Below are 72,089 nucleotides of genomic sequence, written 5' to 3'. Positions count from 1 at the left end.
ATTTTCATCTTCCGTAATTCATATTTCATTGTTCATCTTTCTCTTTCATCTTTCATTTGTAATCCTTCCATTTTCAACTTTTCGTTATAGTGGAGAAGTTGCATTTTTTAAATCTTCAAGAAATCGAAACAAGAACATATATTTTCAGTTTTTTTTTTTTTTTTTTCACTAAAACAACTTTTAATTGATATTTCTCTCAGTCCGAGTATAATAGCATTTTTATCTATTTTTTTACAGGCCTTCATCTTCTAAAAATGATGATCCAATGATAGATTATGCAGAGGCCGAAGAGTACGGAAAAAATAAGAAACACTGCAAGAAATATTCCAAAAAGTGCAGTTTAAGTGTTTTAAATTTAGTGAGTAAGCTAGATAACAAATATTTTATTTAAGAATGGATTTGTGTTTATTTTAATGCAGTGGAAACTCTTTAATAATTTGACTTCTGTTGTAGAGGTGACATTATTTGCTTCAAAGTTTTTTAACCTATAAAATAGAACAAATCGTTATATTCAGTAAGGGCAAAAAATGCGGAAATTGCAACATTTGAAGTTGTCAATGTCCATAGTATTAAGTAATGAAAACAAAAAAATTGATCGAAAATGGACGATGTTTTGTAAATGCTAATGGTATTTGTTTAAGATGCCATCAAATTAGAACCAAAATCACAACAATAAAAGTTCAGTAACGTTCGTTTTGATTTAGAGTTTTTTAAATTCAGATAGGAAGCAGTTTTTAGAAGTAATTCCGCATTTTAAACAAAAGCCTGAGACAAGAGGAGCAAGAACTGAGGACACCTTTGCCATTCTGCAGAGATAGCTTTACGGTGCAATAACTTTTATTGTCTTGATCTTTCGAAAACTCTTTCTCGAATGAAATTGTTACAGTTTAAAAGTACCTGCTGCAGAACCAATATTTGCATACCTACAGCAAAATCCCTTGTTTCTATAAATAACTACGTTCATATTGTGAAGTGATCCAAAATATTATGTTGTGTTAATTAATATTTAACATCGTTTGTTTGAAATTATAAGGAGTTCGTGCAAATTGCCCTAGCCAAATAAACTGCTGTTTTGAATCGGATTAGGTTTTATTCAATTTATTTTTAGGAATTAAAATGAAAATAATTTCTTTAAAAATGAAATTAAACTAGTGGATACACTTCAGCAATTTTTTTTATTACTTACCTAACAATCCATTAAGTTAATCTTGCAAAAGTTCCAGTTTCTTTCTATAAAAAATAACCTTTACATTATAAAAAAGTCTAGAAGTCTTAATCCTAACAAACGATAACCCTAAGTTTTTCTGAATTTTCTCCAGCATTGTAACATATTATTATGTGAACGATTTATCAAGCTACTACATGCGGAAGCCTAACTGACCGTTCAGTTTCATTCAGAAGAACTAACGAGGCATTTCTTTACCAAAGTTAATCCAAACAAGGTATAATAACAGAGTCGATGTTAAAAGAGGTCGATTTTAAAGAAGGTATTGAATGACAAGGTTAAATCGGAAGTGGGCTATTACAAAATGTAGTAATAATAATAATAATAATTGACTTTACACTAAGTATAACCAGAGATTAAAGGCAAAATATGTAGTACAAAATATACAGAATAAAACCTGGTTTACCCAAAAATTAAGGTCACCGGTAAATAAATACATGCTCTACCGCTTAACTAAACTAAACTTAATACAGTTTTTTAATATGTTAGTAAATAGTTGAAATATCTGCCATGAGAATTTTTTTTAATGAGTACCCCATAATTTTGACTGAGAACTGAGGAGAAATATTGTCACTGTCTATCTGCAGAAGGGGCATCTTCCTGACGACCCCATTCCATAGGCGACTCCTAACTTCTTCACATCCTAAATCCGATTTGAAACCAACGTTCTTGAGGCGAAGCATGGTTGTCAAGGTCATTTCTCTTAGATAGATATCCAGAGGTGGCAGACCCAGTAATACCTCCATTGCTATGGTGGGTGTTGTTTGCATAGCTCCGGTTATGCTCAGACAGGCAATCCTTTGTACCTAGCTGAGCTTTAATTTATCTGTCATCTGCCTGACTTTTGGCCATCAGACGACAGCCCCTTAGGCTAACATTGATCTCACAAAGCTTTTCGATATCCATCTTAGCGGCACATATTTCAGCAAATATTTTTTCAAATTATTGCATAATCCTGATCCTAGACTTAATACACTATTTCATACACCTCTCTAATCTATAATCAGATATGTTTCAACAATCTCTGAGATCACTACGACATATTTCCCTGCAATATTGCTGCAATAAAAAGTAATAATTTTGATGTGTTACAAGTTTTTATTTATTTATGTAGTTATATGTACTTTTATTAGTTTTTCTCATTTTGTTATACAGCGTGTCCAACTAGTGCGGGAAAGTCCAATATCTATGTTAAAATGAGGAATATATGGATTTTTCTTTTTACTGTGTTGCCACATTTCTCGGAATGTACAAATTAAAAATATATTCAACTATACATGGTGTTCCACTTTTCTTGGCCAGACACCAACTTTGGTTTTTTAAATGGAAACACACATTTTTTATTTTTTTCAGATTCTACATCAAAAATAAAGGGTACTTTGTGTAGAATAGTTCTATTCAAATATTCACAGTTTTTGAGATATCTCGCTTGAAAGGTTTTTCTAGTCCATATTGGCTGCTTACATTTTCTGATACTGACAGGTTATACTAATAGCTACTAAGCCCATTTTTTTATCAGGTATTTAGTAAGGATGACTCTTCCGAATCATGCTCCAAAAACTGGCCTGCGTTATCCAGGGTAACCAAAATATCATGTCAAAATTGCCAATTGAAAAATTGAAAAATCTCCAATTTTTTAAATAGAACACCCTTTATATTTTCATACCATGAGATGCAGAATTAAATTCTCTACAACTTTGCTATACCTGCTCCTATACCAAAATTCATTAGTTTTTCATGAAATCTCATTTCTATGAAAAAATGCGAAGTTTACAAATAGCTTATATGTAAAATAACGTAGTAGGCTCCTGTCAAAGGATAATCTGGAAAATTTTCGATTCACTTAAGGTTTAATAGAAAAGCGACAGTAATAATTGTGAAATGAATTACTCTAAAGAAGAATTAGTAAATATGGTGTACGCCGTAGGAGAAGCTCATGGTAACTGTTTATTGGCAAGTCGTATTTACCAAGCTAATAATCCAGATTTACAAAGATATCCTCGTACAAAGTGTTTTGTAAAACTGAAGGAGAGGTTTGAAAGAATGGCAAATGCAAATTATGAGAAAACAACAAGAACACACGCATGCAGTAATCAGGATAGTCAAATTGACATTTTGGGATGTGCAGTCCAAAATCCTTCTACAAGAATCAGAGAAATTAGTGATGAAATTAGTATTTCGAAATGTGTGGTTAATAGAACGTTAAAGAAAAACAACTTCCACCCCTATCATTCTGAGCATCACCAATTCTTAACACAGCAAGATTTTCAGAAGCGAATGGGCAACTATAAAGCTACAACATGATGATTTTTTTTTCAAAGGTGTTGTTTACTGACGAGTCATCCTTTGTCAATACTGGTCGAGAGAATCGACATAATTATCACCATTACGCCGATTATAATCCCAGATTAATAAGACAAGACGATCATCAACACCGCTTTAAAGTCAACGTTTGGGCGGGAATATGCGGAGAATATGTCATTGGGCCACATTTTCTTGAAGGAAACTTAACTGGTAATGGGTATTTGCAATTTTTACAAAAGCGACTTGCTCCAATTGCAGGGACATATTCCTCCGGATGACTTAAATAGTCAGTGGTTCCAACATGATGGTGCCCCTGCACATTCCACACTGGCGGTAAGTTTTCTCATTATGTAAGTTATGTAAATTTATAGAAAAACTGTTTCAGGTTAGAGAGTACTTAAATGGTTTGTATCCAGATAAGTGGATAGGTAGAGGCGGTCCAATTCCATGGCCTCTCCGATCCCCAGACCTGTCTTGTCTTGATTTTTTTATGGGGCTATATAAAAGATAGGGTGTATAAAACTCCTCCGACAGATGTAGAAGATTTACGGGCAAAGATAAGAAATGCTTTTTGACCGTAACTCCGGAAATGCTGCGAAATGTGGCAACATAGTAAAAAGAAAAATCCATATATTCCTCATTTTAACATAGATATTGGACTTTTCTGCACTAGTGGGACACGCTATATAAGTAACTTACTTCCTACCTGCAAATAATTGTATCTGTAGAGTAGTGTATTGAAATAAATAAATAAATGACACTGCCACGGAAGCCTTCAAACCAGCACGCTGTCCTAAATTTTACCTCTTGCACTTATTTAGCTACATTTTGTGAAATATTTAAGGAAGGAATAAAACAAAGCAGAAACGGAAAGTAGACCATATAAATTCAGAGAGTATCTATGTCTAAGAACACTGTAGGAAATCGAATAGTTCACATTTCGCTCTAAAATACCCTTAGAAGCAGGCAAAAGACTGGAAGTTTTTTAAACTCCACGAAGTTACATCCCCCCGTGACTCGAATAGAATGTCTCTAATAAGCTTAATGAGGTTTTTATCTAACTTTAGGCAACTGTCGAGACGAAAGATTCAGTGACTATGAGGAATTAGCGTGCCGCATAATCCCGGCTAGGGAATTGTTGCCGAACCGGAATCACCTTTGTTTTATAGTGGAACTGTGCGAGTTGCACTTTAGTGCTGCAAATTTACCATCAGATATTCGCTCTCGGCTCCTCTTGTCTTCTCGCACAATAGATGGCTGCAGGCTTATGAAAGGCATAACTCAGATAATTTGTAAGCATAAACTATGTTACGCAAGTATGAATGCAACTTTTATTAAAATAAGGAACCGAAAGTGAGAAATTAGTGTTGACTCTCTTAGCACGTATTAAAAAAATACAGGTATGGAGGGAAATATATTAGTGCTGGACAAGAGTACAGCGAAAGGCAGCAAACTATTTCATATATACGATTGTTCACTTTACCATCTGAAAGAAATATTAGGAATGTTTCCTCTAACCATAATCAATATGTGGAATAATGGGGGACAATACCAGGAATAGAATATACAGACGTTTTGACAGAACTAAGAAAGAAAGCGAAGAATTATGGTCACTGCTGTTCTAGAGGTCGTGTTGAATTAAACTGTTTCAAGAAGAGAAGAAACAGTTTATTTCGAGGTTTAGTAGAGCAATGCAGACAATTAAAGGGTCAAAAGAATTTCCGAAATTTTTTCGTGATTTTTGACAGACTGTATTTATGTTAAAAATGGTCGTATCAAGAATTAAAAATAGCATTTTGAAGCTCTAAGATTCTAGTTTTAGATCTTTCGATCGAAAATTTTTAGGAGCTACGGTTATCATGTAATTTGAAATAGCGCGACAAAAAAATTTTGCAAATTTTTTAATTTTTTTTCCTATTTCAAGGACTTCAGTTAAACCATTGCATGGACCAGATAGGTTGTTTATTCAGCTTTAATTTCCTTTTTTTTTAAATTTTGATACGCCCATTATTCATCGAAATATCGGACTTTTAATGGAAAAGGATCCTTTTGTCTTCAATCATCGATATCTCGGCGACAAATGGTCGAACAGAGAATTCAAGACCAGTTTCGAAAACTGTAATAAATGTCCTATAACTAGCTGCCGCAACTTTTCGAATTTTTTTTCGTCTTTTATACGAATTTAAAAAAACAGGGTAATTTATGTTTTTTTTTTACAAAATTGACGGCTAAATTAGAAATATTCACGAAATGACTAATGTTAAGCATGACTTTTACAGTTCGGTATATCCAGAAGAACCCTGTGAAATTTCATCTCGATCTAATGAACCGTCTCTTTGTTTCAGTCAAACTTTTGAAAAAAATTAAAGGGTCACGATTTTTGAGCTTAAACACTTCATAATCATGATTAAAATGGAAAAAAAATGTTTTTTGAGGTTCTCACATTTTTACCGCAAACATTTAAATTGATGAAAAATTTTTACTCGAACAATTTTCGAAATTTTTTTCAGAAAAAAAGAGTAGTTTTGATCGAAATTGGTTCAGGTCATCAACTTTAATTTTAATTTAATTAAAAGCTGATGAACAGAAGCATAGGACAGAAAAGCCGAATCGTGCCGGAAACAATTGAATTTTGTTTTCTTCAATATCCGCAAGGTTTTCCAAATAAAAAATCGAAAATTTTTTTGAAAATTCATTCATTTCATAAAAAAATCATTTTATGACGCTCATAAAGAATTGCTTTTCTTTGTTTAAACCGTTCATGCTAACTTTGAAAATATGGCACCTTTGAATCGTCTTGATGGGAACATCTATAGCGAAATCCTAACACAAAATTATCAGATTGTTTATTTAGTAACCTTGTTTTATATGACAAGAATTCAAATTAATCCAAACACTTTTGGCAAAGATTCAGTAGAGTCATAAAAAAAGCTGGGATAAATAGAGAAAGTATCAAATAATGAAGTCTCTAAACATTAGAGAAAAATAGACACATTTTAGGGCAGCCAATACGAGGAGTTTCTAACAACAAATTAGGATGTTTTATAAGACGATTTGATTAATATGGTATGGGAAAGAATGTTTTTTCATATAAGATAACTCCAAAATCTTTATTACTACTGTATAGTTTGAGAATTGTAGGGGTAAGATTTTATACTTAAATAAAAGAGTTTATTTGAGTTTTAAGTATAAGTGATTAAACCTTCTATTTATCGACACTAACTGGTAACAAATTTTCGAAAAACCTTCCTTCAACTAAACTTATGTATTTCCGTGAATTTATTGCATGTGTACTGAAAAAGTGAACAATTGGCAAAAAAACAAAAATTTTTATTTTAGTGTTAAAGGTAGATCATTAGAAAATAAATTAAAAAATGGGGCCCAAGGTGGGATCATTGAGGTACACCAGAACTAGCTAAGAACGTATTAGATTTAATACCATTATATGAAACGTACAGTTTGTGTTGCACAAGATATGATCGCAAAAATCGAGTTTATATAGTAATGATAAATATGTTGAAAGCATTTGAGAAGTTTGTACACACCACATTTTTTGACCTTTATTATCAATGTTACTTCAAACAAATTAAGTAAATCAATAAAATTTAATGGCTGTGAAACGTAATGCTACAATCCATGTTGATTTGGAGAAATAAAATGTCTTTCTTTGTTAAAAACAATAGTGTATATATTTTAATTGCCAGTGTTGCGAGAAACAACTACTCCGCGAGCTATATGCCCCGACAGGCATTGGATTATACTCGCAACACCTAGTGCAACAACTAGGATCGTTCGTCATCAGTTTAACCCACCAAGTACCAACCGCTTTCGGACTTATTAGCCCTCATCAGTGTCATAGGTGAGACAACCGACGAACGATCCAGCCGTTATGCGACCATATCCTTACGACAAAGAGTACATTTTGTATATAGCTGCTCCAAATACCTTCCGAAAGTTAGACATAATAGCAATGCATCCATAAATTTCTATTACAGATCGATATCCAAAAACGGTGATATAACCCCTCTTGGACATAGATACACGCCGGACCTACATATCAAAGTCGAAATTCTGTAAGGGTGATAGTAGTTTTAACAAAAACCTGAGAGAAGGCCTAGCAAAGGCACGCCATGTACTGTTCAGAAGTGAAAAACTGGAAAAGATAGAAGTTAGATGAGAAGCAACAGATTTACGGATAGTTCTAGTGGAAAAGGATATCTGTACATATTTAAATTTACAATCTCACGGGAAACGTTGCAGTTTTCGGCATTTTGTAGAACAACCTAGAATTCATAACACAGCCACACAAAAAATAGTTTTTCGGGTCTCAGCATGTCAGGTTTCACCAATAACCCCATATCACCTAAGCATCCAAGCTATCAAGTCCTATTACATACGACGATCCTGTAAAGGGAGCTGTGCACCCACAACAATCCTATAATCCTATACGTTCAACTTCAGACCCCCTAACCCCATAACATAATATAATGCCATAACCCCATGACTGATAAGTCTAATAACCACGTTAATTAGTAGTTTGACGCGTTGACGCGAGATATATCAGGGTTCTATAAACAGAATATATTTAACCCTATAATCCTACAACACCCCTAACCCTTACCTTACCTTACGTAGTACTTCGATTGATTAATGCAAGGAACATAGCATATCGTTATTGGCTCCCAGTTTCATCATCTCCAGCAGAGTAAATGAATTTATTTTGCGGAGCCCGCTTTCGCACCCGTACCACGCCGATACTGGTCATCCGAAACCCTGTCTCGTACGTCTTCCATCTGTGCCTGCCATCACCGCAAGGAGGTGCCCTGGTTGCAGATACTGTTAGGTTAGCATACGCGAAATAAAGCTTTATTTGGCATACATATTTTTGAAATTGACGGAGAATCTACTGGAGATAATGAAATTGGGAGTCAATAACGACATGGACTAAGTTCCTTGCATCAAACAATCGAACTACTGCGAAACGTAGTTATTGGGGTTATGGTGTTATAGGGTTATGGGGTTAGGAGGTTCTAGGTTGCATGTATAGGATTATAAGGTTATTGTGGGTGCATAGCTCCTTTACAGGTTCGTTGTGTGTAATAGAACTTGACAGCTTGTGTTATGAGGTTATATGGGGTTATTGGTAGAACCTGTTGTGATGGGGTTAAATGGATTCGGATTCAGCGATCCCGTAGACATAGTCTGACCTCCAGACCCGAAATACAATTTTTTTGTCTGGCGTTTGTCTTCCATCCATGGAAGAAGCCATAAGTTGCAAGAATCTTTATTGTTTGCTCATAAAGCAATGCATTCCCAAGATATATATTTATCTTTATAAAAAATGATTTAAATCACGTACAAATTGTATGAATATTTATTATGGAAGTTATTTGAAAACTCGTTTGGGAATTTGTACCTGTTAAGGACTGCCTCTGTAATTATGTATCTCCTGAGTACAATCTCATGGTTGCCGTCCAACTAACTTGGACAGTTAAACTTGTTACGAATCGATAGAAACTTGTAAATTAAAGAAAGAGAAAAAGCGATTTATTTAAATATTCTTGCCTTATACTTCCATTGCAATTTCGGAGGAACTCCGTTGTAGTAGTTCTGAAACTACGGCCTCAGATAAATAGTAATCGAGCGCTAAAGTTTCAAAGCCTGAGCTCTGGGAAGTTTCAGGTGGACGTGTTTTGCACATTTCCGTCGCGTTATTGGCATGTCAAGCACCGATTCTATATTATATTACCGACCGCTGAAATTTACAGGCAAGCGCAAATATTCGATTAACCGCATTGAAAACCGAATGGAATTTGCAGCTCCTGTGCCCTCCTGTGACTGTCGTAAATATTTATGGCGGGATAAATGTTAAAAAAGGCATAGTTCCGGTCTTTGATCAATATGATGTTCACTATAGAGCGTGGGAATTTGCCGACGAAATTGACGCTTGGAAATTTTTGAACGAAATTAGTGATGAAACGCTGTTCATGTCAGCGTAAGATAGATTGAAAAAGCTCTCTTAAATATACAAGGATGCTTTTAAGTGACGCGTAATATCAAAATAACCACAGTGGAGGAAAACGGGAGGAATTAAATAACACACAGTGTGTCCTCGGACGGGGTACCGCACTCTTGTAAACTTTTTTATTGTTGATTTTTCGAGAAAAAGTTGTTCTAGATAAACAGTGTTTCTTATCTTGGGAAGGCATGAGCAATGGACTAGGCCAAAAAAATCGACTATTTTTGTTTGAAAGATATATCGAGAATATCATTCAGAATGACGAAAAAAAAAATATCGTGACAGTATGACCCCTTAATATTAGGTTTAAGGGGTCTATCATCGCTAGTATCGTTTTTTTTTGCTGATCTCATTTTTGCGTCAAAACTGCCAAACCATCGAGGTAAAAAAATGTATCTACATATATTTCCGAAGGAAATTCAATACCGTACAAGAAAGGTCTGATTGAAAATTTTCGGCAGACCAGCCGTCCGTTTCCATGTGAAAAATTGATGTTTTTTCAATTTGACTTTTTAATTTTAGAATTTTGTAAATAACGAACAAATTAATATCTGAAAAAGAACAATACAGATTTTCAAAGGAAATTTAATGCTCTACAAAAAAGGTCACTTAACATTTTTGCATAAATTTATTCCTTCAAGCATTATTCACGATTGAAGTTGAAGTAAAAATTAAATTTTTGTTTTTTCGCTTTGGACCCAATTTTTTTTCCCTCAATGGAACAAACTGATATTATACATTATAGACAATTATTATTATTCTATCACCAAACATATCCAAAATTCATAATATATTCAAATTTATTCTGGCTCAATAGCTATTTTTTCTACAAGAACGTAGTTTTATTGTCTCAAAATAATTTTAGAAATAACAATTATATAGTTTTACTATTGAAAATTATTTATTTACAATATTGTATACATTTATTTAAAAAAAAAAACAGATAAAAATATTCAAGGTCATTTTCACTCAGTTGGCGTTCGTAATAGACGTTGCGATTATTAAGGAGAAGGGGAAGTATTTTCATTCGTCATAACGCTTAATAAGTTGAGAAAAAGAGAAACAAATAGAGGGGTAAGGGAGTAAAGTTGATAGACACCAATTCCTATATATTAATTATTATAATATTATATATAAATAATCTTCAGTAGTAAAAAAAACTACAAATTTATTATTTTTAAAATTATTTTTTATTATTTTTATTTTAAAACTATGTTCTTGTAGAAAAAATAGCTATTGAGCGAGAATGAATTTGAATATATTATGAATTTTGGATATTTTTGGTGATTGTATTGATAGAATAATAATTGTCCATGATGGTATAATATCAATTTGTTCCATTGAGTGAAAAAAATTGGGTCCAAAACGAAAAAAAAAACAAAAATTTAATTTTTACTTCAGCTTCAATCGTGAATAACTTTTGAAGGAGTACCTAAATTTATGTAAAAATATTAAGGGACCTTTTTTGTAGAACATTGCATTTCCTTTGAAAATCTATATTGTTCTTTTTCAGACATTAATTTGTTCCTTATTTACAAAATTCCAAAGTTAAAAAATCAAATCGAAAAAACATATCAATTTTCAAGGCTGCTGAAAATTCAGATTCAGATTTTGTAGAGCATTCTATTTCCTTCAAAAATATATGTAGATACATTTTTTACCTCGATGGTTTGGCAGTTTTTACACAAAAATGGGATCAGGAATAAAAAATCGAAACTAGCGATGATAGCCCTCTTAAAACTAAAAGTATCCAAATGTAACTATAACTCGTAGAGCAGTTCGCATGCTAATTATAAAATTCGACGCCACTAGTGATGTAAAGAATATTAAAAAATAAAAAAGAATACAATGATAATGATGCTGTTACGGTTGTAGTTATGAACTCTTTACAAGACAATCCGCAATTTCACATTTTCTTCTTGGGTCAACTTCACAGAGTGTGTGTCTAACACGTAACGTATATCATTGGTGCCAATGCTGTACATGCTAGGGATACACTTGAGCGTTGTGTAGTATACGCCACACTATTGATTGAGACACTTCAGTCGCTTGTCCAAGGATTTTCCTTGTACCTATCTATTACAATGATTTTTTTTTCAAAATATTTAAAATTCATTCGGTTGCTACAATCATGTGAACAACATCGACCTTGATCTCTTCCACAATACGGTTGCAAATTCCCCTTTCATGCTCTCGTTAAACCACCGCGGTAAATATAGGATCATTTGGTACATGTAGGTATACCCAGAAAATGCATTTTGTTTTGATTTGCCTTAAATTAACACAATATCCATTAATTCTGCACAAGCCAGTTCGAACACTTGTTGTAAGGCTGAATAATAAGAATAACATGAAAACCACAGTAATAGTGCTACGAACTCTATGGCGTGTAAAAAGGAAAACATCCTGTATTGTACTAAATCTAATTTCATTTGTTTGTACGCAACGGCATATTTGCATAGAAGCCAGGAGGGAAAATCCAAATTACTAGCCTGCATAATCATGATTAAGGTGGTCTTTAAATTTAAATAAATCCAAATCCCGGTTCCACCTAAATTCTCAAAAAGAAGAAAAATGGCAGAGCATTATTTAAGGAAATTTAAATTTTTCTCCGTACTCGGCCATTTATCTTGGTTAGCATTCGTAAAAACAAACCCTTGCATGTGTGCCACAATTATTATTATTAGTTTCATACCTGGCACAATAAAATGTCGCCGCTCTGGAACGGATAATAAATCTTAGAAACATTCCATTTATCAAGCTGTGACTCGCTTGTTTATTCTCGTATTCCTTTTTTCGGTTTGGTTTTTGTTGTGCATCGAATTAAACGCCAAAATAGGCTGATTTATATTGCAGTGAAAGTGTCTAAGGCTGACACTCGAGAAATAAATTATTTTTAAAGGAATCGCTTTAAGATACTTTTAAGTTATTAGGTCAAAAGAACAAAATGTTTTATTTGTCAATACCGAGGGTGCACGCTCTTGCTTTGACATTGAGGAATGGTTATTTCTTATTCCTGTGATGTATTGATAAATAATTAATTAATTTCTTGAAATATATTCTTATGTAATTATTGTGTGGGTGTATTATTTGGTATTATATGCATGTAGTTCTCGGATAGCTCAGAATAACATCAGGAACAATCACTTACCTTCAATGCTAAGATGTGGGCGCCAGTCTCAGAGAAAGTTTCGAGATTTCGAACTTCTTTTGTTATTATTATTCCAAAAAAATTAACTCTGGGAGTTAAAAAATTTTTTGACTAATATGGAGAATAAAAAAAACAGTTAAAAAAACAGTAAAGGTACAATGTGTCCTGTATTTTCTATTGCATTAAATCTCTTTCTATACAGGGACGGTTCTTTAGAAGAATCACTGATCTGTTTTATATTTCAAATAACTTCAGTTGACTTTATTTTAATTTTATATTTAATTTTGATAATCCCAAATTAAAGAAATTCTATTGAATTAAATTGATTTTATTACAACCTTAAAAAAAACTTATAATTACCTACGTAGCCTGCGCCAATTTCTTTACTACTTAAAATAATGACAATAAATGAGAAAAATTCACAAAAATAGATGGTAGTCCATATTATATACAGTTTCTTTTTACCTTGTTTTAATCACTATGTTTTTATCATGGACCTTTGCACTAGTTTGCTCCGGAAAATGTAGAGCTGCGACTCTCGTTATACAGTTGATGGTACTGCTCCGGTTTTCTACTATATCTTCCAACCACCAGCTTCTCACAAATAGGTCTTGTATAGGTTTTAACTTCTCGTTTGGGCCCTCCAAAAGGAGACACAACTCCCTAAAGAAACTTGTAATATAGTAAATATAGTAAATGTATGAAATTTACCTTTTTTCCTATATTGTTTTTATATCTTCTCTAAATGCACCTTAAAATGTTTGTTTATGTATTTACCGACTTTATATCACGTATTTTTAGCAACCTCTCTCTTCCAATTTCAAAATCAACTAACTTTTTGTTTCCCGGTCCGTTTTCTGGTGACCGCACTCGTGTATGTATGTTTTAAATTTTCACTGCACTCTTCTTATAATGCTATTGACAATAATTTTTAGAACTAATAAAAAAAATTAATTTTTGTTATAACTAGTTAACTACTGTGTTAAATATTCTTAATATTCTCTTTAGTTCCTCTTTTCTTTTCATTTTGCTTACATAATGTTGATTTTTAATTTATTGTCAAAGTCCTTCCACTGTCAATTGAACAACTTTCATGTAGGCAACTTACAATGACATTGTACCTTGACGTCTGTTGCTGTTGAATTTATTATTTCATTCTCTCAATTTTATTTTTCAATTCATTTAATTATTATTACAATTTGCCAAGCTTTATACATTCCAAAACAAGTACTTATGCTACTGAGTGTGCGGCGATTTCCATACACCTCAATATGTATATAAACAGTTACGCCATACACAATATTGGTTAAATTTTATGGGAAGATTATAAAGGTCTTAAGTACTAATTTAGCCTTGACTTTACCCTAGGCTAGCCTTTAGTCTGTGTAATGTTAATGTTTTTACTTCCTTTGGCTTTAAGCTAATCTTAAGAATTGTTTGCTTATGCTTACTTGTTATGCTCTTAGTTTTTGTCCTAAGAAGTTGAAAAATAGAAACCTTCAATGTCAGGTATTGCTCTTTAGGACTAACAATAAGTTAAGATAAACCAGAACATGGTTTTAATATATTTACTCCATACTAGCGGCCCGTCCCAGCTTCGCACGGGTGGATATTTATTTTAAACATTTTGGGATATAAAAAATATAGCCTATGTTACTCAGGGATAATGTAGCATTCTAATGGTGAAAGAATGATCGAAATCCGTCCAGTAGTTTTTGAGTTTATTCGTAACAAACATACATACATACAAAAATACAAATCTTTCCTATTTATAATATTAAGTATAGATATAGATAATCATCTCCATGAAATGGAAGTTTTCGGTTAATATAGAGATCAGACACTTTTACTGAAGTCGGATTACTCTAATTTAGCAATAAGTAGGAAATTAATCGATTATGTAAAAATTTTCTCGAAAAAATAAAATAATTTAAGGTATATTCAGATATAACCTTAATGATCCTAATAAAAAAAGAGAGACCAAATGGCACATTTAAGAATAATTGTAAAATACTTATATGTATTTTTTTTACTTGTATAAAAAATGCTTCTTCTGCGTACTTTACTGCCTTCTAGTAACAAGAACAAAAACGTACTAATCAAAACACAAATTTGATCAGAATTCTACAATCCTCCGAAGAAACCTATATGCATAGAAAAGTACCTGCACCCCCATCTAGGGCCAAAAAGCTTAATGTAGTTTGCACCCTCCCCCTTTCAACAAGCAAGCTTTATTGATTTTGTTTCCAGTTTGCAAAATTCTACATTACGTTACATTCTAAGAGACGAAGATTTCTGACATAAAATTATTTCTAGGTTTCTAATATAAACTGCTTGACTAAATTTGCTAATACATCCTCTTTTGTAATTCAAGTTTCTGCCTAGATTACTAACGATAGCAACATCCTTAAAACTTTTTTCTAAAATTTTTTATGGTTGTTAAACCCTTAAGTAAAGTACATTAATAGACTTAAGAGAATGAATGCGTCGAGTTCTTAGCAGGTGATAAAATATGCAGGTTTAAAGAGTTAGAATTGTATTTCAAAAATTTATTTCTGTTTATTTATAGGTATTGAAATGACGTTTTGACAGAGAAAATTATATTTAGAAGCTAAATTTCTATAATTGGAAATTAAGTTAATTTTTGAAGATTAAAGATGTCATTGGCTATGTCAATAATAAATTTCTATGTAATATTCGTAACATCTATGTTCTACATTTTTGTTTATTTATTTGTTAATTTATGTAGTTAAGGAAATCCAGTATAATTATTACGAAAATTTTAGTAACAGAGTTAGATATAATTTGTGCGCTGATACTGTTTATACCGAAATTGACAAAATTAACTAAACTAATTTATAATATACTACAAAGAAATCTAAAAATACAAGCTAATTTAAACAACGTAAGTAACATATGAAGAATAAAAAGACAAATGAAGAGCTATATAAAAATACACGAAGCATTATCTTTTATTCGCGTTAGAGATCTACAAAACACATCTAGATCATTAGAGTAATCAATGTATAATTTATTCAGTGGCGGCTCTTAATTTCCGTGCCACGAAGGACGGAAAAATTTAGGTACAAAGTATTGAAAAAAAATTTAATGTAATTGGGTAGTTTTTTAAGTACTTATGATTGAAATATAGGGAAAATGTGTAATTATTATTTTTATAGTGCTTTTAGATATCCAAAATAAACTTTTCAATTATTTTTCCACCATTCTCGCACCATTACCGTTACTCTTTACAATTAACACATAAGAAGCAATACGTGAGTAACAAACCAGACCTGAATAAATTACGATTAATAAGAAAAAAAGCCGTGAATATCTACTATTTGTAGTAGTACATATGCGCTACTTCCACTCCATCTTTCACTGCTGCGCGACAATATCCATGACCACCGCTGTAAACACTTTACAGATGTAGGAGCGAGCTACGCGAAGCCCACGTATTTAGAGTTTTACAAACGAATTTTGCAAGTCGAGTTAAATTGACTGCACATTACAAATTCAACATTTCCTTTTTAATGTGTTTCATATGGCTAATCTATTTAATTATCCAGATAACATTGTATATTAAATTTTAAATTAAATTTTTTTACTATGAAAATTTCTAGGTGGGGCGCCGCCTCAGGGCCCCCAGTACCAGCCGCCACTGAATTTATTGGAAAAAATAAATTGCGGAAATAAGTAAATAATTCGTGGAATTAGATCTAAAATTTAACAAGTTATAGTAGGATCGTATTCGATGCAAAGTAGAGCAAAAAGTTGTCGGTCTTTTATCAAAGGAAAATTGTGTCATCATTTTTAGGAGGCGTAAGATGAACCATTTCAAATTTAAAATGAAATTCAATGTTAAATCTGAAATACCGCTGCATACGCACTGTGTTCTGGTAGTAGCTGTAGTCGCCCAGGTGCATCGAGTGTACGAAGTGGTCGGTTATACGTCAAATACTATCCTAGCCAGCTTGATCTTAAAACACAGAGCGCCTCCAAAAAACAAGTAAACAACAGTGGCACGTACAGAGGTAAAATGTAGTACATATGTGGAAATTAAAAAACAAATTGGATTTATAATAAATTACATTTAAAATAAATAGTTTATGAGAATAAACGAATTTTTGTAGGAACAAGGCAATCATGTAGATTAAAATGCTCCTGCGGTTTACCCTCGATTGGTTAAATTATTTATGGTACCTATGGTCCTAGCTCTTGCGAATAAGAATAATATGATGGGCGGTAAGTGAACTCAGGTCAACATGATAAGTTTTTCTTATAAATTTATGAATGTACCTTTTTTGGCAGTAAGCAATTAGATTTCGAAAAGATAAAAATATAAAATACAATATACCTACGCGAGTTACTATGTAAAAAAAAATAGTGAATATTGTCTGGAACCTACAAGACCAAATTTCTTCAAAAAAATTACCTCTATATGTATCTTAAAATATAAGAAATTAGTTTTTATTTACTCCCTAACAGATTTTCATGTTTTTTTTAACATGTGAAATATAGTCAAAATTAAAGGAAGTGTATGGCATTTATAAAAAACTGAAACTTAAAAACCAGGATACTACAAATGTTGTGTCTGGTATCGTTAGTAAAGACCAATCGTGGAGAATAGATGAATATTCTTATCATAGAATTGAGTTTCTGGAAGTTCTCAAGAGCCACTCATCAGCGAAATTAAACTGTTTACGGAAGAAACGTAAAAATATTTGTATATGCGTCTTACAAGCGACATCCAATTTCCGTTCTCTTCCCATAATATCCTCTTAAGACGAGCGGTTAATACTTGAAATACCCGTCCCATCCGTCGATATTTGATTTCTGATCGCAATATTTAACTCTACACAAATAAATTGCGTATACAGATATTAGGAACATCGTATTTTCTTGGAAATTCTTTCAGATGTACAGGGTGCCAGGGTGTGTATATAATTAGTTTAACACCTGATGATTAATGAATCACAAGAAAATAAATTAAATATAAATTTTCTGCGCAACGTAAAATTGTAGCTAGAATATCATCTTCAGATATTTCCAATGCCTCTTAAATTTTTAGAGTGATAAGCAAAAGTTTATAAGCTTTATAAGTTATAGAAAACTAAGATACCAATGTGTTAAATGTTGTTGTTTATGTGTCAAAGACTTAATAAAAAGTGATTTTCCAAAAAATTCTTATCGTCGCTCATAGTTAGATCTACAAATAAATCTAGAAAGCCAATATTTATAAAAAAAAAAATTGTGAATGAAATCGTGCATCTCAAAAAAATAATAAAATGGGTTCTCGTTCTTATTAGATCACACTGTATATACTTAGTTGCATATCATCCTTAAACATTAATATTATTTTTGTCATATTCGTTTTATGTTGTATTTATTACATTTATATCTAACTACATTTTACGTTTTTAAATCTGAAGCACAATCTAAAATAGAAGCTGGAAAATGTAATTTTAAGGAAAAAAGTTTCCTGTGCACATGGGTCCGAAAACCTTTAAAAAACTACAGGGTGATAAGTGTGCATATCACATTTTTTTTGTTATTTTAAACAGTTCCAAAACACCAAACCCATATGGATACCTTATAAATTTTTAGATTATCGGTTGCAATAATCTCACAAAGCAATCGATTTTTTATATTAACAGCGACGCAGATGCAGAGAATACTTGGAAGTTCTCTAGAATCAAACATTCATTCAATGGATCATAACGGGAGACAAAGACCAATGATGTATAAAATTAACGATAAATTTAAGAAAACAAAGTGCGATTATTTTCTGAAGAATACAAGAAAGGCCCTTAAAGTATCAAATTTGAACACACTTCATCTTGTACATGAGAAAATTAGAATCATTCCAGTGAGAAACCAATGTTAAAACATCGTTTATTGATATCTTAACCTTTAGTTGAATGACCACTGAAATGTCCCGCAAATCCAGAATTTCAACTGATTTTACGGTTTTTCAGCACTACAATAACTTCCTTCTATACAGGGTGTTAGTAAATAAGTGCGACAAATTTCAGGGGTGATTCTACATGAGAAAATAATGGCAGTTTGCTTATAAACGTATGTCCACAAATGATGATCGTTTTGATGATTGATCATTTTTGAATTCCTCGTTCAATTTGTGACAAAAAATCTCGTTTTGATGCAAAAAAATAAACATATTAACACGTATTTTTTATTTCTTTAATACATTACTTAGTAGGCTACTGTCAACATTTGTCTGTTAAATACGAATATTTTTAAGAAATGTCAAATTAGCGTTTCGTCATTATTAATTTATTAAGCTTTTAGTTTGCTATAACATTAGTGTTAATAAGTAATTAATTTTTCTTTTAACGAAAAGAATGGAAAATTTTACAAATGCGAAATTTATATAAATGTAAATTCAGTCCATTAGAAAACTATTAAGATAAGAACAGAAACGTCTCGACCCCGCAGAAGATAATATGTTTCAAAAATTGTTTTGTACCGACGAATCTTGTTTTACAAGGAACGGAGTTGTAAATTTTCATAATTTGCATGTGTAGAATGATGAGAATCCTAAAGAAACACGACAATAATGACATTACCTGATAGCCACAGCAATCAACATCTTATTTTCATCGCCTACTAAACTCAAAGTTTTCAATCCGTGACATTGCTACGCAAACCGAAACATATGGGCATACAAATAATGCCATTTTTCTCAGGAATTACTTTCTGTAGGCGATTTTCTCAAGAGACAATATTTTTTTTTAAATAAAACGACATTCTCTACGCTGCTGTCCGTTTTAAAAAAAATACAACCAGTATAAAAGTTTTGACCTCTAAAAGGGAGAGGTAACCGGAGAAAACTATCACCCAGTATATCGATTTGGCTAAAGTTTTAAGAAATAATACACCATAATAGTTCAAATACATGTGTAAAATTTTAACGCGATCGGTAACAGGATTATGAAGTTATTAATTAAATTAGTTTTATTTTTGACAGCTTTGAAGGCTTCTAACTCAAAAAACAAACATTTTTTATTTAATTTTTTTTCCGTAGTTCGTATTTATTTATCGTCGTGAATATGCAGTCAAACGTTGTCGGTGAACGTTATATTAAGTTTTTTTTGAAACGTTCAATTGCAGTTTCTTTCAACGTTATATCAACCAAAACTACGTTATTTTACCGGGTTTTCAGTGATTCTGTTTCCACTGGGATACTATTACCACTTTTCCAATTAATAGATATTTCGTTTAAAATTTAACCTTTGACGGAAGAAATAAAAAATTGATTTGCTGCGATTTTGATTACCTATTCAACCAGGACCGCTTTTGCTTATCTTACGCATCGTCCTGTGTTTCAAGAAAAGACATTACCTTGAAAGTCTTGATTACTTTTACGCTTTCTAAAGCACACAGAGATATTGGTTTTGGGGGATAACATAAATTGTTTTCTCTATTGCCTACAGATACTTAAAAAAGTATCAACTGCGAGATTATATAAATTATTGGTATTTTGTTAAATGTACTGAAAAGGGAGTGCTATATCAAACTGGGATATATTTATATAATGTATATTACAAAGTAATCTACCTTATCGCAGTTATGTTAATCGTCTACATGAGAGGAATTTTTTATATATTTTTTTTATTTAAAATTTTAACCTATACTCCGCGGTCGAAATTATAGAGAGTGATTCATACATAATATAGAAACACTATTACCGTAAAGTGTATAAAACTTAAAATGATTTTTATAACGGTTCAATATTATTTGCTTATGTTAAATGATGTACCGCTCTCTTTGCACATCGATAGGATCTATAACAGTCATAGACTGAGTTACACTGAACGCGATTTATTTCCTATCTCTGTCTATCGCACTTATTACAGATAGGGAAATGCTCTTTTTAGTGGGTGTAAACGGACGTACGTAGAATTCGAGTTAGCCGTAGTTAGAAACGTCAAACTATAAGCGCGCGCGAGGGTTTGCATATTCCGTGACTATAGTAAATTTATAAATTAAAAAAATACAATCGGGACGTTTTAAAACGTAGGAATAATAATTAAAATGGATCAAAGTGCCGGTTGTAGCAAACGGTCTGTTGCTCATAAACGCCCTAACCTATGCGATGCGGAATTAATAATGGTAAAAAACGTGTATAAAGGAATTCGGTCGCGAAATTCTAATACAAGTGTAAGTGAAGCTGTTGATATGTGTAGTTCGTTGACAAAAGTATCCGTTGCTACTGTTTATCGTGCCATAAAAAATAGTGTAGAAGTGAATCCAAAGAAGAAAAAAGTGGAAACACGAGGGAGGAAGAAAATAGAAGTCGACGTTGACGTGAAATACTCCATACGTAGGAAAATTCATGGATTTTTCTTTAGAAATGAAATACCAACGATAAAGAAAATTCAAGCTGCAATAGCTGAAGATGAGGATATTCCTAATTTCTCTGATAAGGTTCTTAGAAGAATAATGCGTGACATGAATTTTCGATATTTGAAACGGAATCGGAATAGTATGCTCGTTGAAAAAGACGAAATTGTGGTATGGCGAAGAGAATACTTAGAAAAATAAGAGAACTTCGTGCATCTGGTAAGAAGATATATTATATGGATGAAACATGTGTAAACGAAGGTCATACTGTATCAAAAGTTTGGCAGGATGGTAATGTTAAGAGTAAGACACAAGCATTTTTAGATGGATTTTCTACTCGATTAAAGGCAGGACTGAAAAAGGTCGAAGATTGATTATAACACATATTGGAAGCGATACGGGATTTTTAGAAAATGGTTTGCATGTATTTGAGTCGAAGATATGAACAGCGACGTGTTTGAAAAATGGTTTGAATATGTTTTATCATATCTGGAGCCAGGAGCAGTTGTTGCGATGGATAACGCACCTTATCATAGTAGAAGGGTTGAAATGTTACCGACATCAGCATGGAGAAAAGGAAATATTATGGACTGGTTACAATCGAAAAATATTGAATATACAGAAACCATGCTAAAAGTACAATTATTAAAAATTGTCCAAAGAGAAAAAGGTCAATACATTAAGTATGTAGTGGATGAGGTGGCCAAAGATCGAGGGATTCGTGTACTCCGTTTACCGCCATACCACTGTGAATTAAACCCAATTGAGTTGGTTTGGGCACAAATAAAGAATAAAATCGCACGAAAAACACCACCTTTAAAATAAACGACGTGAAATTATTATTACAGGATGCTATTAATCACGTCACTGCTGAAACATGGTGGAAGTGTATTTGACATGCACAGAAAGAGGAACAACGTATGTGGGATCTTGATACAACGGTAGAAGTGTTCATAGAACCAGTCATTATTCATTTGTGTGAAGATGATTCTAATGATAGTGATAGCAACAGTGATATGTGAAATATATAATGTGAATAATGTGATATGTAAGTATTTAAATATATTAATAGTGAAGTGATTATGTGTCAATGAAGTGAAAGTGTGACAGTGATAATATTCGTGAGATAATTATTATAAAATATGTGAGTATTTAAATATATTTATAATGAAGTGAATATGTGGCAGTGAAGTGAAAGTGTCATAGTGATAATATTCGTGAGATAATTATTATAAAATATGTAAGTACCTACTTAAATAAATATATTAATAGTAAACATTACAATATTTTGCGGCGGCGTAAGCCGGGTGGTGGTGGGTTATCGATGCCCAAGAGGGCATCGTTTTATAGAAAACACTTAAAATTTAAAAATAAAATGTTACTAAAATATTTTTGAAGTTTTCTCGATAAAACCTCTAAAAATAATAGATGTTATGTTTTATTATATTTTTTCCATATTTCCTACATCTTGTTGCCTTTTACGTATACACGCCTATGGGTTTTCGATCCCCGCACGCCTCATCCTCCTTACGACTCTCTATAATTTCGACCGCGGAGTATAGCTATTCTCTCAGGAAAAATATAGATACCTATGTTTGTAAAACATAAAAAACTATTTGGCGATATTAATAAAATATGTTTAGAAATGATATAGTAAAATATGCAAGCTGTATCTGAGACGTGCCAAGAAAAAAGCATTTTTTGAGAATAAGTTTATGCAATTTGGCTTATAATTCTATTATTTGCCTATATATTTAATTCAATTATAAAAGCAACGTGCTCTTTTCAATGTGTAAAGTAAATTTAAATTTAAAATTAATTCCTGTATTTCTGTGTTCTATTTAACATCATAGTAATATCATTATGTCATGGCACACCACTTAGGTCTTACGAGCATGCCGCCAATAAAAGTAATTTTAAAACGGGACAGTGTTTCGTGCGAAGACAAGCACTAGCTCTGCCAAAATCATAATGCAAGCACAATGACATAGGATATGTATGGAATCCTCGTCTTTATGACCTGCATCAGATGAGTTCTATTAAGGTGCTGTTTAGACGTAAATGCCCCGTTAGGAATCCTACGGGAGTCCTGATGTTGCTTCTGTTGAGGGAACCAATTTTCCGATTTGTTTCAACCCATGGATCCTCCTTGAGAAGCCTGGCCTGTCGTAGACCCGATCCACCTAACCATTCTTCCAATTTTATCTTTCTTTGACCCAATTATCAATATCATTAGTTAAAAACTTCGCCTTAACTCGCCTAATCAAATACTTTTTGTTTTTACAATACTTATAGATTAATAGGTCGCTCTTTGACAGTAGGCATTAATTGACAGTGACAATTTAGGTTTGCACATTTTTTGGTTAGGTATATCATTATGTACTGAATTAAAAGTAGAAATCGTCAGGACATTTTAGGACAAAAATTATGCCATTTTTTTTAGATTGAAGCCACCTGTTTGCTACAAATACTACTTTGCAACGCCTTTTATGAAATATATGGCTAATAGCTATAAATTTTCCAGCATATGTTGGCAAATGTCATTCAGCTGCATGCAGCAAGATTCGATTTTTAATTTCCTAGATCCAAATTAAATCCCTATCAATGCAAAATATTTCTCGGGGATTATTAGAGTTTGCAAGCGACTTCAGCTTCTCATGAAATCGTAAATATTTAATAAAACTCCACCTGCTGCATCTCAGTTATACTAAGCAGTCGAATAAGAACTTCATTTAGAATGGCGTGTATTATCGGAGAGAGTATTTCAAAAAGTTCGATAAGTTTATGATGTTTTCCGAGTTGTTGTCGGGTATTGTGACATTTGAAGAATGACAATAGAACATCTAGCTGAAGATTTAATATTGAAAACCTGCGCTGGTTGCCACTTAATATTTATTGTTTCTTTTTTTTACATTTTAAGCTTTTCCTTTATTTGACCTGTTTACTACCGTTCTCATATATTTATTTGCTGTGCTAAACACTCAATAATAAACAAGAAAACTAAAATTCTTATATATAGAGAGATAAGTCAAGGAGGCAGTGGAAAGTGTAAGAACAATCAAGGACCCAATTAAAATGACAGTGAAAGGGACATCTGGAAGAATCAAAGTGGATGTATTACTACTACAAATTGAAGGATAACCTGCATTTCGTAAACGGAAATCTACAACATTATTGTAATTATTTCCTACATGCTTATTTATTTAAAATAGTCAGGGTTATAAATGGAAACAAATTTAACTTCAGTGAAAATTTGTGTACAGTTTTGTTTAGTAGCACAATTATGTTTCTAATTTTTCTGTAACATACTGAAAACAGTGCCTACGCATAAAAATTATTTGATCATTATCATTAAATTCAGTTTAATGTGAGGATGGAAAAAAGACAATAACAGATTATTTTATAAAATATCAAATATTAAATTCAATTTGTCAGTAGTAAAAATAATAATGAATAAATAAGGTTATATTTATCATTTTGCTACTGAAAATCGCCATATTTTAATTAAAATTTAACTTTTTAGCAACTAAATTATTCTCGAACAATCGAACACTCGAACAATCTTGTTTCCTTAAAAATTACGCCCCTCTAAAATAAAAATTAAAAAATGTTTTGAAAATTCCAGTTAAAAAAAATCATCTTTCATGTCCTATATCTCAGAAACAAAAGACGATAGATCCATAGAAAAAGTCATCTTACTTTTTGACGTATTATAAATCGAAGTTGTGAGAAATTTTAGATTTTGATGATACTGTCGTTTTCTACTTCATTATTTACGAATAATGATGGTAGTAATTTACCAAAAATTACCAAATAACCAAAGTCAGTGAGCATAATCCATATATATCCATATACAGCACATAAATATCCTAATGACGTTTTTAGTACTATAAGATTGGATATCCGATAGACGGTCTGGGGCATCCATTTTCCGCACAATAATTTCAATTATTGCACATCTGTAGAGCATACATCAATGGACGGTTTAGATCGTTTAGGGACATCCTAACGATGTTCCATTAATGGATATTATAATATTCAATGGACGCCTGTTTTAAGGACGTTGGATGTTCGATGTATGTCCTTGGGTTTTCAACAAACTGAACATTCCAGGGATATTCACCAGTGATGTATGACGACGTTTTGGGCCATAATGCTTAGAAAATATTTAAGTGGACGCCCCAAAGTGAAGGTTTTTAGGATATTAAAAATAATTTTGTATAAGAAGTAAATGAAATTGCGCACTTAAGCAGAAAATATATTTGAGAGATAGTATATGTTTACAGAAAAATACTTATTCTGGAAAAAAGAGTACATAATGTAGCAATATAAACAAACATTGGAGCTGATAAGAAATATGAAAAACTGTTTTCATTATGTATTATTTATTCTCATTAGGTCACCTTAACCAAGATTAGATTGCTATTTCTGTTTCCATATGACACTGATTTAATATTTATTTATGGTAAGCAGTAAAGCTGAAAGTTAATTGTGTTCACTCCAAAATACTTGTATATATCTTTTTCACTTTTTTTATAATATTTACTGAGTTTATGTCGGTTGTTTGATTAAATTAATATGGCACTGAAACTTACATCATAAAAAATATTCATTTAAAAATGCAGGACTTATTTCTAGAAGACACAAAGGGCAACTACTCGATCAGTGATAATTTTTAAAATATGTTTATATTGAAAATTATAGTATCTTTCCATACATTTCATCCTAGCAATTTGAATTTGAGTTTGTTTAGAAAGAGATCACTGTATGAAAAAAGAGTTAAAATTAGATGTTTTTTTTTAATTATCAGCTAGTAATTATTGGTAACTTTGGAGTAAACTTGATATACATAAATATACGTACCACTGCATTGTTTTAACTAAAATGCTGCAATATATGTATTAATAAATCACAATCTCATTTTATTTTACTGGCTCTAAATGAGAGTTCCAACGAAATATTAGTAAGGATCATGCAACAATACATTGTTGAACATACCAACGTCCATAATAGTTATGGGACACATCATGTGGTTGCTATAAGTGATGGAAAGCACAATATTTAAAAAAATCACTGATTTTTATTTTATGAAAAAGCAGTGACGTACGTACGTACGTTTTTCTTTAGAAATATCCAGTAACGTGCTAGTACGGGCGCCACTGGCAAAACTAAAAATAATGTTTTTCATTGCAAAACGTGCTCCCTCGATGGTAGTTTATGTAGCAAACTCATATTATTTTTTGAATCTCTATCGATCCCTGAAGTTTCAGCATCGGAAACTGGGCCACCCTGTATATCTGACAATTATTTATTTACATAACATCTCCATTTCTTTTTTCATCGTCCTTCTTTACTTTCAAAATATTATATTATGTTTTTAAAAGATGATAGCGAATGGACCATGAGTATGTATGTACAGGGTGTCCGGAAAGGTCATGTCAAAAATGAAGGGATATACAGGGTAGGTCAAAATAGTTGTAGTACTTCATAAAAAAAAATGTTCCTAACGGGCCTCGTTGTGGAGTTATTCGCCTTCAAAAAAACAAGTTCCAATTATAATTTCTAAGTTGTTACCATGACAACAATGAAATTTGGGCAATTAAAGTAACTCATGGTTACTCAATGTTATTAGGGAGGCGTACTGTCTTCCTTGTTTTGAGAATTAGTGGTGGACGGCGCACTGGAGGGCCTTAATCGAAAGGGATTTTATACACAAGGCTATACGGACGACTTAGTTGTTCTCATAGCCGTTTCAGAACTCATGAAAGAGGCCTTGAAATGGATAAATGATTGGTGTAAGGGGCAGGCACTGTCAGTAAACGTTGATAAAACGGTCGTAGTACCCTTCTTGGACTCTCTGAACCTATAATAGGGGAGAGGTGCATTAGGCTTTCCAGGGAAGTAAAATATCTAGGAGTGATACTAGATAATAAGCTTACCTGGAATGCCCACTTGGAAAAAGTAGTGAGTAAGGCTTCCTTATTTGGATCACCTGGGGACTGAATCCAAAGATGTCATACTGGTTGTATACATCGGATAGCAAGGATTCTCTACGACGCTGTGGTATGGTGGCAAAAAACACAAAAGACCACAGCGAGGGAAAAACTGAATAGAATTCAGAGATTGGCCTGTTTAGGTATAACGGGGGCGATGGCATCGACCCCGACAGCTGCTCTAGAAGTCATGCTAAATCTACCACCGCTGCATATAGTGGTGAAAAGAGGAATAACAATGATTGGAGGAGTAGTTCCTATTCCAGGATCATGGACACATCTATGCCGGAACCAACTTTTGGAATGGTATCTGACAAGATGGTTCCAAGTTTTCACTTACACAAGCCATTTGAAATTCGAATATAGGATCAAAGCAAATGGGAGGAAAGGTTTAATACCCTGGAAAGTTGGAGCCTAGTATGGTTTACAGATGGCTCCAAAATGACCAGAGGGACGGGTGCAGGAATATATGGACTCAGACCCAGATGGAGTGCAAGCTACAGTCTGGAGGAGTTCCCTACCGTATTCCAAGCAGAAATTTTCGCGGTAATGGCGTGTCTGGCAGAGAATGTACGTAGAGGTTATAAACGTAAACTCATATATATATTCTCTGATAGTCCAGCTGCAATTAAAGCTTTAGGGTCACACAAGATAAGTTCAAAACTGGTGTGGGATTGTTTACAAATGCTGACTGAACTGGCCACCAATAATATAGTTAGACTGTACAAAGACATTTGTGGAAACGAGAAAGCGGATGAACTTGCTAGGAAGGGATCCGAGACAGAGTTCATCGACCCGGAGCCCTTCTGTGGCACATCTCCCAGTGTGGTCAGGCGGGCTCTGGACAAACGGACTGAGACAGAACACAGGAAATACTGGACATAGCCATTCTAATGAGCTCATGGAGCATCCTTCGAAGGAAAGAGCAAACGATTTACTGAGCTTGAACAAAATCCGTCTCAGGACTCATAACGGAACACTGTCACTTTAAGAAATATCTACATAAGCTAAAGCTTGTAGACAGTCCGGTCTGCCGAGGATGTGAATTGGCGGATGAAACTTCTCTGCATATCCTGGGCGAGTGCCCGGGAACCCAAGGAACAGAGAGAAGTGTCAGCAAGGAAGCTTTTGGAAAAAAGGACAAAACTACTTGTTGAATAGGACTAGTAGTGGGACGCACAATAGGCCTAATTAGGCCGCGGTGCTATGGGACTTATTAGGACCAACCACTAAGAAGAAGAACAGGAAGAAGAAAAAGAAGAAAAAGAAGAACTCATGGTAATGTTCATTTCCAAGTTTAAACTGATATTCAGTATGCCTGGATTATACGGGAGCAGACGAAATTATCCATTCAAAATCCGTCTTTGACAGTCGATCTTATACCATTTTTCAGAAATCGAATTATTAACAACATAGACATATTGTGTCAAAAAAGTGATATTAACTTTTTTGTAAAAATCTTGGTTTCTTTGGAAATTAAGATGACTGACAAATATATTGACCGTATATAGACTGATATACGGTATAGTTTTTTTAGCAATATGAGAGAGGAAATCGAACTATGAAAGAAAAATGTCAAATTTGGTAACGCTGTCAAAGATCTATTGAATGGATAATTTCGTCTGCTCCTGTACAATCCAGGTATATTCAGTATCAGTTTAAACTTCGAAATGAATATTACCATGAGTTATTTTGCCCAAATTTCATTGTTGTAATGGCAACGATTAAGAAGTTATAATTAGAATTTGTTTTTCAATCTTCTTTTTTTTGAAGGCGAATAACTCCACAACGAAACCTGATAGGAAAATTTGTTTTATGAAGTACTGCATCTATTTTGATCTCCCCTGTATACCCCTTCATTTTTGTCATGACACCCTGTATACACTATAAATAATCTCCATTAAAATAACTTTTATAATTGGCAATAATTATTTTTATTTCTTAAATATAGTAACATTTTGTATTATTACTAGGTATATTTTTGAAATAAGGAACAAAAGGTGTAGGCGATATAATTATTGTAAAATCTAGTATGTAGGACATACAACCAGAATGCGAAACCAGTTCTTGTATTAGAAAATACGAAAATAGTCTAGAAATGCATAGATGTACAGGGTGGTTGATTTTCGATAGTTTTATAGGGTACAGCCAAAACGGTGATAGATTAAAAAATCTGATATCGATGTCCCGTCCTCTTTTTTTGAGTTTACTTCGCTGGTCCCAAAAGATCTTGGCTAACTTGATTAGTTTTAGATATACAGTTTTTTTGTGAAAAATGGCCCATTTACATTAACCTCTCTATCTCCGTTGTCATTCAATTTAGAAGAAAAAAGTATGCACATTATTTGTTCTATTTTTTATTAGGAAGCCATTGGCGTACTCAGATTTTTTACAAATCTCACAGTTTCTCGGATATTGCATAAACATAGGTTTTTTTAAATAGAACACCCTGTATTTGGCCATCCCGTTGAGTAGCATTTTTTTTTTACCTTTTCAGTCATATATAATAAGAGATACTTTTTATTTGCCTAAATGAAGAAAAATATAAAAAATTTATAGATATTTTTTCAGTGGCCCATGAGATTTGTTTAGTATTGGTCTCTTCGTTTTCTATTATTATTTTTATATTAAGCACCTTAGACTAAAAAATTAAAAGAAAAAATAAATTAGATTATCCATATATCTTTACTTAATAAGTTTAATTATAGGTAAGTACACTTATAACTATTATCTAAACATAAACTAAACAAAAATAACAACTATAAAATGAGAGAAACAACAATAAAACAAAAATGACATAACATAGTGACAGTAAGTGTTCGAATTGTCGGCCATTTTCGTTGATACATAACTGACAACGTTTGGCGATGGAACGGGTCGCATTGTAAATGTGAATATTTGACACCCGCTGAATATAGTTTTCAAAATGTTCCCTTAGCTCCTCGACATTATTAGCTCTATACTTATAAATTTTGTCTTTAACATCCCCCCAAAAATAAGAGTCTATAGGGGTTAGGTATGGTGACCTAGGCGGCCACCTGTTTGGTCCGTACGTACCGATCCAATTGTCCCCGAAATTATGATTTAATAATTCTCTAACTATGTGGGAATTATGTGGAGGCGCACCATCATGCTGAAAGAACATATTATATCGTTGAGCTAGTGACATATCGTCCAGCAGTTCAATAATATTTTCTTGTAAAATTCTCACATATCTCTGAGCGTTAAGGTTTTCATCGTACATTTCGTAAGCTAACACTCTATTGTGGAAGAGAGCTACCCATACATGAAAACCAAATCGCCCTTGTTGAATTCTGGCCACAGTTTGGTGAGGATTAACATCTGACCAATAACGCGCATTATGCCGGTTGAATATACCTTCGCTGCTTATAAAAGCCTCGTCGGTCCAAATAACATTTTGAAAAAAATTGGGGTATACATGAGTTTGCTGCAAAAACCATTGGCAGAAAATGATGCGTCTCTCTTCATCTCCTGGATGCAAATGGTGGACTTTTCTTATAGTATATGGTCGAAACTTGTGTTTTTTTAAAATTCTCAATGCTTTGAATTTACCAATTCCTATCGTTCTTTGAATTTCTCTGCTGGATACGTTGGGATTTGCGACAACAAAAGCTAAAGTATTGATTTCATCATCTTCTCTATTCTGTATATTATAAGATTTAGCTCTCGGTTTTTGAAAAGAACCAAACTCACACAAATTATCATAGAGTCGGCTAAAAATTCTCTTTTCTGGCTGATGACGCTCTGGGTATCTCTCCAAATATAAGTTTAAAGCTGTGTCACTATTTTTTTCACTTTCAATGTAACACTCTAACATTTGAACTTTGTGAAGATTTTCGTATACCATTTTTATACTTTTCAAAATTAAAACCAAGTAATAGACGTTTAACAAGCTTTCAATCAGTCAAAAATAAACTAACTGTCAATATTAAACAACAAAAGACGAATAAATAAATAACATGGCCAACTGAAAAAATATCTATATCTACATTTTTGCATTTTTCTTCATTTGGGCAGATAAAAAGTATCTATTATTATATATGGCTGAAAAGGTAAAAAAAATGCTACTCAACAGGATGGCCAAATACAGGGTGTTCTATTTAAAAAAACCTATGTTTATGCAATGTCGGAGAAACTGTGCGATTTGTAAAAAATCTGAGTACGCCAATGGCTTCCTAATACAAAATAGAACAAATAATGTGCACACTTTTTTCTTCTAAATTGAATGACAACGGAGATAGAGAGGTTATTGTAAATGGGCCATTTTTCAAAAAAAACCTGTATATCTAAAACTAATCAAGTTAGCCAAGACATTTTGTTACCAGCGAAGTAAACTCAAAAAAAGAGGACGGGACATCGATATCAGATTTTTTGTATCTATCACCGTTTTGGCTGTACCCAATAAAACTATCGAAAATCAACCACCCTGTACATCTTTAAATTGATTTTTTATAATGACCAAAAGTGACCGATCACATTCTCCAATAAATTTAAGTATTATTTTTATTCTCAGAATTGACTTTCGATTTATATGTTAAAAAGACTCTTAAAAAGTTTAGTTATCTATATCTCGTTTTTATTATTAATTTTTTATGGGGTCGAGACTATTCCAAAATTCGGAAACATCACATCGCATGCTAGATTCTAATCAGGTGGGTAAATTAAAAGGCGCGACAGTTATGAATGAGCATGTGTGTACGACATCGCGGCCGCATGATTGCGAGAAATAGTATTCGTACAGCGGTTGTCCAGGCTTTGCCCGAAGTCGTGCTGTCAAACCTTGCGACGCCGAGTCCCCATTGCCGCGTTAGTCCGTCAACAGCATCACGACTTATCGGCCGCCAAATACGAATCAGATTACCCCAAACTACCTTAAAAGTAACATAAACAAGGCCCCCCTTAACAGCGACGCAAACTAATTACGAACTTTAATCTAAACCCAGTTGAAATTATGATGTTTAATTTAATCAGTGCCCTGCTGACTGCTGCGAACAAGAAAAATAGACGATCGCGAATGTAATTAAGGCTCCAGTGTGTGTGTGAAACTGTTGCAGCCATTTGCTAATGAGAGGGTAATTACAAGCGCCACTCATTAATTAGAATATGACAAAGAGTTGTCTAGTAAGCCTGTTAGAGTAATTTCGTAACTTCCACACAACATAAACGCGATTTCGGCCAATTTGACTAATGTAATTCGGCATGTCGTCGCACATTTACGATAACTTACCCCTGAAACCGCTAAATAAGGAAGCCAAAGAAAATTTACCCGAGCAAAAGATTAAAACGGTGCAAAACATATTCAGTGCCCCGACTGATTCCAAGCAAAAGAAGCGCAAAAGCTCTCCGGAAATAGCGAAAGTCTCTCCCCAGGGTTTGTTGTCGAAGAGGCCGAAATCTTCCAAGAGTATATCAGAGATGTTTTATAAGAACCATTACGAAGTCAACGAAAATGCTCCGAATGATGAGTTTGGAAGCAGCGAGACCCTGAGGGCCAGCAATGGGGTTGGGAAGGTAAGCAATGACAATGGTGGCAGTGAGGAGTGGAAGAAGAGCATCAATGTCCATACCACGCCAACCTCGACTTTGGATGATGGATACGAGTCTTCGAATAGTACTCCTCTTGTTTCAGGTAATTTTTTTTAAGTATATTCGTAGGTGCACAACCAGTATTCCACATTTATTTGAAAAAAGTTTGTTTGACAAAAATGTAAGTACCTACGCATTTGTAAATATTACTAACAAAGAGATAACTAAATTTGAAACATCTTTTGCATAAAAAAATAATTCGAAACAGTCAATTCGTGAAAATGGAATGCTTCGCAAAATGAAAAAGACGTTTTTGAAACAGATTCGGGGGTGAAAAAAATTATATTCTTCATCGTTAGAAAATCTTTATTACATATGTGTATAAAAAGCAACTTTATGGTTTCCCACCAAAAATTATCACCACGGTAACTTTTTTATTTTCCTTTGAAGGAAACAATTGAACGTTGCATAGCGATTTCTAGATGTAAGTTATGTTTATTTTTAATTGAACACTCTATTTTTTATATTTTTGTAATCTGTATTCTGTTTCTTTCGTTATTCCAATCTGCAAGCGTATTTATTACCACTGCTAGGTATATTTAAATAAAGCAGTAAAAGGCAATTGATAACACTTAAACTGAAATAAATTTAAAAAACTCGTTCATATACAGGACTAAAATACTTCTATAATTAATTTAACTTCCAAAACTGGAGATTTTGTGCAACTTTTGAGAGATATTCAATTAATGCTCTTAAACATTTAGCCGTCTGAAAAAAATTACCTATAATGGTGTTATAGTTGACATTTTATTTTTTAAAGCAGGCTCTTGGAAATAAACTAATTTGTGCCGTATTATTAGTTTCAAAACAAATATGCTTTTTCAATACTAAAAAAATATTTTGCTGGCCAGTAAAGTGCAATTTTTTGTAAAAGATTCAACAAATTGTTATTAAATTTCTCAGAACAGAATAAAAATAATAAATGTGTAAAATTTCAATATCTTGGGCCTATTTTGGGTTTTGCTTGATTTATGAATATTTGCTAATATAGTATACTTCCTGTATGAGACTCCACTAAATATTAAAAGAATAAGAAATTAAGTGTGTGGCCTACCTCAATAGTTTAGACATCTTGTGGTACTTCATACAAAAAAGGCACCATACTAGCGAGAAAGTTTAAAATTGGGCAAAATTACAAATTAGGCAGATGGTTTAAAATTTTGCACACCCTCATGATTTATCATTTTCTTAATTAACTTTTCTTAATAACATTTTTTAAATTTATTTAAAGCCCAAGGCATATTTGATTTTTAGAAACTAATAAATGGCCCAAATTGATTTATACATATACAATGAACCTGTAAAAATAAATTTCCTTTCGAATTTTTTCACCTATCGTTAAGTAAGTCCAAATACGCACTGTAGAATAATGTTTTAAATATATCTTAATTTGTATATTATTAGCTATTCTCTGTTATAATTTAATATAAATAAATAAAACCTTCTAGATTTCAATAATACCAAAAACACAGGATGTTCTACCTCCTTAAAAACAACATGACTGACACCTAGAAATCGCATATTATGCGAGTTTCGATCTTTTTATCTGTAAATAAATTTTTGAGAGCCTCAAAAACACCATATAACTCTTATTGGAGACATTTATCCCAAGGTCGAAAATAAAAAACCTGACGAGTTAGTTTTTTCATGGGAAACATACTAATGAAAAATAACAGTTAGGTGTTTCTCCCCTAATATTTATTTTGGATAATAAAATATTACCTGTACAGTGAGTAGAATTTTATAAAAATTTTCAAAATTTGTATTATTCCGTAACAATACAATGAACCAACTCATATCGGTAAAAGAGACTGAAATAATTATTTTATAGATCAAGTTAGAAGTGCAAAATTTTATTTTCATCATGTAGGATATTGCGCAATACAATAACAGCACGATAATTAAAAATAACAAGTTATAATCCTCTTTTTGTATTCGTTATATCAGAAAATTCAAATACGTAAGCTTTATTAAACTATATATCTATTTTGATATACAAAAGTAGCGGTATTATAAAGCATTTATTAAAATCTATGGTATGTTTTCAATTACATAATAATTATTCATTTTTTAAAATAAATGAACTAAGTATTGTTTAGTTACTTGTTGTATAATGCTACACTGTAAATAAATCGGACTGAGTGAAAGCTGAGTGAACCTATTGAGTGAAATTTGAGTGAATTGAGTGAATTTTGGATAATATTTGAACTAAAACTGATAGTTTCACTCATAATCTTTTAGTTGTAGCTACTCATTCTACTAGAGGAAAATTTCACTCAATTGGGTGTACAGAAATTGATACACTGAGTGAAATTGAGTGAAAATAAGTCAAATTTTTCTTTCAGTGTATCAGAAGTATTAACAATATAAATATTAAAATTGTAATAGAATATTTTCCCATTTACTTGAGTTTTCTATTAGGTACACATTTCTCATAATAATATAATTATTGTTTAGAGGAGATTAGTCTCTAATTACTTATTCCAAAATATTATCAAAAGTGTTAATAAACTGATAATATAAAAACTGTTTCCACCTTTTTCTAATATTACCAGGAAATAAAAAAAAATCACAAATCTAGTTTATTTTTAGCCAACTTGTGGAAAAGTTGCTTAGTTATTGACCTACTGGCTTAGAAAATACGAATACATATTATCACAGAGTATTCAAATCGGGACAATATTATTTGAAATTGAAATTTGAAAAAAGTGAAATTGTGACGTTTATTGTATTTAATATTTATATCACAAAATAGTAGGCAAAAAGATCATTAATACTATTTTGATCAAATTATTTAAATAATCTACTGTAGCTATAAAAAGCAAAAAAATGCATCATTGTATGCACATTTCTTTGACTTCTTTTTACATAGTTTCTAGTGCGTCATTCATTAATATTTTGAATTTTAATTGCAATGTTTTATCATCCCCAGTTTGGTACAATTAAGTGAAAGTAAATTTAGCGCTTTCTCGAAACAATACGAACCGCAATTAAAGGGAGAGTAGTATCTAACTATTGACTTATCGAAAGTTTAGGGGCGACTGAATAAATAATGAGTAAAGACACAAACAGGAGTCAAATAAAAGTTTTTAAACGTTTTCTAAATTTAGGAATAGATGACTTCCTCCCAAAACTTAATTGTTTTTCCGAAACTCCTGTAAGTTTTCGTTTGTACAAATGTTCAATCAAATTACGGACTCGGCAATAGAAAATTTAGTACATTCTATTTGACATATGTAGCAACAGTTGATAAATTGAGTGTGGGTGAGATATAACGTACAATTGAAGATGATACTCTTCCAGAAAGGCCTTCGGTTTCAACTGATGACACCCACGTTCAGAAAGTCAAAGATCTGGTGTATCCAAATCGCCGATTTACTGTCAGAGAAATTGCAGAAAAGGCTAGCATCTCAATTGGGTCATGCCATGAAATTTTGACTGAACAAATGAACATGCATTGAGTCGCAGCAAAAGTTCCTCAATTGATGACCGAAAGACAGAAAGAATCATATGGACGTTTCTGGGCAAATCCTTGAATAATCCAATGACGATGAAAAATTCATTCCAAGACGAAAAAACAGGATACGAAAGCTGGATTTACAGCTACGATATTGAGACAGAAGTTCGATCATCACAACGGATTGGCGAAGGATATCCACGCCCCCAAAAAGCACGTCAGTTTAGATCCAATGTCGATTCTTGCCTCAAGGTGAACTATCATGGCGTGAAAAAATTGGCAAAAAGAAACCAGAGTTGTGGCGAGACAATTCATGGTTCTTGCACCATGACAATGCGCCCGCACATCACTTTCATCCCCCTTACTCGCCAGACCTGGATCCTTGCGATTTTTTCTTATTTCCGAAATTAAAATCAGTGCTGAAAGGACGCCATTTTCAGACAATTGATGACATCAAAGCAAATTTGTCACACACTTTAAAGGCCATTTCAAATGAAGCTGTCCAGGACTGTCCTACAAATAGTTGGTTAATTCCTAATATTTATGTCAAAAGAAATTGGACATTTTGTTTTGAAAAATCAGATATCTTAAATTCAATGATAACAAATTAGTGAATTAATTAATTAATACAATGGTATTTCAAAAATATTATTTCCAAAATTTATATACTATTTTTTCCACAGACTGATTATCATTTTCTTATTTCAAAATTCATAACGTATTTTTATATGTAAAATATCAGAGGAATTACGCTTTGATAAAAAATGATATCTAAAAGAATTTAAGTATGTTGGTAACAAGTCCTTCATCTATTTTTTTATAATATGTCTTCTTAATACCTTGATTTTTTTTTTAATACAGTAATACAGCTAATATGATCGTATTATAAAGCAAATTCATTCGATTCAAAAAAATTTTGTCTGAATTGCCATACTTATACATTTTACAGCTTTATTTTTCCAGACTTAATGTTCCTTTGATATAAAATTTACAGTTTATTGGATAATATACTCCATTTATTACTTTATTTTTATATCACTTAAAAAATAACAAGTTTCACCAATAAAATGTCTTTATACATATGTAATGTTACTAAGGAAAATGGATTATAATTTCTTCAGAAGTTAAACCAGCACTAGTAGTATACAATCAAGCTAAAACTTCTCATGAATCTATTAGGTAACTATTTAGTGAAAATGCAAAAGATTTCCTTTGTACTATTTTAAAAAACTACTTTTCAATTTTCGTTATTATTTTTTTTTATTAAATGTTTTATGAAAGAGCAGTGCCAAATACCAGTATATCCCGATATCAATTGTTTGGGATATAAAATGTGTTTAAAAGACCAATTAAATTGTACACTTTTTAAATTATCGTAGTATATAATATGGATTCCATACAACAGAATCATATGGCAATTGTGAAGTTCAACAAAAAAAACTGATAATTCCTTTGTCACCTTTCTGACAGATACAATTGGGGAATGAAGAATAAAAATGAAACGTCAAAATTTTATTGGCAACAATCACACATTTGTTGAGCGATGTGAATATATTACCTGGATGTTCATTGTACTTATTTATTTCAGTAGTTAACAAAAGTCAAATCATGACAATAAATTTTGTATAGAAGCGTTAAAGCTTTTAACGATGAACAAAAATAATGAAAAAAAAAACAGTATAAATCCAAACAGAACATTTTTGTTAGCTGTTAGAAATTAAATATTTATATTTTTAAATTATTCAATTTTTTAAATTATGAAAATATATGTAAATTTTATATAAATAATTTAGAAAATGTATTTTTTAAATATCCTATCAAATGGAGTCCAAACAATACTCCAAAAGTCTAGATACGCAAACTATATCTAAGCCCGTATACAAGATTTCTAACTACTGGTATTACGAGAAATTGCTCTACAAACAACATATCGCAAGCATTATAGAAGTAAATAGTTAGTTAATAATAAATAATTATCCAAAATACAGACTAAAAATGATACATACATACGAGTTTTAATCAAAAAGTGACTAGGATTGTTAATTTTATTAGAAAGTATTTATTTAAACTTAAATTTTTATATTTTAATGTAAAAATCACAAGGACCCGTGGCAATAAATCAAAATTCAATTTAAATACAAAACTAAGTTAGGTTTTAAGCTTTAAAAATCGACTTTCTAAACCCTTATTTGTTAATAACTTTCGGAGAGACAGAAGGTTAAAGTTATGTATTTTAGTCCTTGATGGAATAAATAAATAGAATTTTGCAATCACTATTGGGCCCACAATGCCCATCTTTTGCACAGTTTTGAAGAACTATAAAACTCAATAACTTTTAGGCATATTTATAAAATTCCAAGAAATAACAACCAAGTTATGAATAAGTTTTTTGCAATAACTTTTAAACAATTTATCCCATTTTAATTTATCAGGCGGCATTTTATAGGTCTTTTTATTGCGCATGTTTCGTCTGTTAAACACTTTTCTCTAAAATCAATAGTTTTGCCAATAGGTATATTGGAAAAACTCATTTTCGACCAAAATTGTTTAAAAAAAACAATGTTGCAAATCAAAAAAATTGATTTACGAGACATTATACAGGGTGTAACTAAATAAGTGTAAAACATTTAAGGGGGTGATTCCTCATCGAAAAAAAGATAGGATCTTTCATATAAAGAAACTTCATTGGAGCATCCCTTGTTAAGATACAGCCCCTTAAAGGGGGTACATAAAATTTGTTTAACAATTTTTTTCACAAGCACTAAACAAGTTACAATATTGAAATTAACCTGACATTTTCTACTACCAAAAAGACACTTAGCCAGTAATTTATTTGGTTTACCCCATGGTTGTAAGGGGTGGAAAACGCAACCCCTAAAATTTATTTCCAACNAATTAGTTTTGATTATTCCCCTTTAATCATTTAATGCAGGTAGTAACTACAAAATAACAGTAAATCCAGTCCGCATTTATGACGATGTATCTCTGTAGTTGTTCGTAAAATAATTTTTTACTGCGAACTGGTTTAATTTGGGCAAAAAATTCAAGAGACATTTTTTTTTAGAATGAAACAGGCTATCGGAAATAATTTTTTAAATGGTAAAAAAATAATAAGACAAAAAATTACGTTGGAAATAAATTTTAGGGGTTGCGTTTTCCACCCCTTACAACCATGGGGTAAACCAAATAAATTACTGGCTAAGTGTCTTTTTGGTAGTAGAAAATGTCAGGTTAATTTCAATATTGTAACTTGTTTAGTGCTTGTGAAAAAAATTGTTAAACAAATTTTATGTACCCCCTTTAAGGGGCTGTATCTTAACAAGGGATGCTCCAATGAAGTTTCTTTATATGAAAGATCCTATCATTTTTTCGATGATTAATCACCCCCTTAAATGTTTTACACTTATTTAATTACAACCTGTATATTATATGTATAATTATCATATGACATTACTAGATCGTTTCCATGGTAACATATGTCAAAATTGCTATAGTTAAATGTTTTTGTTCAAATAGCACACTATATATTTTTCTATCAATTCTGGAAGATATTTTTTTCCTGCGTTCAGCTATACAGGGTGTTTCTAAAATAGGGTTCCAAACTTCTGCTGCGTTTATAACTCATTAAAATAAGCCAAAATGTTACTATTAACATGTGCCCTAAAACGCACCCTTAGGAAGTTATATGCCCTTAAAAGGGCTCAAACAAAACTGTTCTTTTCTGTTATTGACAAAACGGTCGCAAATAAATAGAAAAAAATTTATTTAACACCCTGTATAATGAAGGCTATAGTTTCATTAGAAATATTTCAAGAAAAACAACAAAAAAGATGAACCTTACTTTTAGTAGCTGGCAACTGAATTATGACGTTTCTAAATAACGGTTTATCAAAATAATTGATATTTTGTACCTACCTGTTCTATCTATCTATAAATAACATGAATACTTACTATAACCAAGAAAAACTAGATATGATTTCAATTTATGGAGAGTGCCAAGAGAACGCTAAAACTGCCAGGTATTTATACCAACATCATTTTCCCCAGAGACAACTTCCAATAGCTAGCTAAAATTTTCGGAAAGTTAGCCAGGAATTTGGCGGCAGATGGAATTTTTCAAAAGAAAAGAATAGTTTGTAAACCCAAAAGGGCAAGTGATGAAGAACATTCGATAAAGATGTTAAATGGCCTGCTAGATCTCCAGATATCACTCCTATAGATTTCTTTTTTTTTTTGGCCGTACCTAAAATAAAAAGTTTACTCTTCGCCTTTAAACGATTTTGACGACCTCAATAACAGAATAAGAGTAGAATGTCGAAGATGAAATCAAGAAACACTAATTGATAAACAGAGCTATTCTGTGTTTGGAAACAAATGGAGGTCATTTTGAACATTTGAAATAAGTATTGTTTTAAATTGTTATATTATTATCGAATTAAAAATAAAGTAAGTTAATTTAAAAAACATAGTAATTTGTTTCCGCAGCTGGCTATCATTTTTCAGAATAAAGCTACGAAGCTTCATCTTTTTTGCTGTTTTTCTAGCAATATTTCTAATGAAACTGTAGACTTCCTTACATAGCTGAATGCAGAAAAATATATCTTCCAGAATTGATAAAAATATATATAGTGTGCTAGTTGAACAAAAACAGTTGACTATAGCAATTTTGATAGAGTTTGAGCGGAGATTTAAAAATATACAGGGTTTGTTAGAGCTATTTGTTAAAATAAAAGGGATATAGGGCCGCCAATACCAAACTGAATCACCCGCAACTAATTTTCCTCTTTTTAAGGCTTATAAAAAAATACTGAGAAATTTGTTTGAATTAGCTTAATATCTTTGAAGTTGAGTAAAACACCCTGTCTAATTGCTAATATTACAGACATAGGTCAGCAAAAAAAATAGTTACTCTGAAACGAAAAAGTGTTCTTTGCCTCATAATCAAATCTTTGACGGCATTGACTTTAAGCTACATTTTTGTCTGTCCTTCCGTCGCCATCTCCACCTAGATGATTACGCTGCCGCCCCCAACACTCCGTACGAATCTCGCCGGCAGTACTCTAATTGAAATCGCTTGTGAAAATGTTATTAAGGTACTGTAAACGAGATGCAGCCCGGTTAATCTGGTAATTAAAAATAAGTTAGTTAAGGAAGCCATTCCCCCTCAGCTATAAACAATTAGATTGTAATTTAATTAAGCAATGATGCACCGCGATAACTAACTCTGTATAAATTCTGGAAGCTTAATTGATTCTGCTAAATAGTAGGTAGCGGTTAACGGCTACCACTCACCTAGCTGAAAAGCTTTCTGCACAGATTTGCGCGAATAATTAATGGGCTCCGGAGTTTTACCGCTCCAATCAAATTAATGGTTAACGCAATACTCCGAACAAAATTACTAACAATAAGTTGTAATTGTAATCGCTGTAAACGCGATACTTGGCATTCGGTTAACGCTCAATTCGAAACGCGATACGCTTCCCTGTGTACGATATACAGGGATGGCCAGAAGTACGGAATAAAATTCATATCTTTTGATTGAGTTAATTTTTTTTTAAACGCCGAAATACGTTAACTGATTTTGATTTTTTCCCATCTTTCGGTTATATAATAATTAATTTTTCTTCAACCCCCTAACCCCAGCTACCCCTACTTTTTTTTCAAGTGGAAACATAAGGCATGAGGGGGGTCGTTGAAAAGCTTATAGAAAACCGAATCCAGCCATTCCAAATAAATAAGTTTTATTTTTTCAATAACAGTTTTTTTTTCATTTAGAAATTGAAACAACTAGATAATTTACAAAAATAAACTCAATGTCAACTCAATGATTAAAATGTCCTCCATTCACTATTTGGGATTCTCCAAGACGATAGTAAAAGCTGTCCATAGCATTCTGAATGACTTCAGCTGGTAAATTATGCATCTCCGCCCTAATCTTGTTCTTTAAATTCTCAATACTATCCGGTCTGTCCTGGTAGACTATTTCTTTCAAATATCTCCAAAGAAAATAATCCAGGGGTGTTAAGTCGAGGGATCTTGGCGTCCATTCAACTGTACCGCGTCCACCAATCCAGCGATTTAATCTAAGTATCTTCGAACATCAATACCAAAATGTGGGGGAGCGGTATCTTGTTGGAACCAAATTCTTTCATTCCGTATATCTGGATCAATTTTATGAGGGAAAATCACAACTAGACCAGGAATCAGGTCAAATGTTAGGAATTCAGGTAGCGTGCGGCAGTAAGATTTTCTTCAAAAAAGAATTGGCCCAAGATTCTGCTGTTGATGATACCTGCCCATACATTAACTTTTTGTGGATGCTGCGTATGCGATTCGCATGTCCAGTGTGGATTTCCCTGGGACCAAAAGCGATAGTTGTGCCTGTTAACCACTCCATTCAAATAAAACATAGCTTCACCCGAAAAAAGTACGTCTCGTTGAAAACCATTATTGTCGTCACACCGTCTCATCATTTCCTCACAAAATTGTAATCGCCTATCATAATCGTCTTCCAAAAGCTTTTGGACAAGACATACCTTATAGGGGTGGTATTTCTCTTATTTCAGAAACATTCGAATTGCAGTTCGAGAAGCATCGTGATTGCGGGCCAATGAAATAGTTCCATTTGAAAAAAAAAAGTTTTTCAACTCGTAAGATTATTAAATGTAAGTCTCAGTATTTCCGAGTCTGAATAACGTATACGTTTTGCTCACTGTGAAAAATGCAGGTTTCTAACTCATATGATTTAGGCGCTATCTGGCCTCATTTAGAGAGCTGAAATTGTGATTTTTTTCAAAAACAACTGATTATCTCGAATTTCGTCGAAATGATTTTCTTGGACTTTTTGAAAATGTAACCCTTAGCTGTTCGACAAAAAATGTGATTCTTGCACGTTGATGCGCCTCCTCGTTTTCGACAAAATGTTCGAAATTATCTTAATGAAGTTCAAGAAGTACGGAATTGGGTCAAAGGGGGTCGGTAGAATAGCCATCTAGATATCCTAACATAAACCCTATAGACTTAAACAAAAAAAATGAAGTGTATCGTATTGTGTGAAATGGAATTGTATTTTACATGATAATCTTATTAAATTTAACTAATACAAAAATAGTTTTTTAATATGATTACAGTTGTAATAGATTTTTTGCATACAATGCAATACATTGGATGTTTGCTCTTACCCGCAGAATTTTTACGTTTTTTACAAAATAATTCACTAGAATTATTAGAAGACAATAACTGTTTGTCAAAACACAAAATTTACTTTCCTGATACAGAATATTAATTAATGATCTACCACGTGTCCTATTTTATCCGATACACGTGAATATCCCGTCAGTAAAACCTCTGATCCAAAAAATGACCTATATGAAAGTTGTTCACTTCATTGGAGAAAACCGGTTGCTAACATTGAATTTGACCTTAACCATTACTGTGAAGGTCAACTTCATAATTTAAATGGGATCCTCTATTTTTACCATGAGAACGGATTCAGCAGGAAAACATCCGAATGTAATCTTAACTTTGACCTTGCGGTCAAGGTCGTAGCGGGTTCAAATGATTCGTCACCCCTGAATCAACTTCGGTATAAGATGTTTGCCCCAAAAGGCAATGGGATTTTCATCAAGATGACCTAGGATTACCGCTTTTCCAGGATTCACCCTCAGGAATACAGGTATCGATATAAAAATATATAACGTAAACCATCAAATGGCGTTCATAATTAAAACCAAGATCACCGATCTATGGTCCCAAACATTCTTAAAAACTTTTGTTGATCGATTTCTGTAGTCGACCTTAAAATGATCTTGAAGGCAAATGTCAGAGTCAAATTCAAGGTCATGACCGGGAACCTTGATGAAAATTGACTTTGGGGGTAAACATTATACCGAGACTGCAGAGGTGACCAATCACTTAACTCGCTATGACCTTGACCGCAAGGTCAATGTTGAAATCACATCCGGGTGTAAAATTGTCTGCCGAATACATTGCCAGGGTAGAAAATAGAGGGTCCCATTTAAAGTTATGGAGTTGACTTTCAATTAACTCTCAAGGTAACGGTTAAGGTCAAATTCAAGGTCAGCTACCGCTTCCCCCCTATGAACTGAACAACTTTTATTTAGGTCATTTGATAGAAGGCTTAACTAACGGGATATTCACCATATCGATTAAAATGGGGCAGGTGGTATATGTATATGTGTCCCAGACTGGTCTCCAAAGAGCACATATTGTCATGACCTTGTCTGTGTCTTTGAAGGTCACTTTCAAGTTCATTTCAACGTCATTTTTTTTTTAATGGAACTCATATGTTTAACCCCGGATTTGGAAACAGCGGAAAATTCTACGTTCAGATGATGTATCATGTGTGGGGTCCATTTGACCCCTTAAGGTCACGTATTAGGTATCTACCTAGATACCAAGGTATTTTCCCCGATTTATTTGTAGGTCACGTATCTAGAATTTTCCACTCTTTCGAATCCAAAATTAAGAGTACGTAAAAAATCGAAGTTGGCCTTGAAATGACCTTGAAAATTGTTTCCAACGTCAAAGTCAAGGTTATCGAAACATGTCACTTCAAAATTTTGCAACGTTTATCTGGCACATTTTTCGCTAAACCTTAAATTTGCTAGGTCATTTGGGCGGAAAGATTCAGTAAAAATTGACTTTCACGTGACCTTTTGGGGTTAAAAAGATACGTCAGCTGAACGTATAATTTTCCGCTCTTTCCGAATCCGGGGTTGAAAATAAGGGTTTTCATTTAAAAAAACTAATTTGGCTTTGAAATGACCTTGAAAATGACCGACACGGTTACGACAATATGCGTCCCTTAGAGACCAGTAACTTTTATCTGAACCATTTTTCACATAACCATGTACTTTGGATTTTAGAAGAGAAGGGGTGGAGGGGTGGTTTGGGACACCCGTTATATCTCTCTCACAATGATTAAGATATTGGTAATGCTATAGAACTGAAAATATTTATGAAATCTTATGAAATTAATTTTGAGAATACTTTTACTTCTGTAATGTTATAAGAATAATCATTAATAGTGTTGTTATTTAAAAAAAATAACATAATCAGTTACATTTTTATACAGTGGTGAAATTAGACACCCTAAATTAAAATTACAGAAAAACGGTACAGCAAAAAGTAACTATGATTTAGATCGTTACATTTTTCTTAGGAGTAAATTATGAGTTGTCATTATCCGCTGCCACTTCTGCTTTGTATATCTGCATTCTTCCGTGAAAGATATTTTTATACACCACGCATTTAAACCTTGATGGCATTGTACGTTAATTGTTTCCTTTGAGCCTCAAAGGAAAAAGAAGCGGATGTCAGTGACGGAAATCTTTTAAAAAAGATGATTATTCAACGCTACATTTACCATCAATACTCCGAAACTAGAAAATTAAAGACTGACTGTTGAGGTGAAATTTCAGCGTAAACAGGGATCTGAAACAAATATTTTGTATTTGAACATTAATTTAATAAATTAGTCCCTTGCTTGTTAAGTACCTAAATAATTATATGTTCATTCCAGTCCATTTTACTTGTGTTTCTTTATACAAGAATAAATGTAAACTCGAAAGATTATGAATACCTTTAAAGCAATATCACTATCACGGTGTCAGTATCAATCAGATAAATTAATGCACTCCAAAAATAAATACGTTGACCTTGGCGTCTGTGACTGAATTCATTTCCTTCTTGGCTCACGTAAATACTTTACCATTCCTTTCTTATGAAATTAGAATCAGGGTAAGAAAATGGATTTTACATTAAGACAGTCATAAATAGGTACGCTTACTACAGTCCTGTGATATCAACGCAACCCACAAGATTATTTTAGACTCTCATTTATTCAGTTTGTAGGATATTTAAGATCTAACTAAGTAAAAACATGAACAAAAATGTCTATATGTACATGTAATTCGTATACCTATAATGTATATGTTAAATATTGTTCTAGAATTGCCCTACCATTAAAGACAATTTTAGACAATTTGAATTACTTCTAGAGAATTGCCAGCAAGCGTATCCGGCTTTATTTAAATTTTATTCAATGATCTTCTAATATATTTTTTAATATTCTGGATAGAAGAGAAGATGTATTTTAATAAACTAATTCATGTCTTCACTATCAAAAATCGTCATACTTCTGAGTTCCCAATTCGTACTAACCTAGTGAACCGTTGTTCGGCAATCGATCGGTATGACGATCGACAACCAGAGAAGCCAGAAAAGTTCTAAAAGCCATGTGAGTGAAGCACAGAGAGACAGAGACTTGAAATTTATGGAAATAGAAAAACCACAGCAAAACTGTTGTCCATCAAGGCAAAATCTACGAAACCATAGAGCCATGTCGAAGAACATCTACCCAGAAAACCTACAGTGTAACCAAAACCATGGTGCCTGGTTATCGTGAAAGACCCAATTTCCGTAGTTCACATACTTTATATGTATCCATACCCATATTGTATCCATACCACAAGTATCCACAACATGGACTGAGTTTAAACTAGTAGTAATGTGGGGAAAAACTACCCAATGGACTAAAGCCCTGTTTAGCATTGAGTGACTCTCCCCATATCCAGTAAACAGCGAAGGTCTTTCGTTATTTGAATCGCCAGACACATAATTTCTGATCACCACGAAAGATCTATAACAGAATTACATATAATTCTAACCATCCTGATTCAAAACTGTGGCGAAAAGATTTAAGTGAACAAGGTGTTAGTAGCAGAACCTATCACTATAAAGGTGTCAAATAAATCAAACATGTCTAGATTTCTAAGCAACTTTCGTTGCCACCTCAGACGCTGACAATTCAAAAGTACTATTTCAATTCTTCGCTTTGTATAGTTTACTTTCTTTTCAATCATTTACCTCGTTCATCATTTTCTTCCAGGTTATCTACATAATTTTAGTCAGTTTGTGCCTAAAAGTTACTTAACTATTGGCATTTCATTTTCAAATAATTAATTACCTACTCTAGTATAAGTTACTAGCAAAATCTCTCTTTGAAGTTATATTGTTATTAATAATGACCCTAAACGAAATTATGGCTAACTTCAGGATCTGAAAATCGTTAATATCACGGCAACTGATGTAACTGAATGAGAACAAATTTTCGGGACCACTAATTTCAACTAAAAGCCAGAGGATGGACATACAAAGTTATTCATCTAGTCACATTACCTATGCTGATATTAGTCGAAAAGTTGTCACTTTATTAATTAAGCTTGGACAAACTAATCTCTAGGAATATGTTCTAAGGCTAGATAGGAGTAAGGATGTTTCAAATTACATTTGGAAATTCATACCTACCTTTTGATTAAAATTCGCATCAACAGGTTTAAGAGCTTTACTTACGAGCAATTTTCGAAAACAAAATAGTACCAGAGTCAGTCTCTCTACGAGGTCTGTCGAAAAATAGTGCAAAGTATCGTAAAGTTGTCTAATTACTTTAAATAAATCGAGTTAGGAAAACTTGATTGACTTACCTCATTGATACCACAAAAACTGCTTGGGAACCGCAATTTGCATTCTATACGTTAACTCCATATCCGAACGAAATCACATAACACAGGCATACGTTTCAGAAAAAGAAAACAGTTAAAAGTAAATACCTATCTAGAAAAATAAATTACTTCACTTGAACATTTGTTCAACAATAATTTTCCCAATAAAAGACACACTGGTTCCGTAATGAAATTGTTTGTTACAAAAAATGGTATAAAGAACTATTCATCTCTTTTTTACGTAGTATGTAAGTCGGGAACGATTCCAGAGGTTCACAAAAAGTTTTAACAACTTTGAATATTATTATACAAATGCTTATTTTTAATGATTTCTATCGTTAAAAAATCGTCTTTAATTTTCTAACCACCCTGTATTTTTTCATTCTAATGTCGAGTATTACGCAACAGTGCTGTAATATGTTTCCCTGGTGATATACATAAGATATTCCAGACAATTTTTAAGAGACTGATCGAACTAATTCCCAAATAATTTATTTTCTATGAGAAATTGGTTTGTTTCAAATTATTTCATAGCTGTTGCCCAGAATTAAATGATTTATAAAATATAATACATCTAAAGAACACCTTGGATCCCCAGGCGTGTATTCTCCAGATCTTCTCACTCTCCAGAGGGACATATCTTTGATATTGGCGCTCTGGAATGCAGTAATGTGCACTCGGACCTGCTCCGTGGAATGTCACAGCCACCTATAATTGTTCTGGCTCCCTTCGACCTCGAAGACTCAGATCGGATTATCGAAGGTTACCTTATGCTGCTGAGATAAGAAAGAAGACGCTCTCGGTTCGTTAAATACTTTCAAAAGCTTAAAGCCCTGATAGTTATTGGTTTGTTATATGATATTCGAAGTTTAAGTCTCTAGCCCTACTTTTATGACAAAAGAACTAGATTTTTAGTACCCATTTGTTTTACCAATTTTTAAAAATTCAATTAGTACCTAATTACCTGGCGAGGAATCGTTTTCACAAGCGAAATTTTAATTAAAATAGTATTGAATGATTTCACTCTATTAGGAATATATCATCCACTTCTTATTTGTGGAAGGGCGAAATGGGCGGTGACTATTAGACGCCTTCATTATAGCCATCTTTCTCTATCGTACGGATTTCTATGACTTTCTTTATCGCTCTCACGTAACGGCCGATGAACCATGGGGACTTTCCGACCCTGTATACGCAAGAAAATATTTCCTTCTTTCAAAAAAATTATTTATTTATTTAATTAATTTAAATTTTTACCCAGAAATATAATTTCTTACTTTAAAAATTGGCAGCATTTAAAATAAATATTTGATACTTACGGTTAAACGAATTATATTCTTAATTTTATGATCTACATAGATTTTATAGAAACATGTTTTGTATTGTATATTAATTTATGTAAGGAAAATATATTAAATCATCTTAATCATCCCGTTTCACTGCACCTTTACGTTTTATGTATCCATCGTTCTTAAAAAAATCGGGGCAGATCTTAGGATTATCGTTTATGTGCCAAATATCTAAAGACGTAATTTCATGGACTAATGACTAATTTAGTTCTTAACAGTAATTAAAATGAAACAAAAATAATAATAATATGAATAGTCCAGTCACTGAAGGCGAAAATAAGTTAAAAGCTCCCAAATTTTTCGGACAGCATGGATTTTCCTGAAAATTTACATACAAGCTCATCTGACTCCCCCCCACTTCAAAAGTTATATTGTCTAGATGTGTGCTTTTTTCTATTTGGGGTGAAAACTAGCCTTGTACGAAAAAAATGCGAAAATCGCAGATTTACGTACTTTAAAGATTCAATTCATGTTCAAGTATATTGGATAAAGTTCCTTTCATGTTTTTTAATATAATATATGAAATTTAATTACTTTTCAACCCATAAAAATCCTTAAAAACTACCCTTCCATGGCCAAAAATAGAAAAAAAAGTTTTTAACAGTTTAAAATATTATTTTGGTGCATTCACAATGTATTGCATTTCTTTTGCAACCCTTAAAAACCATCCATCATAATGAAATAAATAAAAAAATATTATTGAAAGCTTGAGATGTTTTAATGGTATGCACAATGTTGAATTATAAACTCTTTTATTGGTTTCCAAATGATCTATGACATATTGCAACCTCCCAAAAAACCCTTATGGAAGACCTACCACTCATAAAAAACCCTACCCTTTATAGAAAAAATTCCTAAAAATTATGTATTAATTTTTTTAATTTTATTGAATTTATTCTAAATATTTTTTTATTAAATTAATATCAAATATACATAAACATGTGAACTCGGATACGTGTGTGTGTGTGTATATTATTAAAATACTTATTCAAATCAGTTCACAAGTGCTCCAAAATACACAAAGATGATGGTATAATTTACCCGATCCGAAAATTTTACCTAAAAATTCGATTAATTTTTTTACCATAACTTTTGTAATTCTAAAGTTATAAATTTATTCAAAAAACCATTTTGTAGGGAATTTAAAGCACTTTAAGTTCTGTGATTTGCAGTCTTTTTGAGCCCTTCGTTTTTTAGATTTATAAGCTAAAAGGGCTCAGGAAAGCCAGTCTTGGAGCTTAGTTTTGAGCTTCTAACAGTCATAACGCAGTCAAATTTTGTCCTACAAAAATTAAAAAAAAGCAAATTGTTCAGTAAGAAAAAACCTACAATTTCCTACTTCTATCATTTTTTTTTTGAATTATTTTGGAAAAAGGCGATTTTTTTTAAATTTAAAATAAATTTTATTAAAAAGTAAATGAAATATTTTTTTTTTAATTTAGGCTTCTAAAATCGTTCAAATTTCCAGAATCTACTGTTAATACATAAAGTAAATTGCAGAAGGAATATGTTTAATTTTTTCTCCGTCAGGTCATTAATTTTAATACCGATTTTTTTTTCTAAAAAATTAATACAATCATTTTATTTTGATTGTAACTTCATTAGTTTTCATGCTAACGACTTTTACCACCACTCAATTTAAAAATCTTTTCAAGAACTTATAAGTGTTAAATAAGTTTTTCTAGAAAATCCTTTAATTTTTCCGCTACAGGACGTTGAACGTTTCGATTATAGCTATTTTCGAAATTGACTTCAACTTCTGGGAGTCATAACTCGGGTTCTATACCACCTACAAAAATAAAAAAAGCAATCTCTTTGCTTTCATTTTTGCTTATGATCATTTTTTTTGAAAACTTGTAGTTATTGAAATATTCGCGAAAAATGACTCAAAAACATGCATTTTTAGGCGCAAATAACTCAAAAAGTATTGACTGTACAAAAAATTCTGATAAAACATTTTTTGCTTAGAACTCGTCCCTCTATCGAATCGTTACGTTATTTTTAATAAAAAATTCACACCCTCCAGAAGGGGTAGCATCCACCTTAAGGGTAAAAGCACACATCGGCACTATATAACTTTTGTTTCTTGGGCTATTCCCTAGCTACAGTTCAAATTTCACGTCAATCCATTCCATCCGAAAAAATTGGTAGCCAAAATGCTTCAGTGGCTGGACTATAATGAAAGACAAAGACGTCTCCTATTCCTATTTTTAATAACTGTTATATTAATCAACTTATTTCATTTCTGCATTTTCAGATAGCTTTAAGTAGCTTTAAGAGATGCATAAAATACGAATAAAATTTCAAACCGACACTGTCAATGGCGTTATAAGTGTAGATATTTATTATTCAGACATGTTGACATTGAAAATATTACTGCTCTTAGGAAATATAAAATTTGTTCATTATTTCTTCATGGCCTGGCTCTTCCAGCGAACAAAGAATTTGATCCTCGGCGATTTTTATTGTTTGACTGTGGGGTAGCAGCATCGGAGGCACTGCAATTACATGTAAATGAATATCCCCGCCAACTAAGGTATTTCAATAACGCCACCTGATAGGAATCGACAATCGCGCCCTTCATCGATGTAGGACTATGATGGCGCGCCACTCGATAGAATACTATTCGACGCCGCCTCAAACGACTAATCCTCTACGTCCATTAAAGAGGATAACCCATCATCTGCATAAGAATTTGAACAAAATATTAGGATAATTGTGGGGTGCACTTTTTCTGTGAGGGAATAAATAATTTTTTTGTGTACTGGCTGGTCCATTTTCGATGGGAATTCAGGGTATTTCAGAAACTACTAAAGATATGATAAATGTGACACCACGTTCTCGAGCTCGATTTTCATGGCAAACTCGACTGTCAGTTCGGAAATTTGCTATCTTTATTTGTTTCTGAGTTACAGGGCGTTTCTCATTATTGTGACACTTTTTAACATGTCTGTATCTCAGCTGTTAAATAAGTTAGAGTTAAAATAAAAACTGCTCAAGACTAATTCTTTGGCGTAGAATTGAATGATGGTATTAGATTTTTAGTAGATCTTAAGATTTAGGAGTTATGACCCAAAGTTATATTTTTTTAAATGGAAAACGTAGCTGACCATGGCCTAAAAAAAATAGATATTTTTTTCCGCTTTTCAGCAATATATCACATGCTATACTTATTTTTACAAACACGGGAGATACGGGGTGTTTCATATATAAATTATATTTTTTTTCCTTTTTAATATGACCGGCTATGAAAATACATACAAAACTATAATTCTTACTTTTACAAAAGTCATATCTGTTGTAAAAATATGACATTTATTTTAAATAATGTGTGATAATATAATACTAACGAAATTTTAGGACATAGGTGGATAGGAACAAACGGACCGATCGGATGGCCAGCTAGGTTACCTGATTTGAGACCGTTGGACTTTTTCCTTTGAGGTTTTCTAAAAGACATTATATTTAAAATTCCTTTTAATAATATTTCAAATACCTATACTTACATTTAATGAATGCTACCCGAAGCGTTGCCAGAAGATGCGTGAAATGTGTGACAGTTGAGGGACGGCAATTTGAACATTCAGCTATCATTTTTGAAAGTTTTTATTGATGTAGGCACTTACTATTGTTTAATTTACGTTTAATATTGTAACTTCAGTTGAAGTGGAATAAAAATTTGAAAACTCTGTCTTTTCTTATCTGTAATATATACTTTAATTAAACGTCATATTTTTACAAATTACTTGCAAAACTAAATAAAATATCAAGTAGACATTACAGACAATGCCGACATACCCTCTTGATTGAGTTCAATAGAAGAGTTAAGGTGTTGGATGCCGCTAGAACTATTTGTGCTGGTTGCAAAATGAACGCGATTGGGAAAAGTGCAAAATGAAAGTTGTTTTTTCCATTTTAAAGAGGACCATTTTGGGATGAACAATTCTCCACATTCAAAAAGACTATTTAACTTTGATAAGGACCATTTGAATTGCTTTAATTTATGATGACGGATGTCTATCAACACCAGAATTGGTTAGTATGATGGGCTGTGACCAGTCGACCATAATACAATATTTGAAATGCAGTTCAATAAAAAACGAAGAACACATCATCGAGTGGCTTTGGTGAATGATAACTTCTGCCCACAAAAGCTACTATCCAGGAGCTCAGCTGGGAGGTTATCCAACAAATGCCCTGTTCTCCTGCCGTGCTCTATTGCAGTTCTACCTTTTCCGTTCTTTATCGAACAACTTTCAAGGAATCTCTTTGGAAGAGGATGTGACTCTTCAAACTTCTTCACCTCAAACTACCAAATTTCTTAGGGCATGGAATTAGAAAACTGTCAGATTGTAGATGTATTTTGTTGTGTATCAATCCAATATGTTAACTTTCATTCTTCCTAATTTCTTATTCGATTCTGAATCATTACCATTCCTTATACAGTAAGTTGCAACTCTCGCTTCTCTTTTCATAACAATATGAAGTGGTAACCAATTTTACAAGACTTCCAAGGCAGCTGTTACTTCGATTTTACCAATACGACCCAATTTCTGAAATTTATTCAGTTTTTCTCTTCAGTGGTCTGTTTGCCTTCGAACCACTAGACAGATGCACCATAAAGAAGCCTAGATTGACCCTCCTTTAATTGCCACCTGTACACCTCTGAAAGCTTTTACTTTGACACTTAAAGTCGTTGGGATTCCTCCTTAATTCCAAAACCACTGGTTAGATTTTGCCAGACGATTCTTACTCTCGGTTATTTTTACCAGAGAAATCAGTTGTGATAGCTTTTCACGTCACTGTGTCACCCTGTGTTCTTATTTCTAGCTATGTATGACATATAAGAGAACTATTACATTGTTGAAGTTCTTTGCAAAGATCTTTCTAATATGAAGATATTAAAAATCTAGGAGCTTTTCTGCTATCCTCCTCTGCATCGTAGTCCCCTAATAATGCCCTATTTTTTGCTCTATAAAAGCATTACTGCCACTTGAGGGGTGATTGCAAATTGGAAGCACGTAGCCTATTAGAAAATGAATTAAATTGTATTACGACATTCAAAAGACTACGTCCACAAACTGAAATTGCGTAGCTTATTACAAAATGATACGCAACGACACTCTTAAAGCAAATTACGTTTGTAAACTTTATGTATAACGAGAATGACATGTTTTCGCATCAGTTTAGATTCAATGTTATTCGTAATTAGGCACAACGTACTTCAAATTATTGCAAGTGGTATTAAAACTGTTTATTTATTGACTCGCTGTTAATTAATAACACAGTTTTTAAAGAAACAATCCTTATAGGGTATTCCAGTATTTCCTTTTGAGAGACGTTGTTTCTAAGAAAGTAATTAAAACCGATCTACAAAGATCTTGGATGAATAAATATGTACACGTAATTACATTTTACATTTTCTTTGCAAATTTCTTAAGTAATTTCTTGCTTGTTGCTAGTCGCGATCTGCGTCGTTTCTTTATTTGTATATTCTACTCTTTCAAATATAATCTCATCTCTACTTATTCCTGGACTGACAGATTTTGACATCTTATCATTTTCTTCCTCTTCCTTCTTCAGTCATAAGTCATCATAACAATTCAAATTATTAATTTCAGTGCTGATTACAAATTAATCGTGAGTTTTTCTACCGTGTTATTTGCAGAAATACTCAGTCCACCCAGTAAGATGTATTTTTCTTAATATATTATTTCAGGTAGTTATTAATATATCACACCAATTTTAACTCAGCAAATACCTGGATAATTATTAAAACAGTTTTTGGAATTAACCTGGCTGCTTTAACAGCTGAAAAGGTCTAAAAATAAAAAGAGTGATATGACACGTGCTCTCATTGAAGTCAGTTATATCATCCTACCCCTAGTGACAGTTCAATAACACTCTCATACATACAGCATCGGTCGTAATGGGGTGGTTTCATCATTGATTGAATTTATTTATAAAAGTTTATAATACAACTATGTCAAAATATTGTACCCACCCTCCGATTTAATCTTTTTGACGTTAATTTCACTAGTTTACTCCTATAAAATATTACATATTAAAACTGAATGTAGTGACACACTTATTATAACATTTCGTTATTGCGTAAATATGATACTACCTCATATACAGGCTGATACAGGTTTATAACAGACTAGTTGTGTTTTAAACTTTGACGGTACAAGTAGACATAATTTCCAGGAAAAAATGTTGTATAAACATATTCCTGTTTTTTAAATTCAAGATTTAAGAACTTTTGAAAATGAAATTTTAATCCCACAATTAATTTATCAAATGCAGCAGCTTTACTATAGTAGTTAATTTAATGAATTATAAATTAATTAAAATATAGTAAATTAATTAAAATACAATTATTAATACATATAAATTAATAAAAGTTGCCTATAAGTAAACCAAATTAATTTGAGTTCTGAGGATAAATCTGCAATGGCAAAGTATTGGACTGTACCGTTACTTCATCTACTTCATACTAAATCATGTCCTACATCAAGTGATTTTTGGTTTACATAAGTAAAATTTGGCCATTTTTAATTCACAAAATTAAAATACATTTTGTCCAAGATAAGGGTGACTCAAATTAGAAAAAAGTTGTGTTTTTTTTATACCTAACAATATGCCGTTTAGAAAGTTATAAAATTCTGGAGATATCCGGAAAAATACCGAAATTTTGCAAAATCGTTTTATTTTTTTTCTGGCTTTATTTGAAAAATTTTAAAATAAATTGCATATTTATATTGCCACTTTTTTCGCTCTGTCCAACATTTTTGCAATCCGACGCTTCGTCTTCGAGGGGCCATCATCAGGTTAATTTTTTAAATACGTCACTGCTATTTTTATAATAAAATCTAAAGTCATTTTTAATTCTGAAATAGATGATGTTACTATTGTAATCGCTTAAAAAGGTTTTTGGCTTGTCTATTGGAGGAAGTCAATAGTATAAAAGTCAATACAGCACAAAATATCCAACAATTTTTTTTAATCAGTATTTTAAAAAAGTTGTATATTACTAAAAAAAAATAATACGAAGTTATGAAATGTTTTATTATTTCTAATTGCTAATAGTAGTAAAAAAATTGTTGGATATTTTGTGCTGCATTGACTTTTATACTGTTATGACTTCCTCCAACAGATATTTTGAAGGCGTTCAGAGCCGTACTCAGGAAAAATATTAAATGATAGCTAAAACAAGCTAAAAACCTTTTTAAGCGATTACAATAGTAATATCGTCTAATTCAGAATTAAAAATAACTTTAAATTTTGCCATAAAAATAGCAGCAACGTATTTAAAAAAATTAACCTGATGATGGCCCCTCGAAGACGAAACGTCGAATTGCAAAAATGTTGACGCCATGGGATAGAGCGAAAAAAGTGACATTGTAAATATGCAATTTATTTTAAAATTCGTTTTCAAAGAGCTAGAAAAAAAAACAATTTTGCAAAATATCAGGTTTTTCCGGATATCTTTGGAACTGCATGGAATTTTATAACTTTCTAAACGGCATATTCTTAGGTATAAAAAAACATAACTTTTTTTTAATTTGAGTCACTTCGTATCTTTTACCGTTTCCTAGATCCTAATTCTATCCCATCCATATCTTGGACACACTGTACAGTTCATGGAAACTGTACACATTTAATACATTGAAATAACACATGCAATTAGAAAATAAATATATGAAAAGGTTTATTTCATATAAAAAATTGAAATTAAAAATTTGACAGATATTGTCAAAAACACAAAAACACAAAATTTCCAACTTGTTGTTAGATTTAAACACAATTTTAATATAAAGATAACATTTTCCAGTATACCTAGCTGTCAGAATTAAAACGAAACTAAATCCCGGTAACCACTAACACGCCAAACAAAGTTGGCAGTCATAACAAATTCCGACAAAAGCTATAACGTAAGGAGCAGCACAAACAAGTGGAAAGAGAATCAAAGTAAATTATATATCAGGAAGGAGAGACACCAATGACAGAAAGTATAAAAAGTGTAAAGTGTAAAAAAATATAATGATTTCCAAATTTTCCTTTTTCCATAAAATAAATATAAATTTGTATACCTAGTTAGTATAGTTTAAAAAGTGGTTAATAAAAATAAAGAGAAATAACAATAATAAATACTGTTGAATAAAAAGGAATCGATCCAATAAAAAACTTAGTGAAAACTAAATTTAACCAAACCAATAGTTTATCTGTGGGATTGGGATTAGAACTCGCTTCTAAAACTTATATAATTTTGGCGCCCAACGTGGGGCCAATGAAAATTAAAAAACATAATTGAAAATAGAAATAAATCCGTAATCGTTATAACACACCTTTCCAACTCCGTACATCTTATTTTTTTAAATCTTTGTTATTTCTTACTTCTTGCTAATGTTTTTATTATTATTAATTAGATTTTCATCCGAAAAGAGTCGAATCTCAGACGGCAAATATAAATAATTCGAAATATCTAACACCCATCACGTCAAGTCGAGAGGCAGCACCGGCGCCTGCAAATTTCAGGAATTCCACTTAATTATTGGATCAATCCGGAAGAATTTCTTAATTATCAACTTCCTTTCAGCGATTCTGGCTCGCACCATTTCAGCGCTGTCATTATTTCACTTTTCTATTGTTGAATACAAACCGTCAGCACCGAGTGTCTCGCGGTACAGACTGCGACTACGACTATGCATCACTCATTTACCGCAAGCGACAGCTTTCATTTTCAATACCCCCGTTTCCGTCGCAATTCCACTTAAAAATCCGCTTTTCACACTTTCCCACATCCCTTATATCGGATTACCGTGCAAATACGACCGAGGGTTTTTAAAACGATATGATTTTAATCGGTCTACAAGGGTGTGGAAATGAAATGTGGTACTCATAAACGAACTGTTTTTATTTTAACGGTATCCTTGTGTTGACGTGTTCTATCTACACATACCTTGTGCTTCTATCTACAGGGGTTCCAATAAATAATGATATTTTTTATTCTTTATATTGAAAATCAAATAAAAACCAAAGTATACGAATTTAACAACATTCAAAATCTAAATGAATGAATAATAATCCGGGCATGAACAGAAATGACTTCAAAGAATTTATAGATTTTTTACTAGAATTTGACTCCAGAATTTCATAGTTTTCATTCTTACCATACTTTCAAATAGCTAGTTTTCTTTATTTTCTATTCTATTATATTATTTAATCAAGATCTGAGTGATTTATCCAAAACTTTAGAGTCAGTGGCTACTGACATACGTGTACATCTTCATAAACTCGAGTTTTATGGAATGAGATACAATGTATTAAATTTATTTGCATCCCGCGTAGTATAGCGTAAGGTATGTCGCAATGTCATTAATAAAGATGGCAAATAGAAGAGTTCACGTACAGACCGTTGAGGAACACCTGAAGTTTGGAAAAAAAATACTCACTTGAAATCATGATATTGGATATACTGAGACAGAGTATAGTCAGAGTATAGTCTTTTCGAAGTCAGTTAAACATGTATAAAAATACCTAACAATAAAACTTAATGAGCTTCATAGGCGTCCCTAAAAATTTTTTCTGCTAAAGGTAAAAAATTATGATAATTTGTTTATAATGTGAGGAAATTTCTATACTATTTCATTATCTGATTTTTCATTTTCTTCCTTTTTTAAACAATCGTAAATGTTTAAAATAAGACGCTGATATTGAACATGTAAAACTTTATTTTTAAATTCTAAATCAGCAACAACCGGTTCTACTAATTCAATATTGTCTGGGGGTATTTCGTTTTGTTCCGTTTCAAAAGGTCTCCAAAATGCCTTGTTGTAATAATATTAGTAAACAAAATATCCCTCTTATTTCTTCCTATCGCAATTGTAATATGAATGATTAATAGAAGGTCCCATCAAATTCCGTATTGCTGCACTGCACTGCTATGCAATTTGTTAACTACTGAAATTTATGGCCGGTCGCCCAGTGCGGCTGTCTTTGTGCGCCGATCGCTCGCTCGCGCATTCTTCAACTGTTTTTCAAATATTTCAATGTCGAGTTGCTGTGTAGCGACCGAACCTGGTACATACTGCCTAGCTTTTTGGTCTTCAGTTGAGATCGGAAAGACTATACCAGTCACTACGAAGAGGTACATTTTTATTGAGAAAGGTTTTGCACACCATAGGCTTCAGGTGTGATAAAACAAAGACCAAAAAACGACTATTAATGGAATGTCATTTCAACCAAGACGTAATTTTAATTTTTTTTAAAATGAAATAATACCGTGAAGAAGGTAGAGCAATTGTTTATATGGATGAGACGTAGATTTATTTTTCGCACATCCATAGAAATGCTTGGTGTGATGAAAGCAATTTTGAAGACATGTATCGAAAGGACAACGTTTAGTTCATGCTGGTTGGGAAAATACTTTACACCAAACGCGAAACTAATTTTTATGTCAAAAACTAAGTCAGGAGTCTATCATGATCACATGAACTACCAAAATTATTTACAAACAAAACATACCAATTGTGTTAGTTCGTAGAAACTGAATAAGACGGACTCAAATGTGTTTACACGTTGGTGGATTTTGAACAATTGTTGTAAAATCGGGTATGTCAAATGATTTTATTATTTAAAAACACAAATTAATTGTATTAATTAATAAAGGTAAAAGCAGTTGAATTTGCCGATATAAAATAGGTGCGATAAAATTCTATTTACATATTTCTTTCCTTGCGAAAGTTTTTGTCCGTTTTTATCACACCGCCATACCGGTCGCATTGTGCGAGGTCAGGTTTTACAGTGGACCAGTTTCCAGTGCCGTGCAGAAGTGCATTTTTAAATCATTTTCGAACTGCTCTTTTTGATTTTTTCTTTACAAAATTGTATTTGTAAAGGTCCCCTGTACATCCAGAATTTGTTTTTGGATAAGTTCTGAATCACCCTGTATAATATAAAAATAGCATAAGCGAAATTTTAGAATATATAATGTCTATCAAATGTAGAAATGTCATACTATTCTGAAACCACTACTATACAACCCATACTAGAATCCTATCGAACATGTTTAGGCGCCACTCAAGAAATATGTTGCTCGCATAACAACAATTTGAGATTTTTCTTATTATTTTGATATGTAGAATCCATTCCTGAAGTTTGGTGCGACTCTCCAGACTCTCCTTATCGTCCTTAAATAGGATCAAGTACAGATAATCTGCATTAAAAGAGGTGTAAATGAAGTTAAATATAGGTACTTCGCCCATATATTTAAACCCCAAGTAACAATTTTGCAGAGAAGGTACCTGTCTTACTATTAAAGTCTCCTGTCTTTGTCACACTTACTGCGTAGGTATTCTCTTCTTGATCTGCACATCCAGCAGACAAGATAAGTTTGGCCGAGTTATACACTATTTCCTTTGTACGACTTCTCATTTCATTACTAAGTAGTGCCCTACTGACCCAGTTAACTTAAAACTGTTACCTGTGTTAACGGCACTCATTAGAAAATTTGAGAAAACACTTTACAATACTTTTGCATAAGTTCAAAGTAAGTTAGAGTAAATAGAAACATTGTACAAGTTTCTTTGCTGAACATTTCCCAAGTCGTTATTGAGTATTCAGTTCGTTTGAAGTCGGAAAGTATATGTATAACTTATCAGGATTCAGCAATAAATTTTCTTTTTATATGTGGATAATCAATTTTCTTTCTACCTTGAGACTAAAATTAATTTATGCGATAATGAAATTAAATGCCAATTAGCAGGGGCGTAACAGCGACTTTTAAAGGAAATGAGAGGTATTTTCTAATATTTCTGTGTCTAAATTTATCCATATACCTAAATATAGTTCAAAAAAATATTTAATTATAGTACCCAAACAAAACACAAACAATAATGTACATATTATATTTCTAGATAATGTTTGCTACAATTTATATATTTTTTTTATTTCAGGGAAAGGAAAGCACCAAAATTCATCATCGAATCTAATACTCACCTGTACCTTACGAAAAAGTAAGTCCGAATCTAGTTCCTTTTATTTATTGTCAGAAATCGGAAATGTTAGGGCGGTTGCAATGTCTAATTATTATATACCTTAAAAAAATAGACAAGGTATGAAAGAAAAATTAAGTGAGACGGTAGATCCATTGTTTACTTTATTTTTAACCTTTTTTGGTTAAATTATTTGAGGACTAATACAACAGTAGCTACACCAAACTGTTCGTAAAACTACCTATATCTTATTAGTCCCGTGAGTCTTACAATACAACTAGAAACAGTATAATTATTATACTGCTTTCAATATATGTCTGCGGTATATAAAACTACACAAATTTAACTCCATTAAATTAAACGTTTCTTTACCGATATATTGTCAATTTTCCTTAAATACAAATGTGAAGTTGCACTCGCAATATTTAAGCTAGATATTTATTATTGGAATTTAATTCTGATCCATTGGAGCCATTTTTTATTATGGAAATTCTTTTTTGGTTATATGAATTTTAATTTTATTAATTAAGAAAGGCTTGATGAATAAAACATTTATCATTTAAATGACCACTTAGAGATGAATATTCTTGTATACTGTCCCACTTTCAGTCTTATTTGAATTTAAATATAATTTTAAAATTCCTTATTAACTATGCAGGGAAAGTAATTGTAATTTTAGGATCCGTTTTTGTAGTAGATGGAGTATATTGATTTCTCATCTAGGTACTGGGTAATAGTAGCTTTTTAAATAATTAATTCGAAAAAATTAAACCAGCCTTATTAATTTAATTATTGTAGCAACAAAATTGGAGTTTTACAAATAGTTTCGTTTAACAATCAAAATAACTTTCCATAGATTTACAAATTATCCCTATGATTATGTCCCTGCAGTTTCATGGACTTTCACAGATATAATGAGCAAACTAATGTGTTCAATGAGGGTGCAATACGCAGATGTATGGCAATTAATTTGAAACTAATGCATATTAAACGATAATAAATTAATTACTCCACGGTGAGCCAGTTCGGCTGAAACCTCAATAATTTTAATCACAATTATTTCACGGCTTATTCTACTCAATACCGATTACTTGTACCTGCAATGTAGTATAAAATTATAATAATTATTATTATAAGACACCAATTGAATACAAAACATTCATGACAGACAAAAAATGGTAATGGAAGAAGTTAAGTATTCAAATAAAAGTTATGATGAACTAACAGAATATAATGAATTATTTATTTCTTTATCGTTGTTTGCCTGTTTGTTTTTTTCATCATTAATTCGTTAATTCCGTAATTCATTAATTCATTAATTCGTTAATTCACTAACGAATTAATTCATTAATTCGTTAATTCATTAATTCATTAATTCATTAATAATTAATAAGAAGACTACATTTCTCGTAGATTTGTCATCATTGGATTTGGTTTCTATGTTAATGCTCTAGACATGAAGAATGCATGCATACCCGTATATGCTTTTAAGTCCAATGTATTTAATTTCTTCCGCTTCTTCAACAGAAGAAAGTTTGGTTAATAATGTTGTTGCCATTAATAATAATATTAAATAATTTTTTTTATTACTTCATAGAGTATATTACGCACTTACGCACTCTTTTATCTACATTTACTATGACTGTTTTGCATAAATCCGGCTGGGTTTTGTTGATGTGTGTTTTAAAATACAGGGTAGCCCATCGAAAACGTACCGCAAGGCATTACAGGGTAGTAATGAACTTTTCGGCAAAATCCAAAAACAGGTAAAGTTTGCTTCTGAGGGGACAACTTTTGGCGCAAAAAGTATAGCAAAATCTTCAACCCCCTAAGTGGGGGTGCCACCCCCAAATTTTTTTAAATGGGAATGGGGTCAAGTGGGGAGTCATTAGAAAGGGTTTTTAATTCTCTATACATCGATTCTTACTTTTTGAAAATCGATCCATTATTTTAGAAAATATGCAGCTTTGAAAATACGAACAATATATTTGACGAAAAATGCGAAAATCGATTTAATTTTACTTCAAAACTTACGGTATTAGCTTGGTAAATTCCTTCAAAAGAATTCGCTGTTTTTTTTTCTGATTTGCGAATTCTTTAGCCTGATTTTGGTGAGCAAAAAATTGTCCGCTTTTTGTTTCGTATTTAGATAGGCCACAAGAAGTTGCTAGATAACTGTCTTGTGACTTGTAGTTGAAGAGTACCAATACTGCCGAGTCTTTTAAATTGATTAATTATGGTGTACTCAATTCCAGAAAGAGTAGAAATTATTGAGCTTTTTTTCAAAAACAATGAATGCGGAAATCGGGTCGCCGAACTGTTCAACCAACGGCATCCTGAGAAACATGCGTCTGGAAAAATTGTTCGCGAATTGGTGGCCAAATTTCGCGAAACTGGCTCCGTTCATAACAAAAAGAGGCAGGTTGAAAATCCGGTACTAAATGAACCTACGGAAATAGCGGTATTGGGGCAAGTGGCAATGGATAGTACGCTGAGTACAATGCAATTGGCTACTGCGACAGGAGTGAGTCGTACAAGTGTCCAACGAATATTAAAAAAATACAAATTCCATCCTTATAAGATTCGGCTAGTGCAAGAGCTAAATGAAGACGATTTTGATCGTCGTTTGCAATTTTGCGAAATAATGACTGAACGAGCGATAAACGATAATTTCCTCTTTAATGTGTGTTTTTCGGACGAGTGTACGTTCTTCTTGAATGGTTTAGTGAATCGCCATAATTGTCGTTACTGGGCTGATACCAATCCAAGGATTTTCCATGAGACACACTCCCAACACCCCCAGAAGTTGAATGTATGGGCAGGTATTTTTGGAAATTCCATTGTAGGTCCTTTTTTCCTTCCTGGAAATTTGACAGGCGATATGTACTTGGATTTACTACAAAATGTCATCGACCCAGCTCTAACAAATATCATAGAGGACGACCCTGCTTACAATGAACACGAACTGATTTTCCAGCAAGACGGAGCTCCTCCACATTACTCGCTCAATGTGCGCAATTACCTAAATGAGACGTTTCCAGGACGCTGGATAGGACGAAGAGGTGCAATTGAGTGGCCCCCTCGGTCACCCGACTTAAATCCTTTAGATTTCTTTCTCTGGGGGCACATTAAAAGCAAAGTTTACAGCACTCCACCTGATACCTTGGAAGATCTGCGAGGACGAATCATTAATGTATGTCGCGAAGTAACACCGCAAGTGCTCCAGAATGTTCGACAACGGTTTGAAGACAACCTGTATCATTGTATGCAAGTTGGCGGACAACATTTTCAGCATTTACTTGACTAATACCGTAAGTTTTGAAGTAAAATTAAATCGATTTTCGCATTTCTCGTCAAAAATATTGTTCGTATTTTCAAAGCTGCATATTTTCTAAAATAATGAATCGATTTTCAAAAAGTAAGAATCGATGTATAGAGAATTAAAAGCCCTTTCTAATGACCCCCCACTTGACCCCCATTCCCATTTGAAAAAATTTAGGGGATAGCACCCCCACTTAGGGGGTTGAAGATTTTGGTATGCTTTTTGAGCCAAAAGTTGTCCCCCTCAGAAACAAATTTGACCTGTTTTTGGATTTTGTTGAAAAGTTCTTTACTACACTGTAATGCCTTGCGGTACGTTTTCGATGGGCTACCCTGTATAATACATAAAATAGATTAGAAAAAGTGAAACTATATTTTTCTTACTCAGTGTTTCTTTTATCAACAACATTTTTTATATAATTTTTGTTAGAACGAAAACATAATCAATCACTCTTAGTTGTGAAAAATTCAAAACTTCAGTGAAATTAATACTAAGAGATTTTGTTTTTCTTTGTAGTAGAGTGGTATGTAGGAATTTGGGTAGTAGCATTGTGTTGGTAACAGTAGATACCAACTGCGTAAGCGCAGAGATTTACTGTATACAAAGAATGTTTTAAAAGAAATTATCAGAGTTATCCTTGTTTCCGTCTCATTTACCGCGTTTCCTGCTCTTTCCAGAAGATCTCCACGTTCAGCTAGAAGAAGACGAACGAGAATCCTTCGTCCTTTCCACCAGCTCGAGCCAGGCTGGCGAGGTAGACCCAGACTCTTACACCGCAGACGACAATAGAGAGACCTGGGGTTCGAATACGGATTTTTTACTATCGATCATCGGGTTCGCGGTTGACTTGGCTAATGTTTGGCGATTTCCTTATCTCTGCTATAGAAATGGAGGAGGTGAGGCAGTAATTAATACTTTTATTACTTCTCCTTCGATTGAAAACGTCTCAACTCGACTGTGGAACGATAAAGGACAATAAGAATATTTTTACGTTCTAGGTGCCTTTTTAGTGCCCTATACTTTGATGCTGGTGTTCGGCGCAGTTCCTTTATTCTACATGGAACTCATTCTGGGTCAGTTTAATAGGCAGGGGCCTATCAGTCTGTGGCGAATATGCCCACTTTTCAAAGGTAAAAAGACCCCGTACTTAATAAAACAGTAACAATTAATACTTACATGAACCTATATCGGAAAAAATGGTAAAAACCGAGTTTTGTAAAATTTTATTGGGATTTTAAAGAAATATATAAAAGACAATTGACTTTCGCATTTCGAAGATATAAACCAAATTTTTGTTTTTTTTTTTTAATTAAAAATTAAACTACAGCTTCCTGATGATATTTGCAATAGAAAAGTCTTACACGCAAAAGTTCTATCTTCGCGTTTTTTTTTTGTTGTAAACTAAAATTCATTTATTCAATGAACCGACCGACCCTGTGTTATTTATTAAAAACTTTGAAAATGTTTTTATGCGACCCGAGATTCAACCTTATTATTTAAGTCGGTTTAATTTAATACAAGTAATACTAAAAGATTAGGTTATACTGTCAAAAAAATTGTGCAGTCAACTGATTTTTAATTTGTATTGAATTCATTATTCTCTTAATTATTAAACATTAAGCATCGTCCATAGACCCATCACTGTTAAAAAGTGAATGATTCCAGACAAAAGTTTTTATTCTGTAATTCCACGATAGTGACAGTGTAATTTTTATAAAGAAGTAAAAAATAAGAATAGCGTGTCGATTACATTAAAAACGAGATTCTTATTTCTTACGTTGCTTAAATTTTAGATTGTGCACAAACTAGTTTTACAAGAAACCGAGAAAACAATGCATTTACTATTTACGAACGTGTCGATATGGTATTAGTGTATGGTGCAGCCGGAGAAAATGCGCTCGCGGCGACTAGGTTGTATCGAGAACGACGGCCACAACGTCGCTCCCCCTGGTGCAAATTCAATCCTATAGTGTGTTCAGCGGCTGCGAGATACGGGAAGTGTTATTCCTCGAGGAGAAGGATCTGGTCAGCAAGTGAAGCTTAATGTTGAAGATGTAGTGTTAGAAAATCTTGACGAAGACCCCACAATTAGTACTCGACGACTCGCACAGCAAGTAGGAATCTCATCTCGTACCGTATATCGCATCTTAAGGCGCCAGCTGTTGCACCCCTATCATCTGCAACCAGTTCAACAGATTTTACCCCCGGATTGTTATCAACGAATGTGTTTTTGCAGATGGTTTTTACGGCAATGTGCTAATCAAGTAGACTTTGTTGCTTATGTTTGTGTATAAGATGACGCGACATTTACCCGTGATTAAGTGAATTTCCATAATATGAACATATGGGCCGATGAAAATCCTTACGCGATTAGGGAAACTCATTTTCAACATTGGTTCTCGGTAAATGTTTGGGCTGGCATAATAGGCGATGTACTTGTGGGTCCCTATTTCTTTGAATGACGACTAAATGGACAAACATATGCTGACTTTTTGGAGACCCGGTTGCCTGAATTATTGGACGATGTGGCGTTACAAGTTCGGCACGAACGTTTTATCTTCAAGATGTGGCTCCTCCACACAGGACTCGAGAAGTAACGACACTTTTGAATGAAATGATTCCTCAGCGATGGATTGGACGCTTTGGTCCTGTGCCGTGGCCACCTCGATCACCCGATCTAACTCCAATGGACTTTTATCTTTGGAATCACTTGAAGTTATTGGTTTACAATACTCCAATTGCTACGGCGGAAGAATTTCGAAACCGTATACTTGAAGCTGCTAACACAATTAGGGGAATACCTGGAATTTGGGAAAATATTCACCAAAATTGGGTGTGTCGGTGCCATGCCCGTATCCGCGCTAATGGGGATCAATTTCAACATTTTCTCTAGAAATGGTTAGTTTTATTCCATTTTGTTCCATATTTTAATAGAGTTTGTTTAGTGCACGCAATTGGCAACTACAGATGCTTGTTTTGTTTGCCAACTCTTGCAGTAACAACAATGCATTTAAGATAGTAATTACTATTAACTGTTATTATAATAAGAAAATATCAGTTTTTTTTTAAATATCAATTTTTCTTAGTTTGTACTTGTCCATTGAAAAATTTCCTAAAAATTGAGAAGTATTCTTTCTATCCTTCAACGAGCATTTGTTTACGCGGCTGTTCTACAGTACGTAACTCATCGTATAGCACACGGACGGGACCATTCCAGAGAAAATATTTTGATCCATAATTGAACTTCAATTTACGCAAAAAAAACGCAAAACTAGGACTTTTTCGTGTAAGACTTTTCTGTTACAAATATCGTTAGGAAGCTGTAGTTTTAATTTTTGTAGATTATACACGCCACACCCTGTATATGTAATTTTTTGGATCCTCTCATCCTTCTTTCTAGTTACAATGATATACAATATCATATATGCTTTGATAGTTTGCACAATATTTTGTTTTATTCACTGATCCTGCACATAGTCAAGACCGCAATAGAATCACTAAGTAGATACGTTTTATTTTCTTCATCTTTTATTAATAATTTTTTTTTCAAATAAATAAATTTGACGAAAATAGTTTGTCTTTTCCTAACCTCATAAAAAGGTCCTAATAGCCGTTCCCATTACAAGTCACTCGTAAATTCGAAAATATCTGCTACGCAAACACATTATATAGGTGTAGGTATAATAAACATATATTTTTAGGTGTTGGATTCTGTGCTGTCTTGGTAGCATTCTATGTGTCATTTTATTACAACGTCATCCTCGGTAAGTGACTTAGCAACAAAATATATCAGGCAAAAATTTACTAACTTTTTACAATGAAGTAGGTACTCAAATATTTTACAGAATTCTTCTTCGGAAGAATTACAAACAGTATGTCCTTTTTTAGCTTGGGCTTTGTATTTCTTGGCATCCAGCATATCTGCAGAACTACCCTGGATGCATTGTAACAACACATGGAATACTGAAAAATGTTGGGAAAGCATGGGAAGCAACGGGTCTTCACTACGATTAAACATTTTTGATAATGAAAGCTTACATAACAGCAAGAACACACCTGCTTCTGAATTTTTCAAGTAAGAAATCTACTTATATTCATTCAACCAGACCACGATAGTATTGGTTGTGGTTCTTATATTGTACATTGTTTTGAACTAGATCAATGCGTTAGGATTTCTTCACAAACTTCTGTCCTTGGTCACAGAAAACATAGTTAGGAGGAACAAGAATTTGCTTTTGAACAAATTGACTAATATAGCATGCGTGATCATTGTATCTTATAATATTTTCTCTTTATAGTCGAGCAGTCCTAGAAATGCAGTGGAGCAATGGTTTGCACGAAATGGGATATCCAAAATGGCAACTCGTGGTATGCCTTCTAATTATATACTCTTTGCTGTATATTTCACTATTTAAAGGTGTAAAATCTTCAGGTAATACTAACTATTCGTTTCTAAATGCAGTATGATGTGCAAATTATGTATTTATAGGAAAAGTTGTGTGGGTTACCGCTACCATGCCCTACGTAGTACTTACCATACTTTTAATCAGAGGCTTGATGTTACCCGGTGCGATATCGGGGATATCTTACTATCTTAAGCCGGAACTATCCAAACTAAGAGAGACTCAGGTAAATATAACAACATTTTGATGATGCTCGTAACTGTGTAGTATAACAACCCAGTGTTCGGTCAAAAAAAAAATGAACAAACAAACGTAGTTGTGGCCAAAAATATGTGATCGTCATAAGGAATACCTACGTTGTATGTATCTATTTTTAATTGACCGGAAGGCGCTGGCTACTAACTTTCTTTGAGGGGATGTATGGTTTAATTTTATAAAACAAAAGCAGAGTAAATACACCTAACTTTATTATTTACGTACAACAGTATTCAAATCAAACATGTGACAAATAGAAGGAACAAAAACATTAACAACCATTTAACATAGAATGAGAGTGCCAGGCTCACCTAGAGCTCCTGTGGGGAAAGAGCATGGCAGAGAAACGATCCCACTACCCAAATATAAATACAAAACAACCGTTAACCAAAGGCATAAATTAAGATCCTTTGCTAATGATAATTTGGACTTGTCCCATTTAATGCGTCACTAAATGTCATCTCACTCATATTAGACATTCACACTTCCAAGTAAAACTGAAGAGGTTTGGTGTTAGTTAGCCGGCAGGGCCGGAAGGTAATAATAACAACAATAGTAACGACAATAGTAGCAATAATAATAATAGGTAAGGTACTGGAGTCCCATACGGGAGGCAATCCAGCTATAGTTGAGATTTCGGAGGAAAAACAACAATAATAATAATAGGTAAGGTACTGGAGTCCCATACGGGAGGCAATCCAGAGCAATTCTTTTTTTTGTATTCAATTATTCTTTTTACAGATTCATTCCTCATGGGCGAAAATGTTAGTAAATTCAACAAAGCTCTTACATGCGTATGACATAAAGTGAGCACAAGAAATCAAAGAACAACGTAATCATGATAAAACAAGTTAAATGTGAAACAAAGAAGTTGTTATTGCAATATCTGGGCAGCCACGACAATATATACATTTTTAAACATGTAATAAATAATGAGCAATCGTTAATAATAATTGTAATATTCTCACCTCAACTGCCTATCTTCAACTATCTAGGTTTCCTTCCAGAATTCCCTACCTAAGCGCTTGTTTTTTGTGCTTCCTTCCACCGACCGTTAATATTACTTTTTCATTATTGTGCAACACTCATGTAACAGGTGACGTTGAAGTTGATAAGATAAGTACGGTTTTGCACAACTGAACTCTCCAACTACCAAATTTTCAAAAAATAGTGTGAAATTCTTTATCGTAATAAAATGCTTATTTACGACTTTAGGAACCAAATACATATCTGTAATCATTCCCCAGAGCCAAAGTATTTCTTATCCAGCTGAGGGAATCTGTCCCAGCAATGGTTCGGGAGGAATTTGAACATTCTATATGTTAATTAAAATTGTTTTCTAGGTCTGGGTGGACGCAGCTGTACAAATATTCTACTCAGTCGGCGCGGGATTCGGAGTACATCTCTCATACGCTAGTTATAACACATTCCACAACAACTGCTACAGGTAATTTAAATACTTAAAACTCTCGTTCCGCCTGAAGAACCCCCTTTTAACAAATCGCAACGCTTCAATCGGCGGATAAGTCTGTTATGAAAATTCGTTCATCGTATTTTCAGTTTGTAGGTCGGCATGCATTTCCACGGATTTCACGTTTATCTCTGGGGATATACGTTTTGGTTTCGGTAAACACTGCCATATTTAGGGAATAAATGTAGTTAATATACGAATTCTACAGAGTGTCAACAAATTTGTAGAGAGTATTTGAAGAATAAATAATTAAGAAAGAATTTTTGAAAATAGAATAATTTTTTAATTTTTTAATTACCCAAAATTTTCCACGCAGGCACGTTGGTTTTTAAGGCGTTTTAATCAACGGCTGCGTCGTAATTGTGTAGGCTACTTATTTTCCGTGTATATAAAGTTTTCAGTGAATGAGACCGATTTCTTGGTATACTTTAAAAATGTTCAAATTCAAGTAAAGTCAGTGTAACATAATAATATAATTTTTTTGCAATTAAGAACAACCATTGATTTTTAAAAAGTGTATCTACAAAAGTTGTTGGATTAGGTTGCAACTGATAAAGGAGATGATAATTTTGACATCATTCATCAAATCGTAAAATTTGTACTGGTTCTGAACACAAAAGAACCCGCTCATAATGTAAAGTATGCCTCTGAAAGTTAGAACTGCATCTTTATTGTGACAGTAAATGTTTAATGCTTTGTATGTCATTNTTTATTTTTATATCGGTACCTGTATCCTGAGGCTGGAAAAGCGACAATTTCTTCATTCAACTGCGCTGCAAAGTAATAAGAGGTCAAAAGTTCATTTGGGGATCAAATCAAGAGTTAACCCTGGAATAGTAACGAAATGACCTCGTAAAATTAAACGGTCCACAAATAGTCATATTTTTAATTTTTGCAATCTCGTGGTGTACATCGGGTCATGCTAATACCGAAGGTGAAAACTGAAAAAAACATTCAAATATTTAACACCACTATTAGTGGACTATTGAGATCGTTTTGATAGTATTCCAGAGTTAACTCTTGATTTAGTTTTTAAATTAACTTTTAATTTGATTACGTTGCAATGTACTCAGGTGTAGAATTTACCGGTTTTTCAGCATCTGGTATCAAGAATACAGGTTCCGACATAAGTGAAAGTCAATCTCCAAATTACATTCAAGGTCACCGATTTATGGTCTCGAACATTCTTAACAACATTTGTAGAGGTCATCAAGGTCAATGTCTGTAGTCGACCTTCAAATGACCTTGAAGGTAGAGGTCAAGATCAAATTCAAAGTCATGATTGAGTAACTTGATAGAAATCCCATCTTACATGTTATTCCGAGGTTGCTTCAGGGTGACGAACCATTTGAACTAGCTATAACCTTGCCCGGTACCGCAAGGTCAAAGTTGAGATCACATCCGGATGTAAAATTTTTTGCCGAATCCATTGCCAGGGTAAAAGATAAAGGGTCCAATTTAAAATTATGAACTTGACATTCAATTGAACTTCAAAGTCACGGGTAAGGTCAAATCAAGGTTAGCAACCGTTTTCCCCCAATAAACTGAACAACCATCATATGCGTCATTTTTGGATCGAATTCTTCACTGACGAGATATTCACGTGTATCAATCAAAATGGGGCACGTGGTATAGAAATATAACTAGA

The 72,089-nt window shown here is 32.8% G+C and overlaps 2 protein-coding genes across 2 annotated transcripts in view; both read left to right on the top strand.

The window, feature by feature from the left end:
- Nucleotides 1–391, top strand: part of LOC108910280 — a 10,200-nt gene extending 9,809 nt beyond the window's left edge. The window contains exon 4 of the mRNA XM_023457389.1: nt 238–391. Coding sequence (XP_023313157.1) covers nt 238–391 — 154 coding nt within the window. The remainder of the gene's footprint in view (nt 1–237) is intronic.
- Nucleotides 392–32,276: 31,885 nt separating this feature from the next.
- Nucleotides 32,277–70,421, top strand: LOC108910281 (sodium-dependent noradrenaline transporter-like). Its single transcript, XM_023457384.1, has 9 exons — nt 32,277–32,706; nt 60,952–61,011; nt 64,990–65,208; nt 65,311–65,442; nt 68,014–68,076; nt 68,201–68,387; nt 68,611–68,744; nt 68,802–68,941; nt 70,314–70,421. The coding sequence occupies exons 1-9, from the start codon at nt 32,277–32,279 to the stop codon at nt 70,419–70,421; spliced, it is 1,473 nt and encodes a 490-aa protein (XP_023313152.1).
- Nucleotides 70,422–72,089: the final 1,668 nt, after the last annotated feature.

Source organism: Anoplophora glabripennis, unplaced genomic scaffold (genome assembly GCF_000390285.2).
Source record: "Anoplophora glabripennis isolate ALB-LARVAE unplaced genomic scaffold, Agla_2.0 scaffold119, whole genome shotgun sequence".
Classification (NCBI taxonomy): domain Eukaryota; kingdom Metazoa; phylum Arthropoda; class Insecta; order Coleoptera; family Cerambycidae; genus Anoplophora; species Anoplophora glabripennis.
This window is presented reverse-complemented; position numbering and strand designations above follow the sequence as displayed.

Coding starts and splice junctions, on each gene's coding strand:
- LOC108910281 (XM_023457384.1), top strand. CDS start 32,277: ATGTCGTCGCACATTTACGATAACTTACCCCTGAAACCGCTAAATAAG. Junction 65,443..68,013: donor AATATGCCCACTTTTCAAAG/GTAAAAAGACCC, acceptor ATATATTTTTAG/GTGTTGGATTCTGTGCTGTC. Junction 68,077..68,200: donor TTATTACAACGTCATCCTCG/GTAAGTGACTTA, acceptor GTCCTTTTTTAG/CTTGGGCTTTGTATTTCTTG.